Raw genomic sequence first — 72,089 nt, 5'->3', positions numbered from 1 at the left:
CCTATTTAAACAATTTGTTTTCTCCCTTCCCCTCCCCGAATTGTACCAACATCAAATACAGTGAAAACAGGGATTATACCATGGGGGAGGGACATACAAAGCAATAGAGAAATCATCTTATAAATATGTTAGAAACAATAGCAAGAAAGAAAAACCATTTGTGTCCTTATCTTGGGGTTCATTTCACCTAACATCAACTTATCTGACCGTTTCTGCTTGTCTCAGACATATACTAGTTATTGTAAATAAGGGAAACTATGGGACCTATGTTTCTTTGGGCCTGGCTTATTTCCCTTAATATAATTTTTTCCAAGTCTTTCCATTTCCTAACAAATGGGGCAATGTCATTCTTTCTGATGGAGGCATAGAATTCCATTGTCAACACTGTTTTTGAAGAGTGACTGAAAGACAGATATAATAAAACTCTATTCTATTTTTTGTTTTTGTCGGGAATGGGGCTTGAACTTTGGGCTTGGGTTCTGTCCCTCAGCTTTTCAGCTCAAGGCTAGCACTCTACCACTTGAGCCACAGTGTCACTTCTGGTTTTCTAAGTGGTTTATTGGAGATAAGTTTCTCATGGACTTTCTTGCCCAGGCTGGCTTTGAACCGAGATCCTCAGATCTCAGTCTCCTGAGTAGCTAGGATTATAGGTGTGAGCCACCGCTAAAACTATATTCTAAAAAAGAAGACACAATAATAATCTCCACACAGATTCTTGAGACTTAAAAATCAAGACAGATTCAAATAAAAATACCCCAAACAACACTAAGGAGAGGGAAGTTGTAATCTGAGGACAGAAGATCTGATAGTGAGAAGTCTTATAGGGAACTGAGAAGGCATTAAACAATTATTAATAATGATTGAGAGGCTTGCATCAGTCTATTACTGCATAATAGGGCATCTGAGGCAGGGCAATTTGTAAAGAACAGATTCTCTCCCCCTCAGTTGTGGAGACTGAAAAGTCTAACATTTGGTTCCATCAGATCTCTTCATGGCTCTCTGATGCCAGTGAACATATCAGCCTATCCAACCCTCCCTTCTCTTGGTTTTACTCCCAGTATATGTGTATGTATGTGCATGAGCACACGCATGCACGTATGTGTCTGTGTCTGTGTATCTCTGTGTGTGTGAGCTTGAGTTAAGGGCCTGGGTGCTGCCCTTGAGAGTTTTATTTTTTATTTTTTATCTTTTATCTCAAGGCTAGTACTCTACCACTTGAACCACAGCTTAACTTGAGACTTTTTGCTGGCTAATTGTATATAAGAATTTCACAGACTTTTCTGTTCAGGCTGGCTTTGAACCATGATCTTCACATCTCAGCTTCCTAAGTAGCTAGGATTATAGGAATGAGCCATGAGTACCTAGCTAAAAGAGTAAATTTTATAATAAATCATATTTTAACACATTCTCCTTGATTTATGAATGGGATACATCCTATTAATCTCATTCTAATTTGAAAATATCATAAATCAAAGTCTAAAATAGCACAAATTTATCAACGTTAATGCTCCCTGACTTACACTGTGGTGATGTTCTGATAAGCTCATTAGAGAGTTGAAAAGGAAGCCATGTGAGCTGTTAGCTCATCTTTCTCATGTATTGAATAGACTGAATGACACAAAACATTTATTAAAGATGTGGGGTCAATATACCGACCTAATACTGTTAAACCATCCATTGTCGTTCTTCAATACTGGCAGTTCTACTTCATGCACTTTACAGCTATATTGTTATGTGTGTGTGTGTGTGTGTGTGTGTGTGTGTGTGTGTGTGTGTGTGTGTGTGTGTGTAATGATAAACTTTCTGATGAATCAACATGTGTACCATAAGAAAACTTATTCTTTGTATTGTTTAACACTTCTTATTGTAAAGATTAATTTAGATGATTTTTATAGATATGTACCATCTTTCTTTTGTTTTCTGTTTTCAAGGTAAATATTCTGTTATTCTATTTTCAACCAATTTTTGTTCATAAATCTAAAATATGCTTCTCACAGAGAATAGTGGGACCATCACTGAAATGCATTTTTCCAATGGGTGTCATATAATGCAATTGTAGATGTGAGACATTTGCAATTATAATTTTGCTCTTTATATTCTGTGTGTAATGCCATTCTGTTCCTTTATTTTTATTACCTTCATTAAGTTAAATGTTTTCCATTTTGAAATTTTCTTTTCTCATTGTTTCTTTGCTATATTAATATTATTTCCTTAATGAGTTTCTTGGAGATTAAAGTGACATCTTAACTCTTAACAATGTAGTTTGAATTAATATTAATTTAATTTCTTTAGAATACTAAGTATTGTTTCAGTGTAGTTCCATTTTCTGCCCTTTCCTTTGTACTCTCATCTTCATACATATTAAACACAAGAAGAATATACTATATTTCTCTCAGCACAATTTTAAATTTGTTGTTGCATACAATTATCATAATTTTTTTTTTGGCCAATACTGAGGCTTGAACTCAGGGCCTTGCAGACACTCTACCTTTTGAATACACTTCTCAGCCCTTTTTTGCGTTAGTTATTTTTCATATAATTTCATATATTTGTCTCATATAATTGCCAAGGGTGGCTATCAAACCTAGCTTCTTTGTTGAGATGGAGTCTTAGTACATTTTAGGCCATTCTGGCCTTGAACCACATACTCCCAATCTCTGTGTCCTGAATGGCAGGGATTACAGATGTGATTTACCATGCCCAGCTTTAATTGTCTCCCCCTCCCCCATCATGGGGCTTGAACTCAGGGTCTGGTGCTGTCCCTGTGCTCTTTCATTCAAGGCTACGACTCTATCACTTTGAGCCACAGCTCCACTTCCAGTTTTCTGGTTGTTAATTTGGAGATACGAGTCTCATAGGCTTTTCTGTCCAGGCTGGCTTTGAACTGCGATCCTCAGATCTCAGCTTCATGAGTAGCTAGGATGACAGGCATCACCTGGCTTTTAAATAATTTATTAGACCAATATGACACAAAGTAGATTTATATTCTGTCATTTACATATGCAGCCACTTCATTGATCTCCCTCAATGTAGATCTTTTATTTTATTTTATTGAAAGATGCTGTACAGAGGGGTTACAGTGACTTGAGTAAGGCAATGAGTACATTACTTGTCGATCATTCTTACCCTTTACCTTGTTGTTGTCCCACTATCCCTTCTTTCCCCCACCAATCACTCTCCTCCCCCTCCCCCGCACCCCTGAAGTTGTAAAGCTTGTTTCCAATATACTGTCCTGTGGGTATCATTGTTGCAACGGGCATCTTGTGTTCTTGTTTCACCATTTTGTTATTCCCCTTTGCCTCCCCAGATTAGACAAATGTATATACAAGATGCAGGGTACCACAATCAAGTACAGTGATAACAGGGGATACACCCCAGGAGGAAGAACATATAAAGGAAACAAAAAAAATTACATAGCACATTTAAAACAACAACAACAAAGACAGATTTTTTAAAATATTTTATTTTATTTTATTTGAGAACATACTGTACAGAGGGGTTACAATTACATGGGCAGGATAATGCATACATTTCTTACCAAGCATTGCAGCCTCCTCCTTTGTTTACCCTTCACCTCCCTTCCCAGCCTCCCCCCTCCCCCCCACCCAATCATACTCCCCCCCCCCCCCGCACGGACATTGTAAAGCTGGTTTTGACATGACATTTTGTACTTCTCATTGTTGCAACAGGTCCACCTGAATCCTTAAACGACTTGTTTGTCCCCATCTCCTCCACATGTTATACTGACATCAAATATAGTGAAAGCGGGGGTTACACTGTAGGGGAGGGACATACAAAGCAACAAAGAAATAATCTTATAAATGCGTTAGAAACACATGCATGAAAGAAACGAAAACATTAAAATACATATTTAAGGGTTCGTTTTCCTAAGATCACATTATCTGACCTTTTCCGTTTGACTCATACCTATACTAGATATTACAAATAAGGGAAACCATGGGACCTATGTTTCTTTGGGCCTGACTTACTTCACTTAATATAATTTTTTCCAAGCCTTTCCATTTCCTAACAAATGGGGAAATGTCATTCTTTCTGATGGAGGCATAGAATTCCATTGTGTATATATACCACATTTTCTTGATCCATTCATCTACTGAGGGGCATCTGGGTTGGTTCTTGTGTCTATATCTTGGGGTTCATTTCACTTAGTATCATCTTATATGGTCATATGTACATAGCTTTTGAGCTTTTCAGTGCATCTGATAAGATTATCCTATATGTATACTAATTGTTGCAAATAAGGGAAGCCATGGGACCTAAATTTCTTTCTTTTTTTTTTTTTTTGGGTCCGGTCATGGGGCCTGAACTCTGGGCCTGGGCGCTGTCCCTCAGCCCTTCAGCTCAAGGCTAACGCTCTACCACTTGACCCACAGCTTTTTTCTTTTTGCTTATGTGGTGCTGAGGAATTGAACCCAGGGCCTCTGGCATGCAAGGCATGCGCTCTACCACTGAGCCACCTTCCCAGTCCCTGGGACCTAAATTTCTTTGGGACTGGCTTACTTCACTTAATATGATTTTTTCTAATTCTTTCCATTTTCTTACAAATGGAGCAATGTCATTCTTTCTGATGGAGGCATAGAATTCCATTGTGTATATATACCACATTTTCTTGATCCATTCATCTACTGAGGGGCATCTGGGTTGGCTCCATGTCTTAATATGGTAAATAATGCTGAGATAAACATAGTTGTGCTGGTAGCTTTAGTATGGTTCTGTTTGTTTTCATTTGGGCAAATGCCCAAAAGAGGGATTGCTGGGTCATAGGGGAGCTCTTTCCAGAGTGGTTGAACAAGTTTATACTCCCACCAACAATGCAGTAGGGTTCATTGTAGATCTTAAAGTTTGTTTGTTTGTTTGTTTTTTGCCAATACTGGGGCTTGAATTCTCGGTTGGGCACTGTACTTTAGGCCTTTAGGCTCTTCTTGTTCCTCTTCTTCCTCCTCTTCTTCCTCCTCTTGTTCCTCCTCCTCCTCTTCATCTCTTCCTCCTCCTCCTTCTCATTATTATTATTATTATTATTATTATTATTATTATTATTATTATTTTGTCGGTCATGGGGTCTTAACTGGGCCTGTGTACTGTCCCTCAGCTCTTTAGCTCAAGGCTAGAGCTCTACCACTTGAGCCACAGTGCCACTTCTGGCTTTTTCTGCTTATGTGGTACTGAGGAATCAAACCCAGGGCCTCATGCATGCAAAGCAAGCACTCTACCACTGAGCCACCTTCCCAGCCCTGTTCCTTATTATTTTTGACTTTATATACAAAGGCATTTTTTTAACACAACAAAGCAAGATTATCTTTATTCATGATTATTTCTAAAGAGGTTCCCAAGTAGACAAAGCAAAGATACCCAAACTAACAGAACTGAAGAAAATGAGATGAGTAAGGTCTCAGAATAATGGCCAATATATAAAAGTTCAGTTCATTTGTATACTTGTGCAACAACAACTGAACATGATCCAAATCATTAAATATGCATATATCAATTTGAACAAAACTTTTTTGGAATATTGTTATTATCTTTAAGTCAAACCCAACAAAATAAGTACCAGGAAATGGGTGCTCAAAGGAATATAGTAAGAAGTTAGGGGAAAATGACATGATAAATCTAATTTAAAAAAAAAAAAGCATAATCTAAGGATTAGTAAAGAAGCAAATGAAAGTTTATGACGAAAAAAGGTTTCTTTATAAGCCCAATAAGCAATAAAATTGATTTACATAAACTTGTCAAGAATAAAAATAAAAAAGAAATGTTATGTATTACTGTGAAATAGGGAAATAAATTTATAGAAAATTTAAAAAATATAATCTTAATTCCACATAAATATATTTGCAAACTTGGATCAAGTATACAAATTATTTTGGACCAATTTGTTGCCATTTAAAAAATAAATGAATCAAAAATCTTGTCTGTATAGCTTTGGAAGTATTATAATATGTCTTAGAACTGTGTCCCTAAATGCTGTTAGCAAACTGAATCTGGGAACACATTTCTCCTATATCTGAAAAAGAGTTTGTCTCCAATATATTCCAATACAATAAGATAATATATTAATATGGCATGTCAAAATACAACAATAGCACATAAAACAAGATGCATTTGTCACCAATGGTGATGAAAAGACCATTTGAATATGCACCTCTTCTTCATTTAAAGACAAAGACGTTTAATGAAATTATAGCAAAAATATTCTTTAACATACTGAAATAATGAAATGATGCGTCATGGGAAAACACTTTGAGCACGCGTGACAAAGTCCCGGAGGTGCTAAGGGTGACAAGCGACTACCGAGGGGCAGAAGTTGTAAAAAGAGGAAAATCTCAGCCTTTTGCACAATGATTTCCATCACTGAAGGTTACACATCACCACAGCTTACACTGTAGAAAGTTATATTTCAAAATCACATCTCTCTGCCTAAAAAGAAATCCTCTGGAAAATGGGTTAAAGCATATATTTCATTTATTATAACACAAATATTTAAATAGCTAAAATATTAAACATAAACTTGTAATACTGGCTGCCTTTATTTTGGTTCTCATTAGAATAACTGTTTTATGTGATAAATTCCAGATCTAGAAATATGACCTTTTACTCACAAGGCTCAAGTTCAAACAGTGGTTGTTCCTGCTAATATTATCAATATTAATCTGCAAAGAAAAATGTATTGTTGGTTGCACTTTTGATTTCTAAAGAAATAATGGCATCATAGTGTTGAGGTTGGAATTTTTAAATAAATAATTTCAGGGAATTGAAAAAGAAATTTGGAAAGCAACACAGCAGACAATATACATTTGGAATAAGAGTCTCATCATAAAGGGAGTAAGTTTTTCCCAAGATCACAATGAAATGCTGTGCTTTTTGTTTTAACTGGACAAGTTGAGTTTAATGCTCATGTTTAGAATTGAGAACATTCAGAAACATTTTGAAAAAGGAGTCAAATAGATACTAAGTACAGGCTACTGCAACTGAAATAGTAGATACCTATGAAGAGTGAGCGGGAATGGAGCTTAGTGCTAGAGTGTGTGCTTAGCATGCAAATCATCTACAACATATTGTAGAAAAAATCCAAATAGCACATGTACATACTTCCAACAGGGGAATGGGATAGATTAACAAAATAAATGACACAAACAGAAGTACAAGATCTGGACAATCAGGGGAACATGATAGCTGGGCTGTAAATGCCATTGAACTATGGTGTGGCTTGTTGATGGTTCATTTCTGATAACCAAACAAACGTTAGATGTATAGATGATTGAAGGATAAAAAATATGGCCTAGAAGTAGTCAAGGTGAACATATAGAAAAGAATATATTCCTTCTTGGATTAGTGAGAGGCAGGTGGATGAATGAAAAGGGAACAGGAGATAAATACAGCCAGAACACTCAATGTACCTATGTAATAAATGAAGTAGGGAAGGTGAAATGAACCGGGGGGAGGGGACAGAAGAGAGGGAGGGAAGGAGACAGCTGGGGAGGCAGGAGGGACAGGCTGGATGTGGAGAGGGGACGGGGGAGGGACATGGCGGAGGGGGGAGGGACGATGGGGGAGGGAGGGAAGAGTAACTCTGAAGAGGAAGCAATGGACACTTAGGTGGCCCTGTTCAATTGTAAGCCCATCATGTAACCTTTTGAAGTTCAGAAACAATAAAATAAAACTTTAAAAAAAATCTAAGTTTCCAAGACACAAAGAAAAAAAGGGTTATATTGCCCACTATCCAATGGGGAGAGCATGTATTATCTTGCAAGCCATTTAAGTCAAATTTTATAAATTTGACTGCATAAAAAATAAACGAAGATTCTTAGTTAAAAAAAATCCAAAAGCACATGTCAGTGTGGGAAATGCATGAGTTCTTTCCAGAGCAGATAAAGAGTGAATTTCCTTGATATTAAAATATTGCCTAAAAAATCTGATTTGATAAATATTCACTGGACATAACCAATTTGTGTACTGAAAAATTATAGTGATAGTTAAACATCCAACAAGCCACTCAACATAGAAAGAAAATTGTATTCCTTTTTTTTTGTGCGGGGGACTGGGGCTTCAAATTCAAAAGATTGTCCAAAGATAAAGTGCCTTGAACCAACTCCATAAACTGGATGCTCTTATAACTGGGAGTTCCTATGTTGGCTATGTCCAGCAAAAGAAAATGCACTCTGTTCACTGTAAGTCTGCATCTACTAGTGTATCCTGCAGACACTTTCCTTGCAGGTCTGACACAGTACAGAAATGTCTATACACTGCTGTTGTATTAGGATAGTGTCCCTGCAACCCATCCGGAAGACTGGAGCACTTCCAGATAACAAATCCTCACCAAGGTTCACTTGTTCAACAAAAGGTACAATGTGCTCATGTTCATGTCAAGACTGGAAAAGAGCTAGGCCCCACATCCTTGCTTGGATATGCTTAGTTCATCTGTAGAACATAGAATAGCTGACCAGAGTCGCTTCCAGACCAGGGCCTGAGAGGCTGGAACCAAGCTAGAGAAAAAGCTTAGCTCAGTGCTGGAGGCTGTGGAGTTCTGAATTTTTGCCAGAGAAATGTACAATCTATTAAACTGGTAGAAAATTAAGAAATAGATGTTTAGGAGGATCTGTGTTCTTCCTCTCAGACTTCTGTCTATCCTGAGTGACAGGGAATCAGGCAACTCACAATTCAGGGAAATTTCAAATCAGTGGATGATCTCTGATGGTTTCACTGTTGTACAATGGTGTATACTTTTCTCAAACCAGTTTCTTTTTTCCTTAGTGTGAGAAGGAGTTGTTCAATGTTATCTGTCTTCATGACTACTCTGGGCCCAGCATCTCCCCTGATATGTAAGAGGCTGGAAAAATGCAGTCAATATCTTTGTTAGAGATGAGCTTAACTTCATGGCGGTGAGTGGTCTGAAGGAGGAGGCGGAGGAGCAGAATGCAGGCCTTGGATGCTGTTCACTCCTTGGGTGTGCAACATCTCAGCTTTGGTGAATGTGAGTCTGTGTCTTCTGATGACCAGATGGGGTGATGGAGTAGCCATTGGCAAGGACACTAGATGCTCAGATCTCAGTGGAGAGCAAGGCAGAGCCACCCCAAGGCAGGGATGAGCTGGGAAGCTGAGCTAGCTGGGTCCAGAGATGCTGTCCTGGGTCTCTCTGTCCTTTTCTTGGAAAGCAGTGGGAGGCTGCCTTCCCACTGTCACCCAGAGATGACACCATCCTCCCTAGGTTGCTCCTGTGGCTCCGAGCTGGGTCAGCCAACCTGACAGAAGCCAAGGACCTTCATGCTTAGGACAAAACTTGCCTTGTTTGTTTCCTAGGAGAAAACTTGCCTTGCCATTCTATGGTTTCCTTCCTTCCTTCCTTCCTTCCTTCCTTCCTTCCTTCCTTCCTTCCTTCCTTCCTTCCTTCCTTCCCTCCTTCCTTCCCTCCTTCCTTCCTTCCTTCTTTCCTTCCTTCCTTCCTTCCTTCCTGTCTTCATTTCTCTTTCTTTCCTTCTTTCCTTTCCTTTTAATTTTTTTTATAGTCAGTGTTTCCACTGTATTTGACCAATTTTTAAAATATTTAAGTAGTCATACAAAGGATTTGTCATTCAACAAAGTAGTTTATGAGTTAAAAAAAATTATGGCATCCTTATTGGAAGATTTGGAGCATCTCTCTTCTCAGGACTGGTGGTGGGTCAGATTTCTAGGAATGAGAGGCGTGGGATTGTGTCTCAGGAGGAGGGGCTAGAAGAGGATTGTGTAGCACACTGCTCAGGGGTCATTGAGACCTGCATCCCTCATGCTCAGAGAGCCCATTGAACATCCCCAGCATATGCCATCCCCAGGGGGTGTCGGGTGTGGACCCGCTAATGAAGGTCTTTGCCTGTCTGAACTGAGCTCTGAAACTTCCATGAGGACTTCATATTCATCAGCTTGGAGGCTCTTTTGTGAGTGAACTGGCTTTTCAACAACAGAGAAGCACACCTTTACTTGTTGTTTTCTTATTGTCAGGGAACATTTGGACTTCTTTGTCAGTTGCCTTTGCATCCCAGGCTTAGTTTCCTCCTGGGAGATTCTTTTTCCTGCTGAGCTGAAAAGTCTCCATCTTTGGGGGCTGCAAGCAAATAATCAGCATCTCTTAAATTACCTGTTCTCAGGAGGCTTGTTGCAGTTCACTGCAATCCTTGAGCCACAATGGCTTATATTTTTAGATACTTTTGTTGGGAAGCAGAGAGGAAATGAGTTTATCTACCTGCTACATAACTTCTTATTTAAATTTTCTAAAGAATACAGAGATCGGCACACTTCTTCCCCTGAAAATATGTAAGAAATGCCCATAACAATTAAAAATGGGTTAGAAGCCTGGTGCTAGTGGCTCATATCAGAAACCTGAGCAGCTCAAGAGGCTGAGATCTGAAGACCATGGTTCAAAGCCAGCCTGGGCATTAAATGCTGTGGGACTCTTATCTCTTCTGGTGAGAAGTGGCACTGTGGCTCAAAGTGGAAGAGTGCTAGCCTTGAGCTAAAATGCTCAGGACTGCGCCCATGCCCTGTGTTCAAGCCCCACGACCAAAAAAAAAAAAGTGTGGTAATAACCTAAACATCTGTGAATTATGAATGGATAAACATAATGTGGTTGTGTTAATCACCTCGGAAAAAAATGCTGTTTTTGTCTCATGGAGTTAACTGGTGAGAATCTCAGACCTCTGGCCTCCAGCAAAGAGGGCATTTGACTGGCCCTGAGCATGAGCAGCATGGAACTGGCCTTGTGCTTTCTTGACCTTTACCCTCAGGAGCTTTACTGCTTCAGAGGGGGTAGAGAAATTGTTTATGGTCTGCAGGCAGGCAGTTCACTCTTGTCCTGTTGCTACACAAGGCACAGGACTAAATGATAATCAAAATATAAAGAAGGAATCTTAGCCAAGTGTGGTGGCTTGCCTCTGTAATCTTAGATACTTGGTAGGCTGAGAAAGGAAGATGACAATTCAAGGCTAGCTCAGGTAGAAAAATCATTCAAGAGACCCTTTCTCAACCCATAGCTGGACACAATAGCACATGCCTATCATCCTAGCCTTGTGGGAATTGAAGTCCAGGTACAGTGCAGGCAAGAAGCAAGACTCTATCTTCAAAATCACCAATGCAAATAAGAACCTGGTTATAAAACAGCTGTCTAGCAAGTGTGAGGCCCTGAGTTAAAATCCCAGAACTGCCAACTTATAGAAAAAAAGGAAATACTGTCATAGTGTGACAACAGGTGTGCAACAGGAGGACCGTTAGCTATGAGAGATAAATCAGCCACCAAAGGACAAGTGCTACAGTTCTTCCTTCTCCCTCCCTTCTTCACTCCCTCCCCTCCCTATTTCCTTCCAAAGTCTCCCTTTCCCTCTCTCTTCCTCCCTCCCTCCCTCCACTCCTTTCCCTTTACTTTCTGATGTGTATTTCTCCTCCCTACCCCTCCCCTCACCTCTCCTTTCCTCCCCTTCCTTCCCCTCTCCTCTCCTCCCCTCTCCTCTCCTCTCTTCCCCTCCCCTCCTGTTCCCATCCCCTCCCCCTCTCCTCCCCTCCTGTCCTCTTCTCCCCCACTCCACTCCTTTCCTCTCCTCTCCCCTCCCCTCCTCCTCCCACCCCTCTCCTCTATCCATCCACACTGAGTAGGACTGGTGACAATGAGCATACTTGAGTTGTTACCACTTCAAGGAAGCATTTAATCTTTCACAATTACTTACAAAGTTGGCTATGGGTTGTTATTTTTGATTAACATGCTTTTGAACAGCAGTTGTTTTAGTAAAGCTGTCAAGAGAGTTGAGAATTCCATTTCTCAGGGTTTTTTTTCTCCCCGTAATTATCTTACATTATTAGTGTGGAAATTTTATTGCAATAATAAGTCCACATGACTCATTATTGACTAAGGATCATATTTAGATAGCGTTCCGTAATTTGTGCCCCATGTTGGTTATCTGCTGCGGGGTGCCACATGGGACCCCACATCCAGTCAGTCACCATGCTTCCCAGGGCTCCTGCTGGCTGGGGCAGTTTCTCAGACTGCCCAGCTTTGGATAACTTTGGCAGTGTTGAGGAGGGCCAGGCAGGTAGCTTGTAAATCAGACTTTGGTTGGCATGTCTGATGTATATCTTAGGAGTTACAGAGAAGAACACTGAAGAAATAAATAGCCATGGCTTTACAATGCTTTTATCTCCAAGATTCCTTGTTTGTCTGTTTATTTAGTTATCATTTTGAGGTAGCTGGATGAAGGGATTTTAATTCAACTTGTCAGTTTATGAGTATTATGCATCTTGATCAAAGTCACCTCTTATCCTTCTCACCTTTCTCTCTCCCAACCCCACCCATCCCTTCAGGTCACCTGGTTCCATTTTCACACACATGGGCGAGTATTATGACTCTAATTTTATTGTTATGGCAGCATTCCAAGACACATCTTACCAGTGCGAGTTATCCCTGCTCATGTGGGCCTTCTTAGGTAGTGATCACCAATCTCTTTGCTGATGTTGTTCCCGCTGCTTTTGTGCATGCTTTTTGGAAGGGAGCCACAAAGCGATCCATTTCTTGTGGAGTGGAGAGCCATGTATTATCTCCTTACAGCAGAAGCTGCATACATTCTTCTGCAGGTGAGATTTTCTGGTTTTCTTTGAACATGCTTAACCAATCATTTATATCTCTCACTATGGACTTGTGGGTATTTGTATCATAGTATAGGTTATTAAATCCTCTATTTTGCCACCAAATCAGCCTTTAATCTGACTTTTTAAAAACAGATTTTGACAGCTTTTCTTTTGACAGCTTTCTTCCCCTCAAAGATGCTGCAGCTCACGTTAGGTCTTCTCTAGTGCTGGGTAATTCTCCAAGGAGATCTGGTTCCTTATATTAAGTGCAATGTATGTATGGTGGGTATGCTCAGTTCTGTTAGGATGTGGTTATTATTCTCCTCTCCAGCTGATACAGCAGGATGTTTTCTTGTTATCTTGTGATTAAAAAAATCTAACATACACACACACACTCTCTCTCTCTCTCTCTCTCTCTCTCTCTCTCTCTCTCTCTCTCTCTCTCTCTCTCTCCCTCTCACACACACTTTTCTTCAGAGATCTATCCACATCGGCATGAAGGTTAACAAATGCCCATATAGAAACTCCAACCTGAATCCATTATGCACAGACTCTTTTCTCCCATCCTCCATCACGTCCATCCCTCACTGTCCATCCCTCACTCAGACGCTTGTTTAGCTTCATCTTCAGGGAGTTCATGATAAGACCAGCTCACCCATCTCTCTCTGGGAAGCCATTTTATCCATAGAATATCTGGTGGACATCTCTTTCACTTGTAACCACACAGATTTTATTCTTTTTCAAATCAATTTAACTATCATCCCCCTCTACCCTACCCCCTACCTCTGCAATTGGGTGGAGAGGTCATTCAAAAAACATAGAATGAAGTTAGTTTCTTTTTGTTACATGTTGAATTTCATTCAAGGGTACTCTGACCTGATATATAAATGATGAAAAAACTTTACATGATTAACCTGAATAATTTCAAAATGGATCAAAGACCTCAATGGGCCAGATACCATGAAAACGTTACAGGAAGGGGTAGGGAAACACTAGGACTACTAGGCATGGATTGAAACTTCCTAAGTAAAGATCCAAAAGCACAACAAATCAAAAGAAGACTGGGTATTATTCATTTATTATGATTACTAAGTAGTTGAACCAAAAAATTTCTGCATGGCAAAGGACATAGCTAATAAGATAAATAGAAAGTCCACAGACTGAGACAAGATTTTTTATCAACATGACATTGGAAGTGTAACTGTGAATCTCAATCACAGATTTAGATTTCCAAACTGTAGTGATACATTAGATATAATAAAACTTATATAATGTAAAAAAGATTTTTTATCAGCTATGCATTAAAGAATATTTTATTTGTGGCTTAACCATTTTGTGCCTTTTTGTTTTTTCCTCATGAAATACCAGTTATTTTATTGCACTGTACATTTTGTTTATCCATTTACCTATTGAATGATAGAATGATTGTTTTGGTGGCTATATATAAAAATTTCTCTAAATATTCACATGCAGGTTTTAATATGGTCATGTTTTAAATCCACTGAGTAAATGTCTAGGAATGTGACTCCTGACTTGTACTATAAGACAATGTTTGGCTCTATCAGGAGTTGCTGAAATGTCTTGCAACTTGGCTGTACCATTTTGAATTCCTGCTAACAATGAATGGAATTCACTCAGAGTTCAACTGAGTTCCTGTTGTTCCCCATCTGCATTTTGCATTGCCAGATTTTGGACCTTAGTGATTCTAATTCTTCCTCTGCTCTGTGCCATTTCACTGTTGTTTTACTCTGAAATTCTTGCATGCAAATGATCTTGAACATTTTTTTAGTTCATTATTTCCTATCTGTACATCTTCTTCATTAAGATGTCTCTTCAGATCTTTTGCCTGTGTTTAATTGGGCTATTTCCTTGCTGTTGAGTTTTAAGAGTTTCTTCTATAATTTGGATACAAGTCCCTTATCAGGTATGAGCTATTCACAGATATGAGCTATTCACACATTTCTCAAGGTCTTTGACTTGCTTTGACATTCTTTATAGTGCCTTTGGCAGAGTAGATGCTATTAAAGTTAATAAGGTTCAATTTATCAGGTTATTTTGTGGATCATGCTTTTGGTGTAGCTAAAAATCTCATTACTAAATACAAGGTCACGCAGATTCTCTCCTGAGTTTTATGATTTTATGTTTTCAGAGGAGGCCAATAATTTATTCTGAGTTAGTCATAAGTTCGGTGTAAGCTCTAGTGGAAAGTCTGCTTCTATTTTTATTGGTTCTTTACATATTTACATTCTATTATTCCAGCAAGGGCTGTTGAAAACTCGGGAGGGAGGGGTTGGGGGAGTGGGAGAAAATGAGGGAGGGGATAACACTGTTCAAAAAGAAATGGACTCATTATCTTACTTATATAACTATAACTCCTCTGTACAACATCTTTATAATAAAATTTAAATTGGAAAAAAAAGAGCTGCTCAGACCTACCCTTTACCTGCTGCATTGTCTTGCTCCTTAGTCAAAGATCAACTGATTACATTTTAGGGATCTATTTTTTTTTTTTTGGTTTCTTTATGTTGTTTCATTTATCTTTGTATGCCTTCATTACACTATGCTTTATTGATCATTTTAGCTTTTCTTTTTATCCAAGACCTGGACTTGAACTTGGTACCTGAGGCTTTTGCTCAGTGGCTAGTGCTCTACAAACTAAGCCATGCCTCCAATCCCATTTTAGCTTAATAACAAAGTCTTCAACTTGAGTAATGTGAGTTCTCCATTTTTTTCTTTGTTAGCATTGTATGGGCTATCTTAGATACTGATCTTTGATAGTTAACTTTAGAGTTATGAGTGTTATTATCCAACTATACAATGATATTAAAGCTGAAGCATAAAACCAGTTTGGAAAGAATTGACATTTAATGTGTTGCTTTTCAATCTATGAACAGAAATATTTAAGTATTCCTTGATTTATTGAATCAGAGGTTTGAAATTTTCTCCAACTAAGTCCTATGTTTATTTTGTTATAATTACGTTTCATTTTGAGGTATGATTATGTACATTCATTTTTTCCATTTCAAAGTATAATTATTTACCACTTTCATTAAGAATTTTGACTTTTGTATATTACTTTTGTATAGTCTCATCTCAGTTGACGTGTGTGTGTGTGTGTGTGTGTGTGTGTGTGTGTGTGTGTGTGTGTGTGTGTGTGTGTGTGTGTGTGTGTGTGTGTGTGTGTGTGTGTGTGTGTGTGTGTGTGCTGATCCTGGGGCTTGAACTCAGGGCCTGGACACTGTTCCTGAACTTTCACACTCAAGGCTGGTGCTCTACCACTTGAGCTACAGTCCCACTTCTAGCTTTTTACTGGTTAATTGGAGAAAAGAGTCTTGTGGACTTTTCTGCCCAGGTTGGCTTCGAATCGTGATTCTCAGACCTCAGCCTCCTGAGTAACTAAGACTACAGGTGTGAGCCACCAGCACCCAGCTCAGATGATTTTCATACATTAACCTTACAGCCTCTGAGCTTGTTAAAGGTTTGGATTGCTTAGTAACTCCTGGTATTTCACTGGTGAAACTCATTCATTTCTTTCTTTGAGACAATCTGTGTCTGAGCAAGAACCATTTATGGCTTCTCAACATTATCCTCTTTGTTTCCATTTGCTGGGTGCAATCATTACTTTTAGTCACCAAAGATGACTATCCCTGGTTATTAGACTTTATCAAATGTTTTTCCACATCAATTACAAGATCAAATGATTTTTCTTTAGCACATTTCTATGACAGAATAAAACAATGTTAAAATTTTCAATGTTCAACCAAATTTGCACATCTACAACCAATCCTGCAGAGCAATGGCATTTATTCTAATCTTCTCTTTATATATCATTAGGTTTGGTGAGGAAAAAATTTTTTTCCACGTATGCTAGAAAGTGAGTGGTATTGATATAGTTTTCCTTTGGTTTAATGTCATTGTCTGGTTTTGACAGACTTTACCTTTGAGTTAAGTGATTTTCTTCTCGGGTGGCTTTATATTTTCAAATTTAAATTCTTTAAGAACCTGTTTAGTGAACTTTTCAACTTTTGTGTGTGTGGGGGGAGGATTGGAGGGGCGAGGGGAGGATGGGAAGTGATGGGAAGGGGAAACAAAGGAGAAGGCTACAATGCTTGATAAGAAATGTACTCATTATCTTGCCCATGTAATTGTAACCCCTCTGTACAGTATTTTCACAATAAAAAAATAAAAAAAAGAACCTGTTTAGATGATTCATTAGCCTTGTGTGAATTTAGATACTTTTCGTCTTTCAAGGAATTGGTCCATTCCATTTGGGTTATCAAATTTGTGAGGTTAGTGTTGTTCATGCTATTCCTGATTATCCTTTTAATGTCAGTGGTGATTTTTCATTTCTGATACTTGTGATTTCTCTCTCTCTCTCTCTCTCTCTCTCTCTCTCTCTCTCTCTCTCTCTCTCTCTCTCTCTCTCTCTCTCTTCTCTCAATTTTGGTTAGCCTGGCTGTGGGTGGAATGATTTAATTTAATTATTCTTTCAAGCTTTGTTTTTGGTTAAATTTTCTCCATTTTTTTAGTTTTCAATTTTATTTAATTCTGCTGTAATTTTTATTATTGCTTTCCTTCTGCTCTCATTAATCTTCTTTTACCAGTTCCCTAAATGGAATGTTTGTTTAATTAACTTGCAACTTCTTTGCCTCTTGTGCTTTTAAGGTTTATGGTATTCATTTTCAAATATTTGTTGATTCTCCGGTTGGAATTCTGTGATTGATTTCTAATTTAATTCCATTTGGTCTAAGAACATACTTTGCATGATTATAATTTTGTTACATTTATTCAGGTATATCTTCTAAGATATTTGATCTTTTGTCCATTTTTGAAAGAGAATTTTACTTGTATAAAACTGATTTTTTTTTAGCACTTTAAATAGGCCACTTCATTTTTTTCTTACTTGTGTGGCTTTTGACACAACAGTCATGTAATTTCTTTTTTTTTTTTTTTGGGGGTCCAGTCGTGGGGCCTGAACTCTGGGCCTGGGCGCTGTCCCTCAGCTCTTCAGCTCAAGGCTTGTGCTCTACCACTTGAGCCACAGCACCACTTCTGCCTTTTTTTTCTTTTTGCTTATGTGGTGCTGAGGAATAGAACCCAGGGCCTCATGCATGCAAGGCAAGTGCTCTACCACTGAGCCACCTTCCCAGCCCCAGTCATGTAATTTCTATCCTTGTCCTTGCATAGGTCAGGTTTATTCTTCAGTGGCTTCTTTAAAGATTTTTCATGGCCTGTGGGTTTCCATAGTTTGAATACATTCTGTCTTCTCATGGATGTTTTAACAAGTGCCTTGGACTGTGGGTCTAAGCTTCCTATATTACTGGATTGGTGTTTTTCACTTAAAATGTTTATTTAGTTGACAAGTAATTGTATATATTTACAGTGTACAACTTTTCATATATGGTACATTGTAGAATAGCTAAGTTGAGATATTTAACATATGCATTCTCTCATATTCTTTTTTGTGTGTAGTGATAACATTTAAATTCTAGTCTCTTAAAAACTTTCATATTTACAATATATTGCTTAATATAGTAACAATGATGTATAGGTTATATATATTTTCTATCTAATTGAAAGCTTGCATCCTTTGCTAAATATCATCCATTTCCACCCAACTACAATCCTCTGGTAACTAGTATTTACTCTATACTTCTATGAATTTGACTCATTTTTTTAGGTTATAAAAAAGTAAAATCAGTATATTTGTGTGTGTGTGTGTGTGTGTGTGTGTGTGTGTGACATATTGGCTTATTTCATTTAAAACAAGTCGCCCAGTCTCATTTGTATTACTCCAAATGACACAGCCTACATAGTAACTTAGTTTCCTGCAAAAGGTCTGCTTTTCTTCTAACCAGACAATTTCTGACTATAATCATTGGATTAAACACAAGATTAGAAGGCTGAGAAATACTTAAGAAAACCCTGTAGGCTGTTTAAACATTTTTAAATTACTTAAACCTTTCTGAACGTTATAAGGTTGTACAAGGGGGTAACAATTTCATACGTCCATCTAAGTGTCCAGTGATCCTTGATCAGAATCACACCTTCCATCATTCTCCCCCATCTTGTGCATTCTTCTTCCCCCAGACTCATTTCACATTTTTCATTCCTTTCTCACATATATACACTGAGTATTTTGGCTGTATTTGTTCCTTGTTTCCTTTTTTGTTCATCCATCTACTCCCACTAGACCTCTTGCTGTTATTTTTAAGAAACACATTTAAAATATAATGACACAAGATACTAACTCGTCTCAAGGCAGGGTGGTGTCGACATAAGTGTAGATATATGTGTTAGTAGGACAGAATATAGAATCAAGAGGTATGTAGACCCATTCATGCAACTGGTTTTTGTTGGTACATGTTGAATTGTATGTAGTATGTGATTTGGTCATGACATTTGTGTATATGTGTATGGTTGATACTGTGGCCAGTCTCTTCCTGGAAGAGTTCCAGGCGGAGAAGATCACACTTGTTAGAACTGCCATGGAATAGAATACGTATCTAGGGATTGGCTCATGTGGTCTTCCAGGTTCCTGCTAGCTCTCATTCATGAATTCATTCATTCATGTCATCAGTTTTTCTTGAGGACTGCCCCTGTGATCCCACCAGGCCCTAGGACATCCAGTGAGTCTTCTGGGCCCTCAGATACAGGGCGATTAGGATGCTTGGCTGTAGCGACCTGTTTTTATCTTGAGCATGCACATCTGTTTCCAAGCAGAGGGCAGGTGTGGCGTCCCCTTAGCTGTAACCGCCACCACTCCCATCTGATGGCATGCCCTTCTTCGTGACTACAGAGCAGATTCCTTAGAGATGATGCTGCTTCTAGCTTTGGGGTTTCTAGATGGAATCAATATTTGTTTATTTGTTTGTTTCCAAGTCAGAGTTTGAACTTCTTGCTTTGCCCTATTTTTGAAAACATCCTCATCAGGAAACAAAATGTCTAGAGTAGGGACTTGTCCAGATGTGCGATATCAAAGCGTGGATGTCGGATGGATGTTGGATGCACCTGACTAAAATTCCTACTGTGCCTTGCACAAGAGGTAGATAGGATTTGGGACCAGCCACTAATAAAGCCAAACCTCCACCTCCTCCACTGTGATGTAAATATGCTCCTCTCAGGGGCAGCTGACCATCGAAGACACTGAGAGCTGTACCTGGCGCTGTGTAATGGACGGCGTGCTCACTACCTTTGTTATTCATGTTATTGCTATTTGAGCTGGCACAGTAGAAAGGGGTGGGCACTGCCATATGAGTCAGAGATGAATGGTCCTTGCTGAGACAAAATGGAGCTCATTGGTGTATGCGTGTGCAGGTGGCGTGGTATGGGGTCCTTGGTCTTTTGTTAGCCTTCAGTGTTTCTCATGTGTGAAAGGGCAAAGATATATCAGTGTGATTGGCTTAAGTACCATCTTGCTCTTAGACTTGTATTAAATTTTCTCGACTAATTTAATACTTTATTCACTATCCAGATCAAGGAAGCCCTGTATTTTATCAACTGCTTTAATTTTAAGCAGACTTAACCATTATACAGCAGAGGAAAATTAGTACTCCAGAAGGCTCCTTTAAAATTGGGTGGGTGGGCATAGTAATTTGGTGATAGCCCTGTGGCATCAGGGCTTTTGCAGCCAGCTGCCTTGGGCCGAGTCTGGCCTGTGTGAGTGTGCAGCAGCAGCTCTGAGGAAACATCAGTGGATTTGCAAGGAACTCATCACCAGATGCTCCACCAATTAGGGCTCAAAGGGTAAAGAGAGAAATAGAAAAGCAAAATATCAAATGCAACATACCAGCATCAAACTAAATCGAATTTGCCTACATCCTGAAAACAGTATTCTCATGGTACCTCATAAATGAATGCAATTAAAATAATGATCAATTAAAAACGAAAAGCATTTGACTAAGAAAAGGAGAATTTCCTCAAAATCTGGTTGGTATCTATGCTTCATACACAGATATATTTATCTTTAATTATAAGCATTATATGAGGACATGTGTATAATTAAATCAAATTAGATAGACTTTTTGCTGCTAAGCTTTGGACTCAACTATTCACATTATTTGCTTTTCTCTCTTCCCTCCCTCATCTAGTTCTATTTTCTCTTTCTCAGTTTTTTTTCCCTTTTGGAAGAGGGATTCTCAGCTACAATAACCAGGAATTGGATTTTGTTCCTTCTAGCTCTCATACATGTAGTTATCTATCCATCCATCCATCTATCAGTTTCATCATTAATTTCTCTTTTTTTTAAACCAAACATGGTTTTATTATTTTCCAAGAAATCAATTTTAATAAGGCCCTTCTATATACATGTGCTACTGATCATTACACATCAAAATCTGTTTTATTATAGCTCAAAGATTTGTCATTTCTAATTATTACCCAATGCCAAATATTCTACTGCATCTTACACACTTTAAGCTTGTAAAATAGAAAACTGGAAAAAAATCCATTATTGCTTCTTTAGGTGAAAAGAGAAAATGGAAGCGATCATTGATACATATAAAAACAGGTTTTTGTTTTTTGCAAATTACTGTCATTGAAGCAGAAGGCAAAATCCACCAGCCAAGAAAAGGCAAAGCTGGGAAGAGCCAACAGCTCCTGCCCATAATCCCAGCTACTCAGGAGGCTGAGATCTGAGGATCACCATTCAAGGCCAGCCTGAGGGAAGAAAACTACTAAAAAAACCAGAGGTGGAGCTGTGGTTTAAGAGGTAAAATACCAGCACTGAGTATAAAAAGTTAATGGATAGTGCTCAGGGCCTGAGTTCAAGCCTCAGAACTGGCACGTGTGTGTGCACATGCATGCACACACACACACACACACACACACACACACACACACACACACACACACAGGAAAAATTAAATTACTGAATCACCTAATATACAGAATATTCAAAATTCCAGTCAGTGGATGGTAGCATTCAATATCTTCATCCACAGGCCGAATGTATTTAATTATCTCAGCACATAATTGACCCCCTAATAGTTGACCTCTTTGCCATAATCCATCCCTATTCTAGCATTTTCTGAAGGGTCCCAATTACAGGTCAAGCAGAAGGAACAGGGACAGCTGAATGTCTTATCTTCATTCTGGCCAGCTGGAAGTCCTGGCCCAGTTCCGTTATTAAGGCGTCTGGTGCGGAGGAAGCAGTCCTGCAGAACGGATCTCAGGCCTTGCAGCCTCGCCCTGCACTGAGACCGTCTGCTCCGTGGCCTGGCCTGCGGTGAGAGCCTCTCTCTCCTGGTGCTGGGGGCCTGGGCTGAGGCTTTGGGCCCCGAGTTCAGGGTCAGCCTTTGAAGCCGTCTTACCAAGGACTGCGAGGACTCGGGGAGGGCCGGAGAGGGCTCTGTCCTACTCGGGGAGCGCTCTTCCTCAGCCAGGGGGCTTAGGGTTTCCTCGTGGGGTGTGTCTGAGGGCTCCATGAACAGCTTGATGACTCCAAACACAGCCGGGGAAAATTACGCACCCCTGAAAAAGCCAAAGCTAAGAGCCTAGCAAGCAAAGGACATCATTATTTTCTTGAAATCCCACCAGGCCCTGGGACATTCAGTGAGTCTCCTGGGCCCTCAAATGTACGACAGTTAAGATATTTGGCTCTGAGACCCATTTTTCTCTTAAGCATGCTCAGGTGTGCATGGTGGTATTCTAGTGGCAAAGTTGTTCATTGGGAATTAGAAGTAGACCTGGGCCTTGGAGTCCTAGGCTCCCAGGGCCGCCATAGGCTTTGTCAGGGAATCCTGGGGTCATCACTGCTGCTGGGGAAGACTGGGGAGAGATCTCACCCAATCCATGATAGAGGGAAGGTCGGAGGGAGGGAGGAACATTCCAGGCAAGGGGGTGTTGTGACAAGGGAGTCAAGTACAGGGAGCATCATGCTCCAAGATGGGCAAGTCTGGCAGATGAAGATGACCAAGATGTAGGCATCAGCAGCTGCCTGTGAGCCAAGCTGAGGAGCTTTGCTGCCCACCCAGAAGGGTGGGCTGCAACGAAATTCTTTGGCCTTATTTTGTGTCTGTGTGAAACATGAATGAAAACATGTATGTATAACCTATTTTAGGGCATAATAAAAAATGAAAACCACCGCCACTATTATTGTTGTTGTTATTCTTATTATTATCTTCAATTGGACTCAATGCCTGTGAACTTCCCAGAGATCCTGTACGCTCTTCTCCCATTGATCCCTGGGCCTTGTACCCTGTGCTTCCTTGGCTTTGCAGTTTGCCATGTGTGTATGCATCCGTAGATTGAGCTGTACAGAGGGGGCACCAGGCTCTGGAAACTCCTCTGACTCACCGTACTGACACTGTAGCTCAGAAGTCTGTATTTATGGCTGTGTCAAAGGATCAAAAGCTGCCTGGGCATTGAATAGAAACCATGTTGGGCACCGCATTGCCCCAGCTTTAATTTTAACCATGGTGCTGCTCTGAGCTTCTCTCACACTGCTGTATTGCAGTGGTCAGCATTATTAGGTGGTAAGGCAAGTATTGAAGTGGGCTTCCTTCTGAGATCCCAATAGTACTGCGATCTAGAAGCTGTACTATGCCCTGTGAGCTGAGGAATGGCTTGCAGGAGCTCGTTGTGGATATAGAATAGGAGTTAGATTGGAGGAGTTGAGTCAGGAGAAGTAGGAACAAGGCTAGCTAGCTCCTAGATATGTAGATGCATGCCTTTGTTTCAGGAGGCCAGCAGGAGAAAGGAGGATCTGATATTTGCCATGGACAGGGTGGAAATGATTTTTGAGGCTAGAGGAGCCGGAGAGTCCTGGGGGTAGGGGAAGAGTGGGTTGAGGAAGAATAGGAGAACATTCTCTAGCCTTGAGACTCTTGAGGTGTAGCTAATAAAACACATGACATAAATTATTTTGTAGATACCTACCTTCTTCCCAAAGCATGTAACTCTTTCCTCAAAATGCAGTAGCTGTTCAATAAAAGTGGCTTGCAATCTTACTAACAGGATGTCTTATGAGCAGCAATATTATATAATTTATTTCAAATTCCTAAGGGGGAGGAACAAGGGAAATTAATTCTTGACTGAAAGTTGGGCCAACTTGCTGTTCAATCTGTTTAGTTTGGTTGGGATGCAGTCTCATGAATGGGGCTTAGATCTAGTTGAATTCAGATAGCTCAAAAAAAAATTTTCCAGAACCAAAGTAGCAGCACCCAGAGAGACTGACATGAAGCTCATTCCCTGCCTGGCACTTACACGAGTGGGGAACCTACACAAATGAAATTTAAGCCCAGTCTGGTCATCATAGCTGGCCAGCATTGCCTGCTCCATGGTCCTCAGACTGGATTTCATGACAGGCCCTTCCCCCCACCCCCACTATCCTGCTCTCCTGCTTCCCATCCATTCCCCCCCTTTCCATGGCCATTACTCTGTCCAGGAAGTCTCTCCCTCTGTCATCTTTATGTAGCTGATGCAGGACTTGCTGCTCTTAGGCCCGAAGGCATTGCATTCACTTTCAACAGATCTCCGATGTTCACGTTAGTGGAGCACATTAACTTCTATCTTGCTGTTGGAGCAGCGTTTGCTTTGTGTGAGGCAGGTGTTCACACAGTGAGGGCAGGAAAATACTCAGGAGATCACACAATGATCGAGACACCGTGGACAATAACAGGAACTGAAAGGAGAGCGTCCCTCTGGCAGCAGTGCTTAATGTGCAGGGGAGCTTTGATTTTTATAATGTTTCTTTTACTTTTTCATTTATATATATATTCATCATTTTTTGACCTGCTTGATCAAAACTATGCATATAAACCCATGAACAAGGCAGGCTTAGTGTAGCCCACTTAGTCTAGGAGAAAGGATATGAGGCAGAATCAGGATAAATAAGCTGACAATTTCAGTTGCTTAAGTACAGGACCAGCATTTCAGTGGGTAAGTCATGGGCCTGCCTGGCTACCCCGTGGTTAGTATGTGGATGCTTGCCAGCCAGAGGTTGCTGTGTTCTTTTCTTTTCTTTTCTGTTCTTTTCGTTTTTTTTCTTTTCTTTTTGTCAGTCATGGGGCTTGAATTCAGGGCCTGAGTACTGTCCCTGAGCTCTTTGCTCAAGGCTAGTGCTCCACCACTTTGAGCCACAGCACCACTTTCAGTATTCTGGTCATTAATTGGAGATAAGAGTCTCATTGGATTTCCTGCCTGGGCTGGCTTTGAACTTCAATCCTCAGATCTCTGCTCCTTGAGGAGCTAGGATGATAGGAGTGAGCCACCAGCGCCTGGTAGCTCTGTCATTTTTAATGTGTGTGCTTTGCCCTCTGGTGTCACCATCTTTTGGGAAAGACAAAGCACTGGAAACTTCATAATGGCCACTTAACTGTGACCTTATCCCGGCTCCTCAGGGAGTCTGCCAGGACTTGAACTTGGATCATTCTGCCCTACTAGAAATCTGAGCTGCACAGTCCAGCTGTGTGCCCATCAGGAAAAGAGGCAGATTCTCCTCAATTAGTCTGGATGAAAAAGTTCTTCCTCATCTGGGCAGGGTGCAGGGCCTGGGGGCATGAATGTGGAGTAGCTTTGAGGGGATGAGTGGGTCTTGTCCATTGCCTGGAGGCTGGCCTGAGGATGTGGAAGAACTGGACACTTCTTATGAACAGTTTTGTATTTTCACACTCGTCCGCCTCTGGCTGCAGTGTGAGAAGCTCACACACAGCTGGCATGCTGGGTTGTTGAGCTCTAGGGGCCCCTAAGAGTTTTCAGGGTTGAATGGGGAATGGAGAAGAGGAAACACAGAACTTGGGAGGATGGTCCATCAGTTCCTCATGCCCTGTTCCTGACTGTGACTTTCACTAGCTGTTTGTGAGATGGGAGTACTTCCCTCTAGATGTGAAACAGCCATGGAAACTGAGGCAAAGCAATGGAAAACAGTGAGAAAGTCTGTGACTCGTACATAAAGGATTAGAGCAAACTGAAGAGAAGCACTACTTTAGGGTGTTCAATGGCTGACTAGTGTCTGAGAAATGAGTTTGCTTTTACAGTAAGACTCAATAATATAATACACCGCTGGAAAGAACAAAGACATTAGATCAGGCAGCAGCTCAAACAGGTATTTTGTGGATGGTTTTCAGTAGGAATAAATAGCTCATTTCTTCTTTCTTTCCTCATTTCCTGCTGTCTGCTCCCCTTGCTGTCTGACATGTTTGACGCAAGTTGTCTGAGCTCTCTCTTTCCCCAGAAATGTATCCTTGGCTCTGCAGGGTTGTCTGGAAGGCATGCACCCTCTTCCTCAGCTCCAGTGCCACAAGAAAGAGCAGGCTTGTGTCTGTCAGACGATACACCACAACAATGCTCATTGATGGTAATTAGGTCTATGCACTGGATTGTGGCAGAGCCTCTGCCTGGGAAGAAAATGAATTTTTCCATTCCAAAAGTCTTTAGAAGTCTCTTCAAAGTGAGCTTTTTGACTCACAGCTTCACTACATTAGCTTGATTTTGTATGTGTGGGTGTACCAGTCCTGGAGCTTGGGAGCTATCCCTGAGTGTTTTTGCTCAAGGGTGGGTGCTCTACCGTTTGAACCACAGCTTCATTTCTGACATTTTGCTGGTTAACTGGAGAGAAGAGTCTCTCATACTTCTCTCCCTGAGCTGGCTTTGAACCCCAACCCTCAGCTCTCAGCCTCCTGAGTAACTAGAATTACAGGAGTGAGCCATTGATACCTGTCCAAATTATTATTTCCCCTCCTGGTTCTGGGGCTTGAACTCAGGGCTTGGGTGCTGTCCCTGAGCCTATTTATGCTCAAGGCTAGCACTCTGCCACTTAAGCAACAACATACTTCCAGCTTTTTCTGAGTGGTTTATTGGAGAGAAGAGTCTCATGGACTTTGCCTGTCCCAGCTGGCTTTGAATCATGATCCGCAGATCTCAGCTTCCTGAGTAGCTAGGGTTATAAGTGTGAGCCATTGGTGCCTGGCCCAAATTGATTTATTTTTATTATCTATCTATCTATCTATCTATCTATCTATCTATCTATCTATCTATCTATCTATCTATCTATCTATCTATCTATCTATCTATCTATCTATCTATCTATCTATCTATCTATCTATCTATCTATCTATCTAGTGTGTGTGTGTGTGTGTGTGTGTGTGTGTGTGTGAAAATACCATATAGAGGGGTTACAATTACATGAACAAGATAGTGAGTACATTTCTTATCAAGCATTGTTGCCTCCTCCTTTGTTTACCCTTCCCATCCCTTCCCATCTCCCACCCCCACCCCCAACCCCCATCCCCCAAAGTTGTCAAGTTGGCTTTCGACATAACGACTTGTACATCTCATTGTTGCAATAGGTCTGCCTGTATCCGTAGTTAAACGATTTGTTTTTTTCCCTTGTCCTCCACAAATTATACCAACATCAAAAACAGTGAAAGCAGGGGTTATACCGTGGGGGAGAGACATACAAAGTAACAAAGAAATCATCTTATAAATATGTTAGAAACAATCGCATGAAAGAAAAAACATTTGAATACTTATCTTGGGGTTCATTCTCCTAACATCAACTTACCTGACCTTTTCTGCTTGACTTGGACATATACTAGTTATTGTAAGTAAAGGAAACCATGGGACCTATGTTTCTTTGGGCCTGGCTTACTTCACTTAATACAATTTTTTCCAAGTTTTTCCATTTCCTAACAAATGGGGGCAATGTCATTCTTTCTGATGGAGGCATAGAATTCCATTGTGTATATATACCACATTTTCTTGATCCATTCATCTACTGAGGGGCATCTGGCACAACTATATTTATTGCAGCATTATTTACCATAGCTAAGACATGGAGCCAAATAGATTTTTAAACAACACAAATAGTCATTAATTTCTTCAGAGGTAGATTTGAAATGATGGGCAATATTTTATAGGGAAGACTGTCCTTCCTGGTATGAATTAGTGAAATCCAGAGACACAGTTTGGGGGTGGTGGTGACAGTGTGTCTGACAACTTTGTAGGTACTCATCTCCAAAACTCACGTGGAGAAGATTTCAAAAAAAAATTTGAGGTCTGCTGTTCAAATTGATGAGTGGACATTCAACACCTTCTTCATGCTCTGTGCTGGCTATGACCAGCCTCTCCAGCCCAGATGTCCAACTATGCGAAGAAGAGCGAGGACCTGTTCTGAGTGCCACAGGGATGGCACAGAGTGACAGACATGACAGCGTGAGCAAATTGAAAGCTTGCCCATGTCAGGGGACCAGAGGACTTATTATTAATTGCAGATCAGAAATCTTTAGTTTTTCTCCTAGTTTCTCTATTGTCATATTTTAAAAATCAACTGTTCGATTTTATTGGTGATAATTCATAAATACAGGAAGATATAGTGAATAAAGTAGCGTAAGTATCCAAAATACATACCAACCAGAATTTGTTTGCTGAAAGTGAATAGATGATTCCCATAGAAAAAAATTTGGGGGGGGGCAGGGGTGGTGCTGGTCCTGGGCTTGAACTCAGGGCATGAGTGCTGTCCCTAAGCTCTTTTGCTCAAGGTCAGTACTCTACCACTTGAGCCATAGATTCACTTCTGGGCACTAAATTGGAGATAAGAGTCTCATAGACTTTTCTTCTCATGCTGACATTGAACTGTGATCCTCAAATCTCAGCCTCTTGATTAGCTAGGCTTACAGGCATGAGCCACCAGCACCTGGCTTCACAAACGTTTTTCATAGTTAAAATGGGACTTGCATGCTTGTTCTGAAGAACAAATATGCAGGTAGATGTATGGAAAAATTTTTTGTGTTTAAGTAAACTTTTTATTTTGGGATCGTTTTAGATCTATAGAAAAGTTATGAAGATAGCTACCCTGCTATTAGCACTTTACATTAAATAATTAAATAGTGTTTTTGCCAGAATCAAAGAGCCAATACTGAAATCTTATTATTAACAAATCTTAACTTATTTTTTCATCTTTTATTTTTACAGAACTGGGACTTAATCTCAAAGACTTGAGTTTACTCAGGTGTTCTTTCACTTGAACCATGCCTCTGGTCCTTTTTCTGTAGTTAATTTTTTCAGCTATGGTATCATGCTTTTGCTTGGGTTCAGCCTCAAACTGTGACCTTCCCACCTATGCCTTTGGAGTAGCTCAGATTACAGATGTGAGTCACTGCCCCTACCTTTGGTTTTTGCCCTGGATGGTTCTGAACTCCAGTTGTCTCAATGTCTGCCTCTAGAGTAGCTAGAATTGCTCTTTTTCAATCTGAGATCCACCCAGGATGTCATATAACATCTGGTCATTGAGTTTCCTTAGGCTCCTGTTGGCTGTGACAGCTTTTCAGACCTCTGTGGTTTCTGATGAGCTTCATAGTTATGAGGAAGAATGCTCAGGGGTTTTGTAGATACTTATTAATTTAGATTAGACTAATGTTCTCATGAGCAGACTAGAATGGTGAGTTCTCCAAGGAGCCCCCAGAGGTAGAGCCCTCCTGTCCATTGCATCTGTGTCCTCACTGTCATGGACTTCGCTCTGTTGTGCAGACTCTGGTCACCTGGCTGAGGCGCCACATCTCAGGGGTCTCCAGGGTAAGTGATGTTTCCTTTGTTTTTTCCTTTCCTTTCCTTTCCTTTTTCCTTTCAGTTCCTTTCCTTTCCTTTCCTCTCCTTTTTTCCCCCCACTTTTGCTGGTTCTAGGGCTTGAACTCTGGGCCTGGGTGCTGTCCCTGAGCTTCTTTTGCTCAAAGCTCATGCGCTATCCCTTGAGCCACAGCTCTACTTCTGGCTCTTTTGGTAGTTTATTGGAGATAAGAGTCTCACAGACTCTGCTGGGGTTGGTTTGAACCATGATCCTCAGATCTCAGCTTCCTGAGTAGCTAGGATTATAGACATGAGCTACTGGTGTCTGGCTTTGTTTTCTTCTTTTCTCTAGCCCAACTCATTGGATGGAAAATATGTTGAACAGCTGACAGAGTTTGCATTGTCCTTCAGGCCAGAGAGCCAAATGAATTCTTTGTAATGTTCTGCACAGGACATTGCTCTTCACTCTCATTTTTTACTAATTCATTCTCCCCTCCACCCCAGAATATTATTATGGTTATCTATTTTATATATTGTGTTAGTACTTTATTTTGCTTCTCTGGATCCTTTTTTCAAAGAATATGTTAGAAATCAAGATGAGGCACTGGATATGTGTGTTGCTCCTGGGATGTCATTGGTGCACACTTGCTTTCCAGCCCTTTTGCCTGGCAGCAGGAGGCCAACATGCATACTTACCAGTGGTGGCAGGGGTTGCTGTTCTGGATGCACTCATCTGAAAATAAACCACACGCTCCTGCTCCAACTCTCATCCATAAGCACATGGACCATTCCTGATACCTCTTCTTGCTCAGCATATACTTTGTCTACACTGGGACACCTGTCTCCCACTGCCTGCCAGCCACTAGCTTGATTGTGCAGGCCCAGTGGCTTGACAGTTATTCTTTCCATTCACCTTATGGAAGCTGTTCACGATTTTCTGTCTTGCACAAGTGCTCCTGTATCTGCCTTACATTATTTGCTGTAAACCAGGAGTGATAGGATTTATATCAAATTTTTCCCTCTTTCTATAGGACCATCCTAAGAGGTATTCTATGCTTGTGTGAGAGGTGGAGACTGGCACACAGTAGCAAACTGGGAGTCTTTTTGACAAGCAAGCCCATGGGCATGAGTGGGAGGGACTGGGGTGAGCGGCACATCTTCAGACTGAAAGAATTATAGGAAATTATTGAGCTGCGTTATGCCTGAAGTATCATTTATACATGAAATATGAGGTAATGACTCTAGCTCAATGTCTCTATTTAACAAAAAGAAATACAACTTTTTGTGGGCTCATGGGACAGAGGAGTCTGTAAAACAGGGGAACAAAGCTATTCTTTTCTTTTCTTTTCTTTTTTTGGGTCCGGTCGTGGACCCTGAACTCTGGGCCTGGGCGCTGTCCCTCAGCTCTTCATCTCAAGGCTAGCGCTCTACCACTTGAGCCACCGTGCCACTTCCAGCTTTTTTCTTTTTTGCTTATGTGGTGCTGAGGAATTGAACCCAGGGCCTCATGCATGCAAGGCAAGCGCTCTCCCACTGAGCCACCTTCCTAGCTCCAAAGCTATTATTGAAATAAGGAAAAGATCATTAAAAAAAATTCTGACTCCTAGGAGAGCACTAGTGGCTCATGCCTGTGATGCTAGCTACTCCAAAGGCTGAGATCTGAGAGTCATCTTTCAAAGCTAGCTCTGGAAGAAAGTCTGTGAGACTCTTACCTCTAATTAATCAGCTAAAATACAGAAGTGAATGTGTGGTTCAGAGTACCAGCCTTGAGCAAAAATGCCAAGTGAGAGTTCAAGGATCCGAGTTCAAACCCAGTACTGGCATGTACATGTTTATGACTACTTTACCATAAATCAATTTCTAAGAATTTGTATGTAGACTACATTTCTATATCTTACAGATATACCCAATTAACAGATAATCTTTATAAAGTAAGGAACATTTTTATTGAAGATATATTTCATTAAGCTAAATTATTCTACCATTTGAGGCTATAATTTAACTAATACCTTTTTAGCAACAGTGATCCATGGAAACTTAAATGGAGCTATTTGCTTAACTATTTTTCATAGCTCCATGTCACAAAATTAGAGATGCTTCACTTTTGTTATCAATTTTAAAATTAAGTGGAAAAAGCTCCATTTTAAATTAAGGAAACAGAAATTGCATTAGTTTCTAAGTGCAAACAAACAAGCAAAGATCCATTACTCCAGGTCATAACATTGACTAAATGCAGAGGTTGAGATCCCTAACCCTGATGTGTCTCTAACCCTGTTGACACTGTAACAGAGATTATGGGACCACTGGTACAGTGGCTGCATGCTCACAACCTGAGACACCACTATTATTACACTGGGCCAAAGATGTAACAGTATATGAAGCCAAAAACAAAGGCTGGGCATGTTGTTCAGTGATAGCACACTTGCTTAGTATGTATGAGGACCTAGTTTCGATCTACTGCAGTGCAAAAGTAAACCAAAGCAAGCCATGGAAAATAAGGGCCTCCAGTTGGCTGGTGCCTACCTTTTACCAACCAACTGACTTAACGTGTCACAAAAGTGAGCACATGAATCATAGATGTGCATGAATTGGGGAAGGAAAGGAGTGGGGTGCTGCAGCTAGAAGTGAGCCAGGATTCTCTGTGTAGCTAGCCCAAAACAGACTCCTTCCAAGCTGAGTTAACAATGCTGCTAAAGATTCCAGTATGAGCACACACAAGCTGCTCTTTTGTATTCAATTTGATAACTTTTGACAGATATAACAGTGGTGGAATTACTATCAAACTAAAATACACAACAGTTCTATCAAAAATTCTTTTTTTTATGTCTTTGGATACCAAGCATCTCACTGAGCTTAGCTCTAGAAACCCAGATCATATTCTGCTACTATACATCAGCTTGGATGCTTTGAATTGCATAGGAAGGGAATTATGCCTTATGGAGGCTTTCACGTCTGGCTTCTGTTGGGAAATGATGCTCCATGAATATTCTTCACATTTTTGTATGATCAGGAATTTTGAGGGAAAAGTAAGCCTGGAACCTGGGTTGAAGGATGCTTGGCAGCAGCTCTGTCTGGAGAGTTGGAGAAGATTCTAGAGCTATTTTTCCACTCACCTCCCCTGCAGCCAAAGGACCCTTCAGAGCTCCAGGTATGTCAGTGCAGGTATGTGCCTGGGGTCCATATTTGACTGCATCATCCCCCAGGGCGGTGACACACAAAGCATACCAGATGTTCTGTCAGGCCCAAGTTTGTCTCTGATCCAGAAACAAAGTGTTTCTGGTCAGGATAAAGCAACCCACCAACCACTCAATAAACACAGCAAAAATGGCATGTTTTCTCCTCAGCCTAAGGTCTGAGATCTTCACATTCATGGGTGCATTTTTTAAATTGTTGCAAAGTGCTGAATTGTGCACATTGCCACAAACCTCACCTACTGGCTTGTTTATACACTTAGAATTTCTTCTGGCTTTTCAATCTAAAGGTGTGAACTTCATAAGAAGACCTCAAGATAAGTATTTGTATGTATATGTATATGTGAAAGTGGAAAGTGTGGCCATTTGTGTATGCATGTGTTTAAAAAAAGTTGGGCACTTTTCCACGGCAAATGTTTATCATAGCCCATTTTTGGAAGTCTCTTTCTGTTGTTTCTTTATATTTGGGGGAACATTTTTAATGCTAATAGATACTTCTTGTGCACCCCAATGAATCTAAGCAACACATAGTTACCTTACATATCCTGAAATTTTTTACAAGGAAAATCACAGGTAAGTAGTTGCTATATGGGAAGGAAAGTCAAAGACTTGGGTGAACAGTCTTCTTATGATGTGTGTTGACCTGCCTAAGATGGCTTCTGTCTCATTTTTTGCTATTGTGAATGTTTGGGAGACTTGTGAACATGATTTTCTGAGAACATCTTTTTGTTTTTGCTTGGGTGGTAGCTAAGAGCACAGAAGACAATTTTGTTTACTATTTTATGCCACTGCCAGACTTGTGTGTCTATCAACATATCTAGTGTAGGAAGGGCTTTGGATGGTAGTCATTGAAGGAGAACACAGTAACATTCAGGGTTTCCTGAGTTATAATGATCTATGTAACATTTCAGGAATGACACTCGGATCAGAGAGCTAGTATTGCAAATTTCCTGACATTAAAGTGCTGGTGAGTGTCTTGGCCAGCATGCCTTGTCTAAGTGAGTGTCACGTACAGTAGCACCCAGCAGGTACGTGTGCTGCTAGAGAGTCAGCTACAATTGTCTCTTTTTCTTTCCACTTATTTATTTGTCATTTGACCATTTGGTTTTAGTGCATTTTCAATGGCTCTTCTGCCACACTGATATTCTCCCCTAAATTCTCAGCTACCAGTCACCAAAGTGTTACATCTTACTTTTTCTTTTCCTCATTTCCATTTCTGGCCCTTGGAACTAAAGTTAACTTATGTCGGTCTATGATCTGGTGCTCAGCTCAATGTGTCTCTTACTGAGCCTTCCTGACCACACAGGGAACCAAAGCCAGGTCCTTGCTCTGCAAATGGATCTGGTAGATAGGTATGTTCCTGACATCTGATATTCAGGAAGCTAGGGCTGGTTGTAGAGGGCTAAAAATCCTCTTTTGGGTGAAGTACTATTTAAGTCATATGTTGAGGACAGCAAGACACTTAGTCTTTCCAGCTGGGCCTCACATTGATGTCCAGCCTGTGCAAAAGAAGCCATGGTCTTCCAGCCTTCCAGGACAGTAAGCTGGCAATGCCATCTGTCTGCTGTGGAGTCTCTACCCAGGCAATCGAAACACACACAGAAACCTCCTTCAGTGACTCGATCCAAACCAGTTATTGGAGCCAGGGCAAGAGATTAATGAGTGCCCTGGGCAAGAGATTAATGTGATTTCAGCAGGTGAGCAAGGCCAGGTTTTAGTAATGCTTGTTGAGGGATTTCCAAACGGAGTGGAGAGCAAATGCCTGCCTTGTCCTCCACCTCTGGGTGATGTCGTGTGAGTAAGAGAAAGTAAATTAATGTCCTGTGGGGAATAGAGGGGAATGCTGGGGCAGGAATTTCTACAAAACAAAGAAGCACTTCACCCCAGGCATAGAATCCTCCAGCAAAAGCTCTGACTTGGGGGTTTCTCCTGTTATAAGATCATGCCCTAAATTCGCCACAGTAAGTGGGGACCTAGGTCTGGTGCTGTTTCTAGAGCTGAGGTACCCTAAGACTTCCCCCTTTCACTTCCTAGATGGCCAGACTCTTACTCTCCTCTAATAATTCTACATAAGATTTAGATGTTTATTAACCAGGGATAATTCATAATTCATTCTGCTCAAACACAGTTTCTGGATTGCTGCCGACATGTGTACATGCTGAAAAATTCATTTGGGACACTTACCTGCTGTCCAGCATTATCCTGGCCACTTTGCCCCTTTGAGGGACAATCCTAGTAGTCATCTTGTTGTACATCATCCAGAACCTTTCTGTGGGTTTTCAATTCCATTTGCCTCCTAGGCCAACAATGTACATAGCAGAGTACACAGTAGTAGAGAAGAGTTCATACTCTTTACTTTTTTCTCCTTAAAATATCACAGACATGGGTATTTGCTCACAGACATTGAATGCTACTGTTCTGTTCTATGGCCTTACAGAATTTTGTTCTGTAAAACCAATACTATTTGATTTAATCATTTCCCTTGATGGGCCTTTGCTCAGCTTCTTATTTTTTGCTATTCAGTGAAAGTTGGCTATAATAGGTAACTTTGCATATATCATCTTATGGCACCAATGCATGACAGAACTTTGGAAATGAAATTCTTGATTGAAAGATCTATGCAATTTCATTGTTTTTTTTCAGTTTATATCTCTATTATGAGGGTCTTTGAGTTTCATTACACTGTCTTCCTTCTCCCTTAGCAGTTTTATTGTTAAGCCCTGAATGCTCATTTTTGTCTTTGAAGTCTAGTAAGTTTATCTATACATTTATAATTAAACTTTTTCTTTCTTTTTTTGTGCCAGTACTGGGTTTTGAATTCAGAGTCTCCAACTTTCCTTTGGTTAGTATTCTACCACTTGAGCCTTGTCTCTAGTCTAGTCATTTTGTTTCAATTATGGAGATACAGATAAAATTTTTTCTGGGATTTTCAGTGTCCTTTTTTTTTTTGGTTCTAGTCTTGGGGCAAGCCCCAAGGCCCTGGACACTGTCTCTGTGATTTTTTTTTCTCTATAATAGCACTTTACCAATTACCATTTGAACCACAGCTCTACTTCTACATTCTGGCTTTTTGTCAATTAATTGAAGGTAAGAGTCTCATGGACTCTTCATGCCTGGGCTATCTTAAATCCTGATCCTCAGATCTCAGTCTCTTGTGCAAAAGAGACCGATTATAGGCATGAGCTTATAGGATTATAGGCATGAACCACTGGACCTTGGCTTCAATGTCCTTTTAAACTTTAAATGTATCTCATTTTATTTCAAGAGAATTTTCTCGAATTGCACTTTAATTTTTTCCTATGTTGACTAATTTGCTCCTATAAGTATATTATTAATTATTGGGAGGCTCCTTTGTCTCTTTCTCATGTTTTTTTGGTCTGTGGTTTCACTCTTTATTCATTTTCATTTATTTTTTTCCTCCTAAATCAGTATTTGTTATAGAAAATAACCCCAGGTCAAATAGATAGGTAATTTAATATCAATTAGACAATTTGTTTTGGTGTGTGTTTAAAAGGAGTAAAGCCTAACTTTGGAAAATGCATAATTATAGTAAATATATACCTTTTATTGGTACTGATAGAATTTAAAATTTATTGTCATATATTTATTGTTATTGTGATATTATCTGATCTGTGTACTCACTGTATACTATCAAACCAAAGTAGAAAACATTTGAATCTTCTGAACACTTTTTAAAAAGTTGGGTGGATGCCTGGCAGACTTGCTTCAGGTTGTAGAATGTTTCCCCACAAGTTCAAACCTCACCATTTTTTAATATATATATTTTTTGTAAAGATACGGTATAGAGGGGTTGCAGTTACATGAATAAGGTAATGAGTATATTTTCCTATTGAGTATTGTTACCCCCTCCTTTGTTTTTCCCCCACCATCTCTTCCCTCCCTGTCCCCTAATTCCACCCCCCCCGCCCCGCAACAAAGTTGTAAAGTTCATGTTCAACATAGTGTCTTGTACATTTCATTGTCCATGGGTCAATCTGTATTCTTATTTCAGCATTTTGTTATTTCCTTTCCCCTCTCCAAATTAGAAAAATGTATATGCAAGATGCAGGACACTGGAGTAAAATACAGTGAAAACAGGGGTTATACCATGGGAGAAGAATATACTAAAGAAACAAAAAAATCACATAGTACATTATAAATACATTAAAAACAACAGCAACAAAGATAAAACCTCTTGTGTCCCTATCTTGGGGATCATTTTGTTAAGCATCATCTTATATGGTCATATGTACATAGCTTTTGACCTTTTCTTCTTGTCCTAGACATATACTAGTTATTACAAACAAGGGAAATCTTGGGACCTATGTTCCTTTGGGCTTGGCTTACTTCACTTAATATATTTTTTTTCTGAGTCTTTCCATTTCCTAACAAATGGGCCAGTGTCATACTTTCTGATGGAGGAATAGAATTCCATTGTGTGTATTTGTGTGTGTGTGTGTGTGTGTGTGTGTGTGTGTGTGTGTGTGTATCTCACATTTTCTTGATCCATTCATCTACTGAGGGGCATCTGGGTTGGTTCCATATCTTAGCTTTCTTTTTTAAAAAAATTTTTTATTGTGAAAATACCATACAGAGGGGTATCAATTACATGGGCAAGGTAATGAGTAAATTTCTTATCAAGCATTGTTGCCTCCTCCTGTGTTTCCCCTTCCCATCCCTTCCCATCTTCCCTCCCCTCCCCTCTCCCCCCCCCACCCACCCCTTCCCTGCCCCCACCCGGCCAAAGTTGTAAAGTTCATTTTTCATCATAACGACTTGTACATCTCATTGTTTCAATGGGTCCACCTGTATCCCTATTTAAATGGTTTGTTTTTGCCCTTCCCCTCCACAAATCAAACCTTACTATTGTCAAAAAGAAAAATCAATATAGGGCTGGGAAGGTAGCTCAGTGGTAGAGTGCTTGCCTTGCATGCCTGAGGCCCTGGGTTTGATTCCTCAGCACCACATATGCATAAAGGAAAAAAAAGCCGGAAGTGGCGCTGTGGCTCAAGTGGTAGAGTGCTAGCCTTGTGCTGAAGAGCTGAGGGACAGTGCCCAAGCCCAGAGTTCAGGCCCCACGACTGGACCAAAAAAAAAAAAAAAAGAAAAATCAATATAGCTAGTTGTGGTAACTCACACCTGTAATCTTAGTTACTCAGGAGGCAGAGATGAGAGGATCTTGATTTTAGGCCAGCCCTGCAGGGGGAAACAAGAGTCAATGAGACCCTACCTGGAAGAATAATCTGGATATGGTGGTACATTGCTACAAGGCATAGGTAGGGAGATTGTGCTGGCCCTGGCACAAAGCTTGAGACCCGACCTGAAAAATAAATAGGGCAAAAAGGGCTAGAAGTAGGGCTCAAGTGATAGAGCATATGCCCACGAAGTGTAAGGCCCTGAGTTCAAAGCCGCCTCCCAACTCATTGTTTTCCTGGTCATAATGCAGCAGGTGGTTACAGGGTGACTATGTGTGGATTTGAGTGCTGGTGTGCAGGCTTTGCACTCATGGCACTCATCCTGTCTCTATCACTTCCGTAGAAGGTTACAATGCTTGTTTTTGCTGCTTTGAATCTTGAATCAAGTTCTAGAATTATGTTCTCTGATTTGTTTTGTGTTCTATTGAAATTTTCTTTTACTGCTGTCACTCTGCCCTGAGTATGCGATCCTGAACACTTATTTGACAAATGGTGCCTTTAACCCATTCCTTGGATATATAGTTCTGAGGCTGCCATATAGGTAGCATGGACCAATTGCATCCCCTTCAACGTGAAAACAAACAAGTGAGTAACTGACATAAATATTATTGTTCCCAAATATCCAAACAAGTATTTTTGCAAAAATGACATAGACAAGGCAAAAAAATCCCATGATCGAAATATGTCACTTGAAAATATGCTCTCATTAACTTAAGTATTATTTGAAAACAATGAAGTTCATATTATGAATATTTCTGTGATTTGTCTAAAAGTTTACTTCACTTAGTATGTATCAGTTAGCCTGGTATATCTGCAATGCTGTATCAAAGTTTAAAATCTTTCCCAACATGAAATCAGACACCAGTTATGGAAGCTCTGTCCAGATCTTTCATTACATGCTTAATTGTACTTTTGGGGCCTGCTAGGTCAGCCTTATGTTGGGGCAGGTGGTTACCCAAGCTTGGCAGCTGTGGGGACAAAGCTTGTGTCTGGCCACCAAATTGAATCACTTTATCATAAAAGTCCTTTCAGGAAGTCTGGGAGCCAAGAAGAGATTCCTAAAATTATGAGCAGAAGCTTGTGTGTTATTGTCAAGCAGTTGGAGGCTGCTTTGTGAAGTGCACGGCTGGGTGCTCCGTGAGCCTGCACAGCTGCTGCTGTTGCTGCTGGTGTACCTCTGATGGACAGCATGCAGGTGGTTCTGTCCTTTGGCTTCCTTAGAAAGACAGACAGGGCGGGTGGCTGAATGACAGTGTCTGCGACATTCATATATTTTAAAAACACAATTTGGTGGTGGTGGTGGTGGTGGTGGTGGTGGTGTGAATATGTGTGCATGCCAGGTCTGGGGCTTAAACTCAAGGCCTGGGTGCTGTCCCTGAACTTTTTTGCTTTTTGCTGGTACTCTACCATTTCAGTTCCACCTCCAGCTTTTTTGATGGTTAACTGGAGATGAGTCTTACAAGTTTTCCTGCCTAGGTTGGCTTCAAACCCTCGTCCTCAGATCTCAGCCTCTTGAGTAGTTAGGATTACAGGCATGAGCCACGGGCACCAGGCTCAATTTGGTTGCATTTTCTAAGTGTGTTTGCTGTGCCTCTTCAAGTTCTTCCTCTGGAATCTGCCACCACCTCTCTCCTCCAGCCTTGTTCCCTGTGTCCACTAGCAGCATGATTCCCACCGGACTTTTCCTGCTTAGGGTCTTCTTGAGCCTCTCTGGAAGAATCAGTTTTCCTTTCCAAGTCTTAAGAGTTCTTCTCCTGGATTGTCAAGTGCTAACCTCACACCTGTGTCTATGCTCTTCTGCCTTGCTCTTCATAGTTCACGGGCTTTTCTTGCAGTGCCCAGAGAATCTGGGGGCTGGAAAGGGTAGGAGGTGTTTGTCCTGGGCAGTACTAGGGACCTACCTTGTTTCCTATTGTCTGTTTCCATAGTAACCACAAAGGCCTCTTGCACTGACTAACTGTGTTTTGTACTTGGACAATTCATGATTTCTTAGGAGAGTCGGTGATCACAGCTCTCTCCTGGCTTCTCAGTTTTCTCTGCTCCAGCCATCTCTTTTGTGGATGTAGGAAGAGTCAGGGCCCCACAGAGTGCAGCATGGGGCATAGCATGCAGTGGTTACAGTTTAGGCCAGGATGTAGGTCACCCAGATTTCAATCTGTCATCAAACTGGTCTGTGTTTTGACCGATCTGGGAGGGCAATGAAGACAGCATTTCTCTTGGGATTTCTGGCATCACCACATCAAATTAAAGCCAAGTATGTGCTTCTGGATTTCTTTTTCCTTTGTTGGCCAAAAATCTAGGCTTTTTTTTTTTGTAAGGAATTGGTGTTTCTGCAAAAAGTTAAGAAATAAAATAAATCATGTGTCATTCAACTTTGCCTTATGATATGTGTAACTATCTGAGAGTTCTCTGTGGTTTAAGCAATTAATGTTCTCATCTTAAGGAAAGAAAAGTAAAGAAAAGAAGACATATTATGAAGATACACATTCTCCCTGCCCAGGAGTAGATTTCTGAGCAAATTCAAGAAAACGGTAGTCTTTAAATGACACTCTAAAACATCTAGGTAGCTCTGGAAGAGAGTGAGGGAGAGCAGGCAAGAGGGGAGAAGGAAGGGAGGAAGAACAGGACAGAGCATCCCTGGTCTAAAAAGGTGCTGTGTGTTTGGCCTCTGGATGCTCGCCAGTGAGTTTCATCACTCCTAGGCAGTGGGTAGATCCCAACATGATGCTTCTGTCTTGCACTGCACTTTTTTTTTTTTGGTCGGCCGTGGGGCTTGAACTCTGGGTCTGGGCACTGTCCCTCAGCTCTTCAGCTCAAGGTGAGTGCTCTACCACTTGAGCTACAGTGCCACTTCCTGCACTGCACTTCTTGTATGCACTTGATGGCAACAGGAAGCCACTTAGGTGACTGTGGCTTTGCTTTCGTGCAGGCTCAGAGGAACCCAATCAAAAGAGGATCCCAGTGAAAGTTCAGCAAGCTCATACTTTTTTTGTTGGTCATGGGGCTTGAACTCTGGGCCTGGGCGCTGTTGCTCAGCTTGCCAGCTCAAGGTGAACCCTCTACTACTTGAGCCACAGCGCCACTTCCGTGTTTCTGGTGGTTCATTGGAGATAAGGTACATGGGAGACTCACATGATATTTAGAAGCTGAAGGATAAAATGGTTATTTCAAGGGTAGAAAGCATGGGTGCTTGTTGCTTATGCTTGTAGTCCCAGCTGCTTAGGAGACTGGGATCTGAGATCACAGATTGAAGTTAGCCTGGGGGGAAAGTCCATGGGAGTCTTAGCTTTAATTATTCAGCAAAAGAGCTAGAAGTGGAGGTGTGGCTTAGGTGGTAGAATGCTAGTCTTAAAAAAAGCTAAGCAAGAGTATAAGATCCTGAGTTTAAGCCCCAGTATCAGAGCACATGCACACCCATGTGCACACGCGCCCTCCCCTTCTACATCCATAGAAAGAATTAAACAAAGGGCTAGGTCCATGAAGCTGGAATAAGTGGAGGATGAATGACCAGATTATTTCTTGTAGGAGGTTGAAATCAACACTTGAAAGTGAGCAAGGCAGGTGCCCTGACATCCTCTGGGAAGCAGGGGTGGGGGATCTCAGGCAAAAGACCCAGAAGAACAAAGTGCGGTTACTTCCCTTACTCCCCTTACTTCCCTTTGCTCAGGTAAGTTTGTTGAGGTAACATATGTACACTCATTTTTTACGTACCTGGAACAAAAAGGGAAATTTGTAAGTTACACCCTTGTTAGTTACATTTCTCTGAAATTTGGCTCTGCTAAGAAGAAGTTCTTTCTTTTGGAGAATTAGTTTATCAGTTTCCTCCTAGTTGTGGGTTGACATTTTCTATGTCGATGACAGTGGAAGACACCTCACAGGATCTTGCTATTGGTGTCATCCCTACCTAATGCAACTCCTAACCAATTCCTAACTCAATAAGAGAATTTGTCCATTTCCATTCTTTCTAGGAGAGGTTCACTTTCAATTATTCTCTCAATGAAGTCTTTTATGCAGGAAAACATTGCCCAAGCAAAAGAAAAAAGAATTTCTGCTTGAGTCTGGTGGGGTGGCATTGAAACGTGAGCCGTGGGATCTCTTTGCTAAGCCTAAGAAGTTATCACTTGTTTCAGTGTTGTGATATTTTGCCTACCCACCCAAGCTCTGAGCCAGCTCTGTTGGAGGAAAGGCTTGGGAGAGCTAGTTCTCCACCCAGGAGTTCTGCACAGAGCTATATTTGATTTTGGCCAGCACAATCCTGACACCCTCTTGCAGTGTTGTGACTTAGGGGGGTCACGTGATGTGTTAGCTTATTGCATTCCATGAAGCAAAGAGCCGAGGAGAATTACTGGGCAAGCCAAAGGTATTTTCTAATCTGTATTGCTCTGTTGTTGGAACTTGTGTGTTCCAACCTGGTCTGGATTAGCTGTGACACACAGCTATGACTTACTGCCACGAGCAAAGCATGTGTTACTCAGAGCCTCAGGTGGCAAAGCCAGTCTGACTCAGGCCTTGGCAGGTGCCTGGGAGCTTCTCTCTTCTTCCCTGCATCTCTGCAGAGGCCATGCCAGGAAAGATATACTATCTGAGAACACTGGGAGAGCTGCCACCTCCCTGAGTCTGGTAAAGTTGGGAGGATCAGGTTCCTCCCCTGATCCAGAACACCTGCCACTTGTTCAGGCATCCTCAGAGGCGGGCGTGAGGCCTGGGGAAGCATGGCGCAGGCGTCATCTCCCAGAGCTGGAAGAAACCTCGGGGCATCTTTGCAGAAGCAAACGTCTCTCTCTGGCGCCCTGCAGGGTGGTGCCCTGATGTAGTACTTGTTTGAAATGTTGGTGCAGAGCCAGGGGCTTGAAATCCTTGTTGCTGGTGATAATTGTGCCTGGCACAACTCTAGAGATGCCAAGCACGTACTGTCAGGAATTGCCCATCCGGATATTTCTGGTACTCTTATTAATTTGAGAAGCCCATCAAGAAGAGGTTTAGGTTTAGTTGAAGACCATCCACTTCTGTGACCACATTGCCTTGGAGGAGGACGTTGGCTAAATTCCAGATTACCAGAAGCAATTATTAGGTTTATTTTGGCATTACTATGCTGTGAACTCAGGGCTTTGTGCTTGCTAGGCTGGCGCTGTGAGCTACATCTCCTACTCTTACACTCTGATTATTTTAGACACAGGGTATTTTCTTTTAGTCTAGGTTGGCCTGGACCTCAGTCCTCCTGTTTATGCCCCTCACTGTCATGTGATGGTAGGCGCCTATCACAAAGCCCAGCCAAGGGTTGAGATGAGGTCTTGTACACATTTTGCCTGGGCTGGCCTCAAACCAGCATCACCAATGCCTGTCTCACAGCCCCTCACGGGTAAGGGTGGCAGAGGAGAAGTGATGAGTGGCTTAACTGTGAAGTTCATGGGGCTGAAGACAATCAGGAGTATGTTGCAAAGTAGGTCTTCTGATATTGGATTTGGAGCCTCAATCTGGTGGTAATGTGTGGGAAAGGAGGAGAGTTCATAACCTTATTAAACCTGAGTCTTTTAATGAGTCTATGCCTTAGAGCCATGGCCTTTATAAGCATTCCACCAAAGTATGAACTTATCCCTTTGTCTCCATTTTCAGGTGGTAGTATTTTCCTTCTGGTAATATATTTTTAAAATTAGCCTCGATCCTTGTGTTATCCTGAGACAGGAAGCACAGGATTAAGTTTATACTGTTCCCCCCAAAATTTAGAAATCACTTTGAAAGAGTCTTTTCCCCTGAAGAGCGTGCCTTTGCTATGGAGAAAAATGTGTGTGTGTGAGTGTGTGTGTGTGTGTGTGTGTGTGATATTCTAACTTGTAAATTAAATAGGTAAGTTTAATTAGGTAACCAGTAAAGAGAACATGAGGTAATATTCAAGCAAGAAGAGAAGTTTATTTTACCAAATTGCTTGCCCTGACCATGCATGGTGGAGACCACATGGCCAAAAAGGGCTGGGTTGAGGTCCTGCCTGGGTTTAAGTAAGGAAGGGGCAGAGGGAAGGTGAGGCCAGGTAAGGGAAGGTGTGGCCGCACTGGATGTGAATGTGACCTCAGGGTCTGGGACCCTGCCCTGGTCGGATGGGAGATGTGACTGGGGGGCAGCCCAGGATGTGACCTTGGTGGAGGAGGAGGTGACTGCCCAGGTGTGCCAGTTACCTAGGTGACACAGGTACTGGACGGAAACTTAGCCAAGGGGAGGGAGACCTTACACAGGACAGACCTTATACAGGCGGTAATGATGGGGATGCCAACGTCTAAAGCCTTTGGCTTGTGAGAGCCGAAGTTGGAAATTCCTTCATTCGTTTAAAAACATTCACCTTCCACTAACCTATAGAATCTAAAGTTACAATGAACGTTAGAATTCTCTTATTAAGTGATACCAAAATTTCAGCATTTACTTATTAACATTTCAGTGGGCACTCTCACCCCTCACCAATACATAGTAGTCTGAATTCTGGAGTGAGAAACACATTAAACTCCACTTTCCCAGCATGTTCTAGAATATAGTATCATAAGGCTCCCATAAATTTTGTTTAGAAAGCTTTACAATGTCAAACAAATAAATATGCAATTATCTTCTAATAGCCTCTAATGTATTATTATATGGTCTTTATTTCATGAAGAGAAGCAAAGGATTGTATTTAAAGTAAAACTACATGTGAACCAAGGTAATAGCCAGGGAAGGCCATGTCAGTCTGGGTCATTTTACATAACTCTGAGCCGCTGTGGCCTGTAGAATGCAGCTGGACCCATCAGGCTTGGAGATGCTGACAAGTATATCCCAGCCCCCAATTTTGTCTTGACTTGGACAGGCTTGGAGATGCTGACAAGTATATCCCAGCACCCCAATTCTGTCTTGACTTGGAGTCACTCATGATATTCACAGAACTAGGGTTTTGGGGTTCTTATAGGATTTGGGAGCCTGCGGAGTTCTAGCTTTGCATCATCCTCTTTCATCCCAAATGCCATTAGATCACATCCAAAGTTATGGCAAGGTTGCAGCAGTGCTGACTTCTAGCCCAGGAAATCATCCTCTGGTGTACTGTCTTGATCTTAGTTCAAGCTGAAAAATTAGAAGCTGGGATCTGGGAGGGTAAAACCTAGGAGAAGACAACTACTAATAAGCAGATCAACTTCTAGTTCTGGTTAATGTCCAGTTCAAGAGGTCTACACATCCTAGGAATAAGGTTCTGCTTTATATTTAAGAAGATAAAGTCATCTTCACTGAAGTCATTTGACTTGGAGCCACCAGCTCTGTTCTCTGAACCCTTGCTCTTAAATTCCAGATATGGGAACTATGACCTGATCCTGACCCCTGATCCTGACCCACATCTTTGACCTTTAACTTCCTTCCCAGTTTGTCCTGAGTCTTTCTAGACAGACTTCTTTGCATTTATTTCCTATTTTGTTTTTATTTGGTGGCACACTTTGTTAGGCATATATTAGAGCTGTAGAAATACATACCAGGCCTAGAATCCCAGGATCAAATTGTGTGCTGCTAAGAGCTAACCTAGGGCGTTCTTGGTGATCAAGGAGCAGAGAATCTTTGGTTCTGTATAGCACTGAGGCAGAGCTTCACAAGCAGCACAGAATAAACTGCCTGATACAAGCTGTGGAAAAAAGTCACTTTAGAAACAGATGAGCCAAACACATGAAATCCAAGAAGGTGAAGGATACTGGAAAGCCACAATCCCAATGCCTGGATCAGAGCCAACTGTGCAAGCGAAATGGTGGGAAGCCCATCAGCAGGCCTGTACATGTCCTGTGAGGACCCTTAGCATCACCCTGTATCTAGGTGATGCTTTATTTTGGCACTGTGGCTTATCAGATCCTCTTAGCATGTTTGTGAGCCTCCAGACAGCACAAAATTTGAAAGCAACCCCTGAAAACAAATTTTGATTAGAGTTGTTAGAGCTGAAATTCTGTTGGTTGGTTTGATGGTCACTGGTCTTCCAAATGTACCGGTCTTTATGGGGTGTATAGGTCCTGGGAGGTGGTATTTATCCCCAAGGCCCAGTACAGCTATATGTCCTGTCAGGTGACCACACTGGATGACCATGAGAGTGCAGGTCTGCAGAGTTCAAGAGAAGGGTGTCAGTAGATATTGCTGTAGTCTGAAATTTGCTCCAATCCATGCAAATGCCCTTTATGTTCGTCTTGAGGTCTCTACCTATACCTCCAGATGGTTGTCCTCTGAATAGATACAAAAGGGCATGGTCCATAAGAATCAGGGCTCTCAGTGAGAGATTGGTAGCTGAGAGCATTTTCTCAGCCTCTGGCCATCACATCTGGAGACAGGCCAGTATGGGAATTTGTTAGAATGATGCTATATTCTCTCTCTATGAAGATGACCAGGTGGGATCTCAGCTGTAGAGTTCCAAGAAGCCTATTTTGAGGAGATGAGAAAGACTGATCACACATGTGAGGAAGGTACAAGCGTTTCTTGTCGGTATCTCGGCTTTCTGCCCTGCTCTGGAAACCATTTGGAAGTCCTTTGGACAAGGAGATAAATCTGAATAAACGTTTCTGTTTCTGGCATCCTTTGCCACGTGATGAGTTTCACATCTTTATCATAAATTAAGATGGGAGTTGGCCAAGATGCAAACACATGCAGTGTGGACTTATGACTGATAAGCAAGCTCCAGGGGCCTCTGCTAGCCAACAATTACGAGTTTAGTTTTGGAAGTCCTTTTTCACTTTTCAAGTAATTATTCTGGGTGAAAGATTTTCTCCCAAATTACCATTTAAATGTTTTGAAACATTTTTCCAATCATTTCATGTTCACTTTTCAGGAGGTTGCTTTTAAATTGGCATGCTAATATTGCCACAAAGCAATAACAATAGCTTCCTTATGAGAGAAAGAAAAAAGATTCTAGTTCCTCTTTTTCTATGACAAGAGGCCAAGAGAGTTTTTCCAATGTTGCAGGTATTTTCCAACGCTATCTGATTTCCTTGTGTATGTCAATGAGTTGTGTGTGTGTGTGTGTGTGTGTGTGTGTGTGTGTGTGTGTGTGTGTGTGTGTGTGTGTGTGTATACAGATACCTAAAGATCTCAATTCTAACTTCATGTGAGTCACTGGCCTCAAAATATTTCCTGGCCTTTGCCAAATTCTGGGATGCTTGGGGAGGGGAAATGTTTACCCCCTAAGGCTGCGATAAAACAAGGTCCTGATCCACCCAGCAGGCTGGAGAGATGCCAGGGACCTAAACTTGCACTTTAAAACTTTTTCAAATATGTGCTTCATCCAACAACCTATTGGATCCTCACAAATGCCCACAAGTAGGCTAACAAATTATCATATTAGTTCTGTATTACAGGTGTTTAAAAAGGTCCAGGGAAGGGATAGTGATGAGTACATTCCCAACACAGGGCAGCTGCAGAGCTTGCTCCTTACAGCATGGGGGTGGTCTTTCTTCAAAGCTGTGAAGAGCTTCCTGCCTGTGCAGACCATACAGATCCCCAAGGCCCCTGCAGCTCAGGAGTTGCCTGTGCAGATCCATGTGCCTGAGCACTGTGCAGAGCTTCGGTGTTCTGAGCCCATCGCTGGAGATGCTTTCTTCTAGAGGAATTTGTCGAGGGAGAGGAGCACCATGTGAGCCCTGACTTGCTGCCATCTCCAGTGGCAAACTATCAACAGAGAGTTGATGTTTCTGCATTGTAGTAAAATTGCCATTTTTAGAAATTTCCTTGTCATTTTTCTTAAAATATCTTGCCTTTAATCCTAGCTACTCAAAATGCTAAGATCTGAGAATCGAGGTTCAAAAACCAGCCTGAAAACCAAAAATGTCTGTGAGACGCTTATCTCCAATTAAATAGCAAAAAAGCCAGAAGTAGAGCTGTGGCTCAAGTTGTTCCTCAAGAACACGAGCAAAAAAGCTAAGGTACAGCACCCAGGCCCTGAGTTTAAGCCCTAGGAATAACTGTTTCTCTCACTCTGTCTCTCTGTCTCTCTTGCTCTCTCTCTCGCTCATCTTTTCTACTTTAAGTGCCTGTGTTGCTAGTTCCTAAGCTTTTCCTCCCCCCTTTTTTAAAGTTATTTTTATTGTTATCATTGAACAGTTGGACCAAGGGGTTTCATTTTACCATTCCTTTTATGTCTATGATGCATCTTGATCAATCTCACCTCCCATCACCCCACTTCTCCCATCCTGCCCCTCTTCTCAACTTTACCAATTCAGTTTTCGTCTATGCACATTGAAATATATATACATATATTTGTATATATATACATATATAGTCAGTCATGGGGCTTGAACTCTAGGCCCGAACGCTGTCCCTCGGCTCTTCAGCTCAAGGCAAGCACTCTACCACTTGAGCCATTGCACAACTTCTGGTTTTCTGAGTTGTTTATTGGAGATAAGAGTCTCATGGACTTTCCTGCCTGGGCTGGCTTTGAACCGAGATCCTCAGATCTTAGCCTCCTGAGTAGCTAGGATTACAGGCCTGAGCCACTGGTGCTGGGCTGCACATTGAATATTAAACCTGCATTTGCCCACCCTTCCCGTCTTCCTTCATTTGTCCCAGTCCTGTTAGTCAATTCATATTTCCACCTCCAGGTGTTTTCATTATTGTTGAATTGTTGTTCATTGCTCATTACCTAAGGTAAGTTTTAACAATGGTTCACCAACTTTCTTGTGATAGAATGCAAAGCTTACTTAACTTGGAAATGGTTCTTTTTTCCCCTATCCTATTTAATTTTTATTGCTATTATAAAGATGATGTTCAGAGAGGTTACAGTTACATAGTCAGTTAAGGAGTATATTTCTTTTTGGACAGTGTCAACCCTTCCCTTGCCCTCTCCCAGTTATTCTCTCCTGACCCCACCCACAACTTGTATAGTTCGTGTTCAGCATAGTGTCCACTGCTCATTTGCTCACTGGAAAGGGTTTTATTTGAATGAATGGAATGTCTTTGCACCAGTTTTCAAGCACCCTGATTCCCAATTCCAATTCTGGAGTGACCGACCCATGCCACTGGGGCAGTGCCTAGCTGGAAGTTCTTATGTGCTGGTGGGCACACTGAAGCCTCTGGACATGGGAAGTATGGTGGATTCTTGAATCCAGGACTGCTCCGAGGTGAGCCTCCTTTCCCTCCAGAATTCCAGAGTTCTCTGAAGGAATCTGCTGGGTTGCTGAGGAGATCCATATGTCAGCAGAGACAAAGCAAGTCATACAGATGTCATGTGGGCCATGAGGCAGCCCTCAGATTAACATGGTCGGTTACCCCCCCTCCCAATAACTCATTGTGGGTGCATTGGGAACTGTAGAGGTGCTGAGAATTCAGACTCCCCACCAGGTACCTCTGCTTCTGGTATAATAAGGGAGATGGGGGGAGAGGGAGAAGGAAAATGAAAGGGAGAGGGCAATAGGAAGGGAAGGAAGGAGGGAGAGAACCAGTACTAGGGCTTGAACTCAGGGGCTGGCCTGGGTGTTATCCCTTAGCTCCTTTGCTTAAAGCCGGTGTTCTATCACAGCTCTATTTCTGGCTTCTTGCTGGTTAATTGGAGATAAGAGTCTCACAGGCTTTTCTGCTTTGAACCTCAATTCTCAGATCTCAGAATCCCAACCATGGTTCCTGTGAGAATGAATACATTCTCCCCTTGCTCTGGACCTTGAGCAGGGGAATATTGTCACCCAAAGGAGGAAGTGACATAGGCAGCTACTCTCCTCCCACCCAGTGGCCACATGCTGCTGTCCACCCTCTGAGGGGAAAACTGTTTCCTTTCTCTCTTATGGACAGGATTAGTGATTGACAGTTAGGCTTTGTACATTTCACCATCTGGTGATAGGGTCTATGTCAGGTGGTTAAGCAAGTGTTCATCCTTATAAATAGGAGAAGAACCTGCTATCCAATTCATAGGAGGGCCCTAGTTGGAGTCACACTCACCTCAGTATAGTCAAGCAACATACAAGCCAGTGCTCTACTCAATATCTTGTTTACTCGGCCCACCAGAGATCATGTAAACTGAAGCGTCCCTCCTCCCCTCCCAGCAAGCCTACTGCCCTTGGCACAGCTCTATCCCAGCAAGGAGCACTCTCTGATACAGCGTTGTTCAGCTGTCCCTTTGTCATGTCATTATGCCGAACCCCACAGGGGACTGACTGGCACACTATCTAGTCCCCAGCAGGGAGTTGAATGTGTATATGACAGTATTTGCATTGAGCTATGCATTTATAAAGTTGTATTATACAGCATGACACTGTGAGATCGCTGAGGGCCATGGCTGAGCCACGCAAGCTCCCTTCAGTACCTGGCCTCATCTGTCCTCTCGCATCCTCATCCAATGGAGTTAACTCTGCCACCCATCTGCCACTAAGAAATAATTTGCAAGTAGGAAAAGGGGTGACTGACCATTCCCCACAGGTTTTTTTTTTAGATGTGTCGAATGAATGAATGAATGAATTATAGAATTCTTTGAGGTGTTTCATCAGAATGGAGACAGTCTGCTACATCATTGCTGGGTGTCCAGATCATTCCTCTCCTCTGTTAGGTGGCCTGGGAGAACAGCCCCTCCCCCTTCTTCTTCACCTGCCTGAAACCAGTAATCACCTGACTGTCAATCACCTGACTGAGAATCAGCAAAGGACCCCAGGCTCTGAGGTCACTTCCTTATCTGCTGAGGTCATTTCCTGAACCACATTGGTCACAGTCAGAGTTTCCCCAGGCTCTGAGATCACTTCTGCATCTTCTGTGGCCCTGCCTCCTGCCTTTCCCTATATAAGCCTGCTCAACACAAGTCCCCTCCTCTTTTTCTCTTTTTTCTTCCCCTCTGTCTCAGCACTTCCATCTCATGCAGGCCAGCAGTTTGCTCTACCCCCACAATAAACTTTTCTGCCCGAATGGTGTGATGATTTCCTTTCCTGAGAACCCTTATACTCCCTTCCCCTTGCCCCCCCAAACTCCCCTCACTTCAGGGGTACAGATGTCTGCTCTGCAGGAGATAGTTCATTTCCTTTCTTCAGTGCCTGCCTTTCCTCCATGCCCGGCCTTGATTGTTTCCCTCCCTCATTCTGGCCCTGTTACTTTACTTATCATCCATGTACTTTTCCAATCAAGGATCAGGTTCCATTTGCAAAAAGTCTCAGCAAGAAGCTCTTTAAATTCCTCCTTGTCCTGTTTCAGAGCATCCTTGCTTGCCTAAACCTTGATGTTGGCTACAAATTTGCCTTTTGTGCCATTGATGTGCTGATAGTCGCAGAGCAGAATGTGCTGGGGAGAGTTTGTTGCTCTGTAGGCCTCATTATTCTGACTAGAGTATCTGACCAGAAGGTTCTGCCATCGCATTGACGCAAGAAGAGCAACTGATCTTTTGAGTCTTGTGCCTCTCTTTCCATCAGGTGACCAGAATGGGTCTAATCAGTAATCCCCAAAGATCCTGCAATTCTGATGTCCTTTGTGTTTGAACTACCATTTTGCCCTTTATGGACAGCCAATGCAGCGGGGGAGCTAAGGGGCAAGGGGTCATGTGAGCTCTGTTCTCTCTTGGGCTGTAGCAGAACTCTACAGAATTCTCTCTTGACTTGGCTTCTTTTATCAGGAAAAACAAAAAACAAAAAAACAACCCGCACTGGATCTTGCCAGAGTGTAAGGGAACTAAAGATAGATCTGTATGACTCCCTCACACATAGGAAGAGCTTGATTTCTCTTCAATAACAATAAAATCACACCATAAAAGAATACAGTAGCAACCTGAGTCACAGCAGTGTGGGAAGCAGCTGGTGGGTTTCAGAAGGAAAACATGTACTTGAAGTCAGAAAATTGTTCTTTGCTCGGTGACTTTTACAAAGGTCTATATGTGATATTTTATTTTCTATCTCCTTTTAAAATAAAGTTATATTTCAACAGTAGAAGCATTTAAAGATGACATTATGTGGTAACATTTCTGTGTGTGTGTGTGTGTGTGTGTGCGCGTGTGTGATTAGAGTTTGAACTCAGGGCCTGGGCATTGTCCTCAGCCTGGATCTCTACTACTTGAGCCATACCTCCACTTCAGTCTTTTTTTTTGATGACTGTAAATAAGAGTCTCGTGGATGCTTTTGCCCAGGCTTGCTTTGAACTGTGATCCTCAAATTTCAGCCTCCTAAGTAGTTAGGATTACAAGTGTGAGCCACCATCACCTGGCTTGTATTATTTTAACTTAGGAACTATTTCAAGTACCTGAAGAAAAAAACTCTTTTTTCTGTTAAAAGTAATTATGATGTTAAATTATTAATTATGATAACTAGTGATTTCTAAGTTATGTTTCTTGTTCTATAAAAGTCAGAACAATGAATGAAAGGAAATATAACATAGAACCTCCCCCATCCCAGTTCTATCAAGAGTTATGTGACTGTAAACAGTACTCTTATTCGCTTTCCTTGGATCTGACCTTCCTTCATTCTTTCTTCCTTTCTTCCTTCCTTCCTTCCTTTCTTCCTTCCTTCCTTCCTTCCTTCCTTCCTTCCTTCCTTCCTTCCTTCCTTCCTTCTCACTCTCTCTCTCTTTCTTTCTTTCTTTCTCTCTCTCTTTCTTTCTCTTTTTCCTTCTCTCTTTCTCTCTTTCTGTAAATAATATATTAAAAATCAGATATGGCTTGTGCCTTCAAGGCACATTTGTATAAACTATAGATGCAACTAAGGTTTAATTGAAATGATTTGTTCATTACTTACTTTTTAGGCCTTTATTTTTGGTGTGCGTGTGTGTGTGTGTGTGTGTGTGTGTGTGTGTGTGTGCGCGCGCGTGCACGCGCGCACTCGCGCCAGTATTGGGGCTTGAACTCAGGACCTTGTGTTCTTGAGATCTGAGGATCACGGGCAGGAAACTCTGTGAGATTCTTATCTACAATAAACCACCAGAAAAATGGAAGTGATGCTGTGGCTCAAGTGGTAGAGCACTAGCATTGAGCTGAAGAACTGAGGGACAGTGCCCAGGCCCAGAGTTCAAAACCCACGACTGAAAAAAAAAATGTTGGTCAGCTAGGGTCCAGTGGTTCATGCCTATAATCCTAGCTACTCAGGAGGCTGAGATTTAAAGATCTCGGTTCAAAACCAGCCTGGGCAGGAAAGTCCATGAGACTCTTACCTCCTACTAACCACCAGAAAACCGGAAATGGTGCTGTGGCTTAAGTTCTTGCTTGGCTTTTCCTGCTCGAGGCTGGGACTCTACTACTTGGGCCACACCTTCCCTTCTTAGCAGCTGAATTTTATCGATGAAAAAAACATTTTTATGAATATAGTTGTACAAGGGAATTTCATTATGGCATTTCTATATGGGCATATAAGGTCCTCTCTATGAAGTTCAATCTGTTCTTCTCCCTCATCCCCTCTTGCCCCTTCTTGAAACAAGTTCAATCAGTTTTAATATTCTACTTTCACACATGCACATCCAATTCTTTGAGCACCTTCATCCTTTCTTCACTTTCTCTTTTTGCCTGCCCACTCTGAGTTGGTTTGTACCTCATACCAGGACCTGTTTTACTTCACTGCACTTTTTTAGTATATGTTAGTTGTACAAAAGGCTTTTATGGTAGTATTTCACAGTATTTTAATCAGATTAGCTCCATTTAGTGCTCTCTTTCCTTGTCCCTACTCTTGTGTTGCTCAACAGCATCCAGTGAGTTATCTTATGCCATCTTCAGGTATAAATGTGATGTATTTAAACATTACTCATCCTCCATCTTTCTCTTTTCCTTTCACTCTTCACCTTCATCCCCCAGACAGCCCTCAGTCATACTCATGCTGTCCATGTCTGCATAATGCATGTGCGTGTCTTTTAGGTCTGCATTCTGCATATGGGAATGACCTCTGTTATTCTGAAACCTGTTTAGTTCACTTAACGCAATGATCTCCAGGCCAACCCAATGACCTGAAAATGACATGATTTCATTTTTCATGATGAGGAGGACACCACTGTGTACAATGCCATGTGTTCTGCATCAGTTGTGCAGTTTCAGGGCATTTAGATTTCTATTGGTTGGTTGATTGGTTGTAGGGCTGGGATTGAACCTGTGGCCTTGTACATGCTAGATAAATGTTCTATCAAAGAACTATATGTCCAACACTTAGTGTTTAATTGGACTTTTCCAGCTTTATTAAGATATATTTGATGACATATACTTAAAGTGAACAACCTAATGATTCAATGTAGGTGTATGTGTATTGAGAAATATTCACAGCTCAGCTAGTGAATGTTTGCATCACTTTAAAGAGTTATTGTTTATCTTTGTGAGAACACTTGTGCCCTACCCTCTTAGCCAGTGTCAAGTGCACAGTGCAATGGCTTTGCTTACACTCACACTCTGTCCTGGATCTCCAGATTGCAGTCAGTTGGCCCAACTCAAACTTTGACCAGTGTGAAATGCTGTTTGCCATAGTAGACATGTCTGGGGTAGAGGGTGGTTTGCAGGGATGGCCTGGGGGGAGGGGGAAGGATACCAGTGGGCACATACCTGGCCCCATCCTCATCAGAGTACCTCCAGTAAGGAACTTTGTAGCTTCATTTCAGTCCAAGATGATCGTCTAAGGCTAGCAGTTTGAGAGGCTGGAGTTTTCCATTACTCTGTACTGAACACAGATGTATCTGGATTTATGAAAGTTGTGCTTATCTGGGAAAGACACAGACTAGATTTGTAAGAGGAGAGAGAACTCACAACTGCACTTTTAGAGCAGAACATTAAACTGCAGACATGGTTGCTCTGAAGGCAACTCTTGTGGGTAAGGAAGAGGAAAATTGTCTACACACTGGAGTGTGTGAGCATGGGATAATTCATTCAGCCTTCATTTGTGATATTCAGATTTTTTAACAAAAATCTCAGAGTGCTTTGGATATGGTTTTAGTGTGATTTTTCATTTATTTCTGAACCTTAGTGAGGAACTAGAGGCTAGGCCTTCGGTCTGGCCTTTTAGAATCAGGTCTCAAAAAAGAAGTGGGTAGGGTAAAAGATCCGTAGGGAGATGACCATCTAAGCAGGGGAGAACCAATCCATGGGAATCTCATTTTACTTTTCCTGTTCTTCCCTTTTCCCGTGTGGTATTTGGTCCTAGAATTTAGGTGATCATCCTAAATACAGCGACTCTTGTTTGTGCAGTGCAGAACAAATGGATTGATGTAAGCAGTTACTTCTGCCATTATTCTCCAGGGTGTGGGTCAAGGTTGTTGGAGATGGAGATTGTCTAAGTCAGCTCAGGTTGCTATCACGAAATACCACAGACTAGGTGGGTTTAGCCACAGAAATTTATTTCTCACTGTTTTGGAAGCTGGAAGTTCAAGATCAAGGAGCCAGCAGTTATGTCTGGTGAGAGCCATTTCCTGGTTTACAGATAGTGTCTTTTTTTTTTTTTTCTGGTCCCAAGGCTTGAACTCAGGTCTGGACATTGTCCTTGATCCTCTTTATGCTCAAGGCTCATGCTCTACCACTTGAGCCATAGTACACTTCCGGTTTTTTCTGAGTAGAGACTTTTCTATCCAGACTAGCTTCTGAACCATGATCCTTAGATCTCAGCCTCCTGAGTAGCTAGGATTACAGGTGTGAGCCACCAGTGCCTAGAAAGTTAGTTTTTATTCTCATCTATTTGTTATTAGACAATGAGGAAAATTTTCCTGTATCCTTGACATCAGGCAATCTTCTTGTAACTAAGTAGCTGTTGCAGGCTGTAGTATGATTTTTATATGAGAGGTAAGGAGGGAAAATAGAGCAGCAGGAGCCACTCTGCCAGTGGGCCATTAGGGTGAACCTTTGTATCCCTGCTTGCCTGCCTATGGGATGTAGGCCCCTCCAGGAAGGTCAGAGACTGGGCCAAGGCCCCATTCTTGCTGTAGTGGTCCTTATATGTAAATTGCACCTCATAGAGAGGCTCCTCTCCCTAGCATATGGACAGTGGTCCTTCAGGCAGAGCACCTGAGTGGCACATCCTGGCATCTGATGAAGCATTTGTGTTCAGAATACTTGTCCCTGGGGCTGGGCAGGTCCCGCACAATCCAGAGGCTCCCAAGGTCCCCACTCTGGGACACTTTTAGCAGTTGGAAGTTCTGTAGCTAATTTCATTTTGTTGTTGTTGTTTACTGTTTGTTTCTTGCTATTGTTATGGGTTTCTACTTTTTTGCCCTTTTGTTCTTTCTTTTTTGAAAGATCTCTATCCCTTGATCTTTCAGTTCACTAATTTGCTTTTTGTTTTGCTTTGTTTTCCTTTTTTTTAAAAAGCCACTTTGGGGCCCATTTATTGTTGTTGTTGTTTAATGGCTTTAATTTGCAGTAACACTTGACTGTCTTGGTAATGCCAGCTTGTCCTCTCAAATCCCTTTGAAGATATTAATCTTAATTCGTATTTCAAATGAATTCTTATTTCTGTGGACGCGTTCACTGCTGGTTTCTGTCTGACATGTGGTGACTTGAGTGGGTATCTGTCTCTTCCATAATGAGGCCCTCCAGGGCACCTTCTCTGTGGTGTGGAAACTTCTCAACCCAATGGGATGGGTCACTGACACCTTGCAGGTGGCTTGCTTCTCACCTGTGCTCAGACACTTAGTTACTGCTTCACTGTTGAGGGCAGCACTATGTCTACCACCAAGGGAAAAGGAAGAAGGAGGAAGAGAGGTGACTCATTTTCTGTGCACATAGTTCACTGAGAGCTCTGTTCCCCTAAATGATGACTTTTATGGTTACAGGTGCTCCTCTGCCTCCATAGCCAGGTATCCTTAGCTCAGGGCTGCTCTGCTTACCAACATTCAAAAGCCCTCCAGCCCTTATTCTCTGCTTCTAATATAAATACAATATGAATGCGTTTAGAGACTTTTTTATATTAAGCTATAAACTCTAGATTACTTTTAAGAGTTACACACACACACACACACACACACACACACACACACACACACACACACACACACACACACACAGAGGTCCCAGTCCTTTCTTCCTCCTCCTCTCCCTCCTCCTCCTTTTCTTCCTTCTCATTCTTCCTCTTCCTCCTCCTACTTCTTTGTGTGTGGTACTGGGGCTTGAATTCAGGACCTTTGGATAATGCTTGGCTTTTTCACTCAAGGCTGGCACTCTACTATTTATTATCTACTACATATTCTGCTTCCAGCTTTTTCTGGTTAATTGGAGATAAGAGTATCATGAACTTTCCTGCCTACACTGATTTTGAGCCTGTTCCTCAGATCTCAGCCTCCTGAGTAGCTTGGATTACAGGTGTGAGCCACCAGTGCATGGCTAGCCAGATCCCCATTCTTATTACACCTCCTGGTTCTCTTTTCCTTTGCAGCTCAGCTACAGGAGCAGGGACCTTCTTTGCTCTGCACACCCAACTTACTGCCCCATGGGCATGTCTGTTGAACATGTCCAGCCCATCTTAGCAGAGCTGTCTGTGCAAGGTCTTCAGGCCACTGACAGCAGGGGCTTCAGGATAAGGACCCAAGGCACTGTGGCTGTTGTCAACTGCCCTATGCACGATGCTTTACATTTGCAATGCTATCACTTTACTCGAAAAATGATCATACACCGGGTAGCCATCTGCACAAACTTTGAAATTAAAGAAGCTAAACATCTGACCTTCCTTTCATCATCTTTGGGTATATCCCTCACCTGGCTTCAGCCCACCCTGCAGTGGGTTCTGTCCTCCCCACACCAGCTTCCTGTCTTGCTTCTGCCTCTTTCAAGGGAGTGAGCTTTTCCACCCCCACTGTGCCTGGTTGTGTCATGTACCATTTATCTAGGAAGTGCCAGCTGAAATCACTGTTTGCTAAACACACTGCAAGGCTGGTAGGTGTTTTCTCAGTAGGTGCTTGAGCAGGTGTTCCATGCCTCTCCTCCCAAGAGAGTGAAGATCATGCAGTTAAATATCCTCAGGGGTGTGGGGCACCAAGGGCTCACGCCTCTAATCCTAGTTCCTTAGGAGGCTGAGATCTGAGGATTACAGTTAGAAGCCAGTGCGGGCAAAAAAAAAATCTGTGAGTCTCTTATCTCCAATTCTTCAGCAAAAAGCTGGAAATGGATTTGGGGATCAAGTGGCAGAGTGCCAGCTTTGAGTAGAAAGCCAAGGGACAGTGACCAGGCCCTGAGTTCAAGCCCCAGTACTGTCACTATGCACACAAAATCTCCCTAGGGATATACATGCTTGAAACTGCCTAGAGGGACACAGTCCTCATGAAGTAATTCTTGAGAGAGAGAGAGAGAGAGAGAGAGAGAGAGAGAGAGAGAGAGAGAGAGAGAGAGAGAGAGAGAGAGAGAGAGAGAGAGAGAGAGAGAGAGAGGAGAGAGAGAGAGAGAGAGAGAGAGAGAGAGAGAGAGAGAGAGAGAGAGAGAGAGAGAGAGGAGAGAGAGAGAGGACCCAGAGACATACTCTTTGCCAGGATGAAGTAAGCACACGGGTATTTCAGATGACTTTGGTTTGGGGCTCTTCAAGGAGACTGTGGTTAAGTGGAGATCACAGATGGCGCTCATGGCAGTGGAATGCTATGGTTAAGGTAGTTAATGGGGAAGCCATTAGGCGGACTCAATTCCAGCATCCCTGAGATCAAATGTAAGTAAAGCCCAACTCAACATAACCTATAAAAGAAACTTAACTTTACCCTATCAGAAACTTCCAACTAACTTCTAAGAACTTTCCACTTTTTCATTAGCTATTTTTTTGTCTTGTTTCCTGGAACAGCTTGTAAAGTTTCCCCATGTGTCTCCTAAACGGGGGCACAGAACAGTTTGTGGTTTGGTGCTGTCTGATTCTCAACTCTCTGAATCTTTGAATAGACTCAGTAAAACTGTCGTGGGCCAACATGTATCTTCTAACCCAGTGCAAGGACAAGATGGAGCTGTACTAGTTGTTAGAGTCAGATTGTCATTGTCCTGGACACTCCATCTTACTACAGGGCTTCATGATGGTGCCCCAGACCTGTGCTGCCAGCCCGTCGCCTCCCCGCACTGGGCTTCTCTGTGGCCTCAGCTTTCTCTGTCCATTGTTGGAGTCACCTTGTCTAGCTCAGACTCTCAATGTCCTAATGCTGTTTCTGCCTCTGGACTCTTCCCCACATGTGTGTGATCACTGGGACAATGGCCTCCTGTAAGGTCTCTGTGCCTCACTACCCACTTGATTTCCCTCATTGCGGAGTCCTTCTTTGTGGTCCCCCTTCCTGTGAAATGCACGTGATGGCGTGTTGGGGAGAGGGGCAGAAGATGGCTATGTTCCTTGCCAACACAGGCAGGTGGTCGGGAAGTGAAGGATGCTCAAGCCTGTCGGCCTCTTACAGGTAAACCCTTTCCACGATCCAGAGTCTCATTTTGCATTCATCTTTTGGTACCATTTTCCTCAGACACAGCCTGAACCCCAAGTGGTATGTTGAGTCCACAGCTGCTGCTTCTGCTCTGCATCCAGCCCTGTTTCCCAGAGCAGTGCCTAGTGTATAGAAGACACCTGCCAGTCGGTGGGTTTGTGAGGGAGTGGACAGGGGAGCCCAGGAAGGCTTCCCAGAGGGGACATCTGACTGGGAAGCTGATAGAAGCCATGAAAGGGGTGAGATGTCCCCCACAGAGGGAAGGAGTCAGAAGCTATCATCTGAGGGTTAAGCAGAGACTTGGGCAGCTGTGGCTGATTAGACACATAACAGGGAGGGCAGATGTGGATCCCAGAGGCCTCACTCCTGTGGGAGTGACTTCATTCAGGCCTTCTGACCTTCAGGCTTTCCTGGGTCATCATGTGTGCTTGGTACAGCCAGTGATGATAGTCCCCGTGGTCTCCAGGTAGCCACGATGTCACATTTGCCCTTCCAGTGCTCTGATCACCAACTGCGGAATGAAGGAAACATGGAGGATTTTAGAATTGTTGATACATTACTTAGCTTTCTATGACTGCAACAGGATACCCGAGACACTCAACTTACAAAGAAGGAAGATTTGCTTGGCCTCAGAATTTTGGACCAATTAATTTGGACCTGTGGGAGGTGGCACCTCGTGGTGGGAGCATGTGATGGGAAGGTAGCTGATTTCCTCATGGCTAGGACATGAAAGAGCGGAAGACACAGGTCCCAACATTCCCTTTGAGGCCACGCCCCTAATGATCTCAAACACCCCAGCTGGGGGTGTTAAGGACTGGAGATTCAGCCCTGTAGCAGGTGGGTCTCTGGAAGAAGGTGATTCACCATCTTAACTCAAAGCATTTGGTTTCCACTATGCCTTGAGACCCTGACTTCCTTCCTGAGCTGTCCTTCCTGGCAGCTGGAGTCATTTCCCTGTGGCCTCTGTGCGGACAATGCAGGCTTCAGAATTCTCCTTGACCCGAAATGCCTTCTTCCCCACCTCCCTACATTCTTTGCTTCTTGCACCTGCCCCATTAGAAACCACACCTGAGTGCCAGTGTACACATCACCAGCTCTATTAATAGTCACTGGGCTTGTCTCAACTTCAACAAGGCCCGCCCTAGAAGGAGCATTGCAAAATGAAAATGTACAAAACTGCTCTCACTGGGGGTGTGTGCTATTTAAGAAAGGAGTGTCTTGCTCTTGGCAGGGCAAGAACTAACATTTGGGGTTACGTGGAGCCAATAATCTAATTTCATATCAGCTGTATAGCCCTTGGGAATCCCCTATAAGTCTCTGAGCCTGACTCTCTCACTGACAACGGGACAACAATCACACAGGTTATTGGAGGAGATGAAAGAGGCAGTGATGAGCAAGAAAGGTTGGAAGCCTTAGAAAATTATGTGCTTGTAAAAAGGCAGTGATTAAGTTAAACAATGGCCAAAGTCTATCATTAAAATCACGTAGAGGTTTCTAAGGAAACTGTTTCCCAGGATGAATGCTGTAAGCCACCATAAGTAGCCTGGCTTCATTTGTGTTAAATTTCTTTAAAACAGGGAGTTTGAGCCCGAAGGAAACAGAAGGTGTTTTTGTTCACTAGCTCACTTAACAACTGAAGCGACTCCATACAGCTGAGGATCTGATCAACTGCCTCAGGCTCTTCCCCAATCCACCTCAGTGGGGAGAGAGAGGATGGGGCCAAGCCTTCGTCTTGAAACTGATGGAGTGCTTGTTTTGGAACAGAAGATAGGAATGAGTAATCAAGATGTGGGATCTACCTCCCAAAGCCCATAGGAATTGCTTCTGGCTGAGGGGAGGGACCCCCTGCTCTGTGGGCAGGAAGTGGAGCTACACTTCCGTCTCAGTAGGCAACAGAGGTAAGCAAGATCCATATAGGTGAGCCGGAAACAGAGGGGTCCCTGCTTTCTGCCACCCCAAGCCCTAGACATGTCATCTCTCTTTCCCTCCCTCCTTTCCCCCTCCCTCTCTCCCTCCCTCTCTGTCTCTCTGTCTGTCTGTCTCTGTCTCTGTGTCTGTCTGTCTGTCTGTCTCTCTCTCTCTCTCTCACACAGACACACACATACACATTTACTCTTGGCTTTCAGATAGTAATAGTGGCCCCCAATCTCCATCCTCATCTGTTTATATGCAAAGGCCAAAGGGGAAAACATTTGTGGAAGGCCACTCATGTTGCAGGTCCATTCCTGGCATCTGGACAATAGCTTTCACATGTCAGGCAGGAGGAGAGCAGTGTGTTTAGGGCAGGAGCTAGGGCTGGTGCCCACAGTGGGCTGTGGGGAATCCACGGGAGAGGCATGGAGGAGTGGATGCTGGAGTCCATGATGGGCTGAATGTGCTCTACCTTCTGAAAGGAGGTCCTGTTAGTCCTCCCACTGAGCAGGCTTAGTCCCTTTGGTCCTCTTACTCAGCCTCACTTGCCCATCTGTCCCTGTTTCCTTTTGTCTAACCACCCCATCCTCATCTTTAAAGGTATTAGGAAGCTCACCCTACCATTTCCCAGGCAAGAAGCGTGGGGCCTCTACTTTCATGTCTCAAAACCATCGGTTGCTCAGTGTGACTCAGAAAACCCCATGTCCATGTGCTCTGGCCCCTGGTCCCAGCCCTGTTTGAGAAGGAGGATGTGAATGGCTAGACAAGTAGGTGTGGCCTGTGTGGTATGTGCCTGTGTGGGACTCAGGATCCTCTCCCAGAGCTGTTTGGATGCAGGAAACCAGCTGAGTGAACAGGCTTTGGAACATAAGCCACTGTTAGCCCTAGTGCATCTCATGTGCATTCCTATGAGAAGTCTTTTGTTATCCCCTTTCTTAGCCATTCTGATCTATGGGCTTAACCCTGCTCTGTTGAATCTGGAAGTTCAAGGCCTGGGGCTCAGGCCTATAGTGCAGGGCCTGTGAGCAGTGGGCTCAGACAGCCTCAACAGTACCATAGAATGGGTGGTTTATCATCAACAGAAATATACTTTTTTTTGACATGTTGGAGGTTGCAAGTTCAAGGTCAAGGCATGGGCAGGGCTTTTTCTCCTTAGACCTCACCCTTTACATGTAGACAGCATCATCTCTCTGTATCTTCATGTGGTTGTCTATGTTTATATTTGTTTCCTCCTCTTGTAAAAACAACTGTTCCATTAGATCAAGGGCCTACTCCATTGGCATCACCAGAACTTCATTACCTCTTTGGTGGCCCCATCTCTGAATACAATCACATCCTGAGGTCCTGGGGGTTAGCAGGTCCCAAAGGAACTTGAGGAGACATAGTTCCTCCCAGTGGTTGTATGTGGCAATCAAGGATGCTCAGCTCCTAAGGGGGGCTGCTGCTTTCATTCTATGTCCCCACCCTAGTCCTTTCTGCATACAAGCCATGGACAAGTCTCTCTCCCCCTACCTTGGCTCTTGTCAGCTTGCTGGACTGATTGCCCCTCAGGACCTGCTTAGTACTGAGGCCTCCTGCGTGTATCTTCTGCCTCTCTTCAGCTGAGTGGAGACCTCTGGGCCCAGCAGAGCTGCCAGGTTCTGCCCAGGCATCCTCGTCCACTGGATCACTTACCATCTTCCTCTCCTCACTCATGTCGCTGCATTTCTAAATTAAAATAATTCACTTTTTTGGAGTATCATTTTGAGAGAATTTGTGGAAAGGTGTCTGAGGCAAGCTGTAGTAGTCCAATACCCTACAGTGACCCTGCTCACTGGCTTGTAAGAAAGCCAGGCATCCAAGGGCTGTGGCTGCCTCCCCCCAAGATCCAATGGAATCTACCCTCTTTCTTTCCCAGAACTTTGCTGTAAATTCCTAGTCATTGCCAGGAAATGCTATGGAAATAAAAATTAATGAATTGGGGACGGCAGTATCAGTTTCAGGGAGCACTGGACAGAGTTGTGAGGGTTTTGTTATTTCCCAGGCAGTAGAGATTTGCACTTCCCTCATTAGTTCCCTGGTCAGAGCAGAGAAAACTCCATTCTAACATCTGTTGCAGGAGATCAGCCTTGCTGGGCTGAGGGAGGATATAGTTCTGCCTGTTCCTAAGTTGACTCATGGAATTGGGGAGACTAGGAAAGTAGGGGCCAGTGTTCCCCTGGGTCCTCACTTCAAGACAGCCTCCAGTCAGCACTGAGCTGCACTTCCAGGAGCATAAATCTGGCCACATTTACTATGCAGGCTAAGGGAAGAGGAGAGAATCCTGCTTCCTCGTGTCGTGGAGGAAGTGAGGGCCACACAGATGGTGCAGATGTGTAAACACCAAAAATAAAAAGTGAGTGCTGGGAAGCATAGGACCAGAAGCCCATGTGGCGAGAGAGCTGGTGTGAGCTTGAAGAGCCCCAGGTTTTCGGAAGCCAGGGTGTGGATTCTGCAGAAAGGGAAAAGTTTGCTGAAGTCTCTGTGCTTTGTGAGAATAATATATTCTAGAAATCATGCCTGGATGTGTTATGTGAGATGCCTTTGGTTGCTGCAATCCCAGGACCCAATAGCCAGGGAACCTAAGTTGCTTCACATGGCTCCAGAAATATTGCAGATGGATGGTCCAGGCCTGAGACATAAAGTCAGTCTACACGTCCAAGGTTGTCAAAGGCAAAAGGTGGGTTTAGAAAACATGGTTAGCACCACGACATTCTCGCCTTTTCTAAGGGAGCGGTGAGCGATTTGACAGAACTCCCAAAGTTTGTCCTTATGCTTGAGCCAAACCAGGTTGAGAGTTCATCTCATGTCAAGTCTGGGTGAGAGCAGTTAGTCCTGATCACACTCACTCTCCCATCAAGGACCCCCTCCCCCATCCACACACAGGAGGTAGCAGAAGGAAATGGTGGACTCAGACTACAAATTCAATGCATCATTACCTCCCTAGCAATTTACCTTCCCTCCTACATGCAGCTAGACCATGAAAATGGAGCAGGGTGATGTGGTGTAATAATCAGAATGCTGTCCTCTCCTATGCTACCAACAGGCAAGTAAATGTTACATCCACACATGTAGGACCCAGGCAAGAAGAAAGCCTTTGGACAGACTCTGGGCTGGTGCATTGTGTCTTCTAGATTGTGGGGTGCTGTGTGTTCTGAGACTCTGCTTGTGTCTGGAGTTTGATTGTCACCTTCTTCTCGGAGTTGTCATTAAGTGGGTTATCTTCCAATTCCCAGGCAGAAAGGCATCCCCAGGCCCAGATGTCTCCCTTGTCCTCAGGATCCCTCGCTTTCTGCACAGTGCCCTGTCTCTCAGCTCAGCTGGCCTGAAAGTTGTATCCCATTAGTATTTCCTTTAGTGCACAATTGCTAAGCAGGACTAACTTGCTAGTTGAAATTTCATTATGTGGAAAACCCCATAGTGATATTGTCATCAAACCTTTCACTTAAGACCTAAAGGAACATCCATGAATGGCCTGGGATGGCTCACACATTCTCTCCATAAATGCAAGCTCATGGGGGTGAGGGTCCCAGTTTGTGAATCCAGAAAACAGTGCAGTGATGGATCTACTCTACCTCTGATGACAAGCTGCTTTTCACTGACAGGCCCTTCTAACAGGAGCTGGGCCAGGGCCTCTCAGGGTCCAAACTTCTCTAGCTAGAGGGCGCTGTCGTTCCAGAGGAAGGTGCAGGGGGGTCTTGGAGAGCCTGGTAGGTTCTTGATAATGTTTCAGGACTTCTCCCTCTGGGAAGGAGCAAAAAGAAAGAGGGAAGGGGGCTCCTTCCAGGTCAGGACTCCGTTTTCAGCCCCCCTGTGTGAGAATAGATTTAGGGACTCACAGAGGAGCCCAAAGACAAAGTGTGTAGACAATGGCTGTTGAGTGTGCGTGAGAACCAGGGCCACAGGCTCCACCTGCCGTGGAGAAAGGATGCTAAGCAGCATTCAAGCATTTTCCCTAACAGCTCCAATTCTGGTGGCATTGCTCCCAGTTAGAGGCCATTGATGGCATGGCTCTGGTTATCTGACCTTCCTATGAACATCAGGGGCTCCCTGGGCCAGCTTGGAATCTTATGTAAGTGGTTGTAGAAAGGGAACTTTTGTCCCTGCAGGTAATGAAGACTTCTCCACAGGCCTGTGGCACACCCTGCCTTTCCCCAGAGCCAAGCATACATGGCTGATATCAAGGCTTTGGTGAGAACAAAGGCTCATTCATGGCTGCCAGTCCTAGGTGCTCTGTGGCCTGAAGCACCCTTCACTGTAGTATGCGGGATCCGTGACTGCAGTGCTGCTGTGTGAGCATTGTTGATTTTTGTTTGTGGGAAAAGAATGGTCATTTATTCAGAAACAAGTCTTTCCAACAGCCAAGGGTGACTAGCTTGAGCAAGCTTGACGAGGCTTAGGTGTGTGGGTCTCTGGAATGTTCTCTATCACCTGGACACACATCAATGGGACTAAAATGAGTGACCCAAGCCCTGTCTGCCTCTCGTCTCCATGTCTTCCCACCTGAATGATGTTGCTCCACTCAGCTGAATTCCCCTGAGACCACCCACTCAACACCAGTCCTCAGGACTCCCAAGGGCCCTGCCAGGCTGACTCTGGTGGTGATTCAGGTGAATAATGTCTCCTTCTGTAGGATCTCACCTTTCCTGTGATGTAACACACCTGTACAACAGCTCTTTATTTTCACATGTCCCTCAGAGGGAGGGTAGTCTGGGTTTGCTTGCGTTGGGACTCTGGCCAGCACAGGATTAGCTCCAAAGGGCTGTGGGCTGAGCGTTGCCCATCTCTCTCTATCCCAGCACTGACTCACAGTGCTTTCCCAGACGCCCCACAGGGGCGGCTGAGAGGCACAGAATCTCTGTCTTCCTCTTAGCGGGCTCCAGTCATTAAGAAGATAGCGTTGTCATTAATGACTCAAATGATCTAATTCATACAATAGAAGATGATATTGGAGAATCAAATCCATTCCAAATCTTGTTTTCTCCATCTCCTGGCCATTTCCTCCCCCTGGCATGTGGACTTTTCATCAACTCTGATGCAGAAGAAAATTAAATTTCCCCATCTACGTCCAATCCCATCATGAAGGTCTTTGTCACCAGAGCACTTGCTCCCCCTCTTATAATGGGATGCAAGAGAGACTTCCTCAAACTGCTGTATTAGTTTCAACTCTTCATTACCTACGTGAGAATAATCACTGGGCCATGCCTTGGATGAGAATACAGGGCTGAGGCTGTGGAGCTTGTCGCCTCGGAAGCCCCATTCACAGGCCCCATGCATATTGAGATGGGGCAGGATGTAGTACTTCCATTGAATCTTGCAGGAAAAGAGAGTTTGGGAAATAAAATAGTAGATGTTCCAGAAAAGAAATGGGAATGAAAAAGGAAGGATGTTGTTTAATACCTCAGACCTGTCAGGTTAAAATGGATTAAAACTGATGAAAACTCCCAAACCCAAGAAAGATCCACAACTTGGAGGTAAGATAAAATGCAGTGTGTGGTTCTCTTTCTCTCTGGAGACAATGTCGAGCCAGTAAAACTGATTTGTTATGGAAGGTTATTGTCATGCTCTAGGAGGGTCTGGCTTCACTCAACAACTTGATTTCTTTTTGAGTGGTACTGGAGTTTGAACTCAGCATCCACTGTTTGGTAGGAAGATAGTCTACCACTTGTGCTATATCCCTAGCCCTTAGTTTATTTTGCAGGTAGGATGTTATGCTTTTCCCCAGGGCTGCCATTGGACTGCAGTCCTACTGTCTCTGCCTCTCTCGAAGCTGAGATTACAGGCATGCATCATTACTCCCTGAACAATTTGATTTCTTAATCATGTATATGTTGGTAGTTGACAGATTCTGTCTGTGAGTTGCTTAAATGCACTCCTACTGTTGTCGCTTGTAAATATTTCAGTGGTGGCCTTGCTTTAATTACCACTCAATGTGTTTGGAGCACGCTTTTCTTCCTATCATTCTGAATATTGTGATACACACTTCATGGTTAAAATGAATATTTTTTGTACATTTCTGTCAAAATACTGCCTAAATCTGTACTGCTAAGGTTTGTATCCTTTCTGAAACTCTTATGTCCAGATCATCTTATCTGACTTGAACTTTTCAAAAGTCTGTGTGTGAGAAACAATGGCTTTTCATGTCTATAATCTGTTTTTATTTATTTATTGTTTATTTGTTGCTGTCTAAGGAAGTTCCCTTCTGTAACCACCACGTCACCATTTCCATTGCCTCAGACTTCATGAGCGCATTTCATTCATCTGTTGCAATTATTGTTTGTTTCTTTTTCCCCCTGAAAATTTCCAAGATTTAATAAAGAACAGTGTCCCCACAATTAATTAGAACCTTCCCACTCGCTATTCTTGGAATGGCCTTTTACACTTTTTAGCACCCTACACATGATCTGAGGCTAAAAATAAAAAAAAAGAATTTTATTGTTACTACTGAAATAGTTGGAAACAATGAGGAGTGGGCGGGCTCTATATTGGGCTCTTAGAAAACGTGCAGTGTGACATGCTCCCTGAATCCTGGCCCTGTGGGGACTCTCCTGGATATTCAATAGTAGGTCACAGGATGAGGGGAGGGTGGAAAATAGGGTGGTGGCGGTGGGGCTGGGGGTGAGTTGATGTGTATCCTCAACCTTTCAGAAATGCAACTGTTATTTGCTCTTTCCTCCCATTCTGTAGGGGCTGGAGCAGTCCCATTTTCCCTATTGTACTTAAATAAAACATTGGTAACCATGGGATCTCTCTAAACACCACATCATCTCCCAAGAGTGGAAAGGAGACAGCTTGCAAGGATTTCTTCCTCTTCTTTTAGGCCTGAGATCTGTGTTTCCAGGAGCTCCACACGAAAGAGGCATCATGACTGATGTGTGTGGATGGCGTCGCAAAAGTGGGTAGAGTTCACACAGACAGTGACGGGAAGATTCTCCAAGCCTCTGGGTTTGTGGGAGTCACCCCAGGAGGAAGGACTCTCTATGGAAGAGAAGTAGTCCAGCAAGGAGCTCTGGAGGTGTAATCAGAGCCATCAAGAATGGGAAGTCAGGTGGAGAGAGTGGTCACACTCGCCTTGCTGTGTGTGGTTTTTCCTGGGTGCCTGGCAAGAAGCACCCACTATCTGGCTGAGGGTCAGACTCACACACATCACCTGAGGTGAGAGCTGCAGGTAGCAGTTCCTCCTTGGGGGATGATTAAGCCACAGATTCCTGGAAATTGTGTCATATTTTTTGGGCTACAGTGATTTTTTTAAGTTGCTATGTTTTTATTCTGTTCAATAACCCAGGAGCCTCAGTTTCTAACTTCTTATGACACCTCTGAATGGAGTGATGCAGATCAGGTGACTTGTTTGGAAATCTCACTTGGAAGGAAAAGCTGGTCCATAGAGCAGATCACCCTGCAGCATCTACCCACAACCTAGGCCTGTCCACTCTGCCAGAAGTGGCCCACCCAACCCCTGCTGCTTACTCAGGCTCCCTCGGTCCCCTCTATTGCAGAGCCCATGGGCAGACTTCCTGTAGAATTCTCTACAGGCCTGGCTTAATCTCATTTCCCTAGCCATTCATCCATCCATGGGCATTTTGGTTATGTCTGTGTGATGGAATTATAGGAAGGGGACAATAATGTGGCAATACATATCCTGTATTATTCAATAATACATTATTATTATTATTATTATTATTGAATAATACATATCATGTATTATTCAACCATAGGAAAGGTGGGGATTGTGAGTGGCCATGTACCATATGTGGATGAGCCCAGGGGACATCAGACCACGGGCATGGTGTCCAGTGACTAGGAAATGTGACTGCTCCCTGTGCCCAGCAAATCAAGGGAAGAGCAGACTGCATATATCCAGCCTGGAGCAGGGGAAATGCAAAATTTGAAATGTAGGTTCTATTGCACATGCATTACTTTTCCATCATCAGGAAATAAATGAGAAGTCCAGCTCTCTGAAGTAGTATGCCATTTGTAATGAGCAGCATTCTGCTTGGTTGCAAGTTTTCTCATATTTTTTTTCAACAGGCATTATCTAGTTTTTTTTTTCATGGAGTTATGTGGACAGAGCTGGAGAAATGTGGACTGGCCAAGGAGAACAGCCAGCCATGCAGAAATGTGCAGAGCAAAGGATTAGCAGCTGCCTGGGGCCAGCTTTTGGAGAATCCTGAAAAGTAGACTGTACATTCCCACTCCCTTCAGTAAGAATATTCCTCGTGAGCAACAAGTTGCCAGAGAAATTCAGAGGAACGCAAGCCAGGACTATACAGAAATGAATACAATTCTACATGAAAACCGAACACCTGTAAGGATCCTGCAGAAATTAGAAAGGGAAGGAAGGGAGCATTAGGAAAAAAATTTTATGCTAATAAATTTAATATCTTAGATGTCAAAGTGTATGCATTTTTTGTGATATTAGAATTCGAACTCAGGACTTTGAACTTGCTAGGCAGGCATTGTGTCCCTTAAACCATATCTCAAAACACTGTTTATTTTTGACATAAGGTCTTACTTTGTCCCCAGGCCCATCTGGATTGTGATGCTCTTATTTGTGTGTCATCGCCCCTCCCCTGTAGCTGGGGTAACAGATGCATATCACTATACCTACCTTTTTAAATATTGAGATGGAGGTAACATAACTTTTTGTGGGCTGAGCTGGCTTAGACCCACAATCCACAGATTTTAGTCTCCTGTGTAGCTGAAATATAGATTACCGCCATGTCCACCTAATGGTTGACATGAGGTTCTCAATAACTTTTTGCTATGGCTGGCCTTGAACCAGGATTCTCTGAGTCTTGGTCTCTAGCTAGAATTATAGACATGTATCATCCGTGCCTGGCTGAGAAATTCTCTAAAAGATATAAATAACCTAAACTATATTTCATCTTAAAGACATCAGAGAGTTGTGAAGAAGGGCATTGAGTGGAGTCCTTGGCATCTGCAGGAATCAAGGGAGAATGGACAACTGGGAGACTGGTGCCAGAAATGGCCAATGTGTGAGAAGAGAAGGAGTTAAGAGATTTTTTTTCTGGTCCTGGGGTTTGAATTCAGGGCCTGGGTGCTGTCTCTGAGCCTCTTTGTGCTTAAAGCTAGCACTATGCCGCTTGAGCACAGCACCACGTCTAGCTTTTTCTGAGTAGTATATTGGAGATAAGAGACTCATGGACTTTCCATCCCTGGGCTGGCTTTGGATCACAATCCTCAGATCTCAGATGTCCTGAGTAGCTAGGATTACAAGTGTGAGCCACTGGTGCCTGTTGAGTTAAGGGACTTGAAGTTGTCATCTACATGGTGGCCAGAGGAAGTTGGTCCTAGTGCAGAAGCCTTGGGTGCTGCAACTTATTTAAGGGGGTTGGGAGAGAGGAATCCAGGTTCACAGACCTGGTGGCTGAATAATTAGCTGCAGAGAAGTCATCCAGAATTTTCATGAGCTCACCCTGTGCAGAAGTATTCCAGAGGACAGAATTTAGGAGGCTTCCACACACAGTTCTGGCTTCAGAGAAGTGAGGGGTGCTGAGGATGGGAGGAGACTGGGTCTGAGCACTCAGGACCCTGGAGAAGCACAGAGGTAAGAAGGCTGGAGGGCATGTTGTCAAGGCAAGCACTCCCTCAGCCTTGTCTAGAGCAAGCGCTGCTTAGCATGGTGCTGAAGGTCCTAGGCCATGAAGATTAAAATTTTCTCATTACTGCTGATAAGTAGAATTATTCACCTGGTGCGAGTATTTTCACTGGAAGGAAGGAAATTTTATAGGACAGGATGAAGCAATGAAGGACAAAACTAGAGGACAGACGATATAAAACATTCTCTACGGTTATGCCATAGAGGAGAACGAAGAAGAGGCAAGATGGAAATATTTATGGCGTGTTAATCATATTTATGGTGTGAAAATATTCTACCGATGATAGGATACATCTGTTGCTGAGTTGCGGGTACTGTGGGTGGCCTGGCACTATTGGTGATGACTTTTTACAAGTGTATCAGATAGAATGGGATATACTCAACTCTTTTGTTTTCCTGCAGAAATATAAAATATACATCCATTGCATTTCATTTGAAATACATTATGAGAATCCTATTTAGTTGTATTATGAAACAAATCCTTTCCGAGTGAAATGCCTTTGAACAAAGCACAAATCCCCATTCCCCTCCCCAGATCACTTTTGCACAGGTCATGAGTAGCTCTGTGCCCAGGTGCCCAGGTTCCAGGTCTGCCTGTGGGCATGCACAGGATCCCATGCAGCTCACTACTGCATGCTGTCTCCAGAAGGCCCTGGAGAGAAGGCCAGACAGGAGCCTGAATCATGTTAGCATCAAGGAATGTGTCTGGATGAACCTCAGGCTTTTCCCAGCACTTTGTTCAGAAGCAATTAAGACGTTTCTTGAAGAAAGGTCTAGAATTTAGAAATCTTTTGGTATTTCTGGCTTAGCAGAGCCTTTTCCATTCAGAAGTTCTTCCACTGTCTCGTTATTTTAAAAATAAATGTTTATGGAAAGACATTGTTAAAGGAAAACAGAGTTTAGCAATTATTTCTATTCTGATTGTTTCCCCCAAATGCCGTAATATTCCAGGTTGGGCTTCTCTGAATAATTTTCAGTGTTGATCAACATTGCTTATCAGTGATTCACAGTTTTACAAGAAATTGATTTTGAGTAATTGGAATGAGGAAGCTTGGTTTGTTAAATGTTATGAAAAGAATCTAATTAACTCTAAATTTTCCTCCCATCTTTCTTTATTGTAATCATTTCTCAGTATCCCTGGGGGGAGGGGATGGGCTACAGAATGTCACCACAGGTTCCAAATTCTAGGAGTGCTCAAAGTCTTTACATAAAATGATGTGGAGTATTTAGACAAAACCTGCCACTGTCTTTTAAATCAGATTACTAGATTACCAATAACGCCTAATAAAATGAAGTGGCTATGTAGATAGAGTGTATTGCTTAGGAAATAATGACAAGAAAGACAGGACCTGTCCACGCTCAGCACAGACTCAATTTGTGTGTGTGTGTGTGTGTGTGTGTGTGTGTGTGTGTGTGTGTGTTAATAGTTGGACCTGTAGTTGGCTATGACTCTCAAGAGGTCTGACTGAAGTTTTATCTGAGGAAGCTGAAGCTCCAAGATGAAGAGTGACTTGTCCGTGCTGTTCCATGGTGGGTGAGTGACATGGGTTCCAGTTACCAGATGCCACACAGCAGAGGAGAGAGCAGAGCCAGGGGTGTCTAGGAAGCCAGGAGAAAGTAGACCCTGGGGAATGGCACTTATACTGAGGGAATGCCTAGAAGATCAGTAGGAGGAAGTCCAGGGCAGAGGCTGTGGAGAGACAGGCTGGGGTGAAGGAGGCCTCTGTGGAGGTGAGAGGCTGGTAAGGACCCACAGGAGATATGAGAGATGGGGCCAGATAAGCAGGGCAGAGA

General features: G+C 42.7%; 1 long non-coding RNA gene across 2 annotated transcripts; it reads left to right on the top strand.

The window, feature by feature from the left end:
• The first annotated feature begins 12,472 nt into the window (after nt 1-12,472).
• On the top strand, nt 12,473-69,013 carry LOC138822046 (uncharacterized). 2 transcript variants are annotated; one of them, XR_011370305.1, is made up of 3 exons: nt 12,473-12,606; nt 32,114-32,251; nt 68,705-69,013. It is a non-coding gene; the product is annotated as an uncharacterized lncRNA (long non-coding RNA). The 2 variants fall into 2 exon arrangements; XR_011370306.1 differs by having other exon boundaries at nt 32,114-32,265.
• Nucleotides 69,014-72,089: the final 3,076 nt, after the last annotated feature.

This window comes from Dipodomys merriami, unplaced genomic scaffold, assembly GCF_024711535.1.
Source record: "Dipodomys merriami isolate MVZ:Mamm:240054 unplaced genomic scaffold, mDipMer1.0.p SCAF_98, whole genome shotgun sequence".
NCBI classification, from domain to species: Eukaryota; Metazoa; Chordata; class Mammalia; order Rodentia; family Heteromyidae; genus Dipodomys; species Dipodomys merriami.
Note: the sequence above shows the minus strand (reverse complement) of the source record. Positions and strands in the feature narration are given on the sequence as shown.